The sequence below is a fragment of the Primulina eburnea genome, chromosome 5 (assembly GCF_022965805.1).
Source record: "Primulina eburnea isolate SZY01 chromosome 5, ASM2296580v1, whole genome shotgun sequence".
NCBI classification, from domain to species: Eukaryota; Viridiplantae; Streptophyta; class Magnoliopsida; order Lamiales; family Gesneriaceae; genus Primulina; species Primulina eburnea.
The window spans coordinates 21255639-21327727 of NC_133105.1; the positions used below are offsets into that span (position 1 = coordinate 21255639).

At 37.2% G+C, this 72089-nt stretch overlaps 1 pseudogene; it reads left to right on the forward strand.

Moving 5' to 3' along the window:
* Positions 1-24063: 24063 nt before the first annotated feature.
* On the forward strand, positions 24064-52954 carry LOC140831434 (uncharacterized; annotated as a pseudogene).
* The last annotated feature ends 19135 nt before the right edge of the window (positions 52955-72089 follow it).

A 72089-nucleotide genomic window follows, 5' to 3' on the forward strand; every position in this document is an offset into this window, starting at 1 on the left:
GTGTTTGTTGAATTCAGATCGTGATTGTGACTCGTATTCTTAAACGTATTGGGCGATGGATCCATCTAGAGAAAACCACAGTCCTGGGCGGCGAGGACACCAGCAACACTCTCACCGGTCAACTGGGCCTTGGCCTACGTATTAACATATTCGTGTAATTGGAAATACGATCGTCGGGGCTCCCTCTGGAGCTTTTCCCATAAATGGGCTCCCTCTGGGGCTTTCTCCCCTCATGACATGTCCAATCATATCATAGTATTCGTATTCGTATTCGTATCAACGGAAACACGATCGTCGGGCTCCCACTGAGACCATAATCCTCACGATATTTCCAACATATTCAGTAGTCACAATCCCTTCACATCCTTCAACATGTTATCATCACTTAATAAAAACATGCATATAATATCATTTTTATTTTTGAAACCAAGCATGCAACATATCTTTTAAATGTCCATATTGAAATCATAAAATTCATAAAATAAACATTTTAACATATTAAATCATAAAATATTAAACATACTAACATCTTAAAAATCCATAAACATTTAAAATTGACATATTAAAATATAAACATTCCTAATCATTGAAAATAACCATATTAGCACATAAAACAGCATTCGGGAACTGCCATGATGTTTACTAATTTCTATGTGTAAAAAGATCATTTTACCCCTAGACGTAAAATTTCACGTTTTCGACTTTTTTCTTAATTTCCTTGACTCTAACATGTTCCAAATAAGTATTTAAGCCTGCATGAATTTTCTCATATTTTTATTTAGCTTAAATCGGGGACTTTTAAATTAATCTTTAAATGTGACGTATTAATGTGTTTTAATTCCGAATTAAACCAAACCTTAATATAAAATTCCCAAATTCAAAACTTAGACTTATAATAATTATTTAAGCTTAAATATATTTTTCATAATTTTATAAGGCATAAAACTAGGCGTTTAAATTAACTCGTTAATAAGCATTCTGTGCGGCGATTAAATTCCGAATAAATCCAAAACTCGTTATTTTGATCCCAAATTTTAAACATAGCATTTTAAAGATTTATTCTACTCTTACAAGTCATGAGCCACCCCCGTGGACCCTTGGATCTATTTTTAGCCTTTGAATTTTCGAAATTGACACACTAACGTACACACCTAGCCATCTCCTAATTTACCCGGGCCACGCCCGAGCTACCTTGAGCCAAAACCTAGCCAACCCATCTAGGGACCCTACTGACCAAGCCCATCCCGTAAAAAAAGCCATGGCCCGACCAAAAACCTTCCTGAAACTTGACCCAAAATCTGTACATGTGTGTGTGTGGTGTTCTAGTTGCACTAGGACTCCTATCTAGCTTAGGTCACCTCCATCCGAGCCACGCCTGAGCCCAGCCGACCCTAACCAACCCTGGACCACGGCAAGACCCTACCCAGACCATCCCAGCCCATGAAACCTGCACAGCGAGCCCCTGAATTCAGAAACACCAACCTGCGCATCTTGTGCTTCTCCACGGTTGCAGCTTTTCCCTCGAGCCAGCTGCGACCCAGCCGCACCAGCCCCTATCCCAGACCTTACCCATCTTCCTTAGACCCTCTAGGACCTACCTAACTCACCCAAGCCCCAGCAGCAAGCCCCTGAACCGTGCTGCTGCCCCTTGCACAGATCGCGCGATGAGTCCCTTTTTCATGGGACTCATCCAGGGTTGCGCGCGAGGGGTCCTAGCATGGCTAGGACCCTTCTTGACCCTGACCCATGTCCCTTAGGAGCCAACACCCTGACCTGGTCGAGCCCCAAGACCCCATGCATAGTGATCGAACCCCTTGGCTTTGCACAACCAAACAAACTCACGTTCCTTACCCCTTTTCTTTGGCCTACGGTTCCAGCTTATTTCTCTTCACGTTTGCAGCGTATTGGGGTGATTCAGGACTCTCTAAAACATGTAAAAACATCCCTTAACCCTTTCCTAATCATGGCAGCCCCTTCTACACATATAAAACATAATTTTGGAAATAAAAAACACAAGTTTGGAACACATAGGCATGTAGTTACGAAAATTCAACTTGTGTGCTATGTTTTTCTTTAAAATTTATGCATAAACAATTACTATGGTGTGATGATGAGTAAAAGGAGAATATGGCGCTCCTTTGCGTATTAAACGCACGAAAAAGAACGACGATGCGAAGAACGACGACGAGGAACGACAGCTTGAAAACCTTGTAACTTTTGATGCTTACCCTTGAATTTACAAAAGTTCCTCTTCAAAATATATTGTGTGTGCCGTGAGTTTGGTGGTGGGGAGAAAATAATTTTATCTTGTTGGGGAAGTGGGGCGTATATTGTGAATTGGGGTGGGGTTAATTGCACTTTAAATACTAATTAAAAAGACTAATGGTAGCTTAGGCCCACTAACAAGGTTAATTAGGCCCAATAAGCCCATTATTACTTAATAAAATATTTAAAATAATTTTGATTAATAAACTTTGTGAATTTATCAGCCGGATTGCTAAAAAGGTCGCATTTTAGTTGTAAAACCAACACCGATAAAATTTACGTCTCGGCATATAAAATCACCTCAAAACCCCATATTTTAAAAAAATAAGAAAAAGCATCCCCTCAATTTAAATAATTAAAAATAATTATTTAATAAAAGCATTTTTCTATTTTTCAGCACTCGGTCTCCGTTCCTCGATCACAACTTGAATAATCTTTTAAAAATATATTTTAATGCAATCATGTAGAAAAATATATTTAAACACGTCAATATGCACAACATAATTAATTAATACAATCAAAACATTTAATTAAAATATAAAAGAACTTAATAATTGTATGCATGTGGTTCGCGTGGACCTTTTAAATTTTCGTGGTGTTACAATGTCGGTCCTAGGGGCTGTAGCCATGGTCAGAATCCTTCCTTAGCATGTCTAGGACGTGACCAAGATGACCTTTCATGGCTTGGTTCATGGTCTCATCGGGTTTTAAAATAAACAAGACAAGTGCCCCTTCGGTTTTCATTTTTGTTTTGTGTGAGTAGTTTCGGTTTTGAGGTTGGGGGTGGATCTTGGTTGGCTTCTAGCCCTTAGCCATGGTTCGCACAATACCTCATGATGTTTATATCATGCCATGGTTGATCATATGGCCACTAGAATGATACATGACAGCAAGAACAAGCAACACTCCCCACAGTACAGCATATGTGTTCTCGGGTGAAGCTTTTGATTGTTTTGGGTGGTTGCTTTGATTGTGGTTGCCCTAGGGCCCCTAACCATGGTTCAAGCCACAACTTAGGATGTTGGTAAGAGGTTTGGTCGGTGGCTCAAGCCCCAATGGCCAATAGCCTCGTAAATAAAGGAAGGAAGCACAACAGCAGATGCTGCGTTTTTTTGACAGCAGCTCGAGCTTGGGTTCAGAGGCTTGTTTCGAGTTCTTGGTTGACTTTTAGCCTATGGCCTAGGACTGGACAGTAGCTTATTGAGTTAGGAAGGTCATGTTTTTTGCCATTCGTGATTTGGTTAAGTTTAGAGGTCGTACGAGAATTTACGGTGCAATGTGCCAAAGTGACTCTCGAAAGAGCATTTCATGATTTTGGCCTCCATGTACAATTTTAGTGTATTACAGCCCTTGGTATATATTTTCCAGTATTTTAGGTGTATTTTAATCATGACTAAACGATGGTTTGATGTTGGTTCAGGTTGGTACGGAGTCATGGTTAGATACAAAATTTGTTGTGCGTAATTGTCTCGTTTTTAGTTCGATTATGAAGTGTTGGTCAAGTTGAGATTATTTGCATATGTCTCATGTTAGAATTAGGTCGCAGCGATCCTGGGAACGATCCAACTCAATTGGTAAATTAAAACAGGATAATAATTATATTACGTGCATAAAAATAGAAAATGTTTATTTTGAGATATATGCGATATGTCTTGTGGCCACCTTACGCTTATGGGATTGCTTGACCCGGTGACTTATGACCGGTTTACGATTATGTATGGGTACGGATATCCAGTCCAAGGGCTGGGATGATCTCTACCGCCCAGTATATTGTGGTTTAGTCTGATCAGACGTGCATGTTATGTTATGGGCCACTTACGTAGAAACATTATCTCTACCAAAAATTACGATATGTTATGTTATGAAAGAGCTCTATCGAGCAAAGCATTTACGTATGATTTTCAGATATGCACGTATTTATAATTACTCATGATACGATTTTCACGTTACGCTTTACGAAACGATATTTTTACGTTGCATGCGATTTTATGATATATTTACTTGTTATTCACGATATATGCATGCTGGGTCTTTAGACTCACTAGACTTGATTGTTGTAGGTACTGACGATGCAGAGGCTGAGGGCGGGGACCAGTGAGTTAGCTCAGATCGGCGGTAGTACGAACCCGAGGACCTCACGTTCAGTTATTCAGTTTACTGTTCAAACTCTTGTTATAACTTTTATATATTTTAAGTTATTGTTTAAAACATTATTCAGTTTCCGCTGCTATGTTTATGTTAAACCATTGGGTTATTTTACGAAAGTTTTTAAACATTGCAAGTTTATTCATTTAAAGAGAAATTTTTTAATAATTCCGCAAAATTATGAATACGAAATACGAGCCCTCACAGTTGGTATCAGAGCGATGTTTCTTGTGAAGGGTTGTACTTACTACTAATCTCGAGAAGCTCACGAATTCACGTCTTCAGTCTGTAAGTCCTACTTTCACGTATTACATTTTTTTGAGCATGAAATAGTTTACCATCATGTTCTCATGTAATATTTTATTAGCATGTTCTCATGAAAAATATTTTATGTCAAGATTATGTTTTAGCAAATATATATTTAAATTTCGAGAAAAATAGTAGAAATATTGCGTGTTGGTTACATAAGGATTTTACATGGTACAGTATGCCTCCTAGACGAGTTATTGACCGCCCGAGGGGTGCTGAAAGCAAGGCTGATGAGGCTCAGAACCGTTATGAGGATAGAGGTCCACCGCCACCTCCTCCACCACCTGATATGCATACCCAGATGATGGCTGGTATGACTCAGTTCTTCACACAATTCGTGGGGAACAATGCTGCAGCGGTAGCTAGGCCGCCTGACCCGAGGCTATATGTGAGCGGTTCATGAGGATGAACCCGAAGTAGTTCAGTGGGACGTCTGATCCCATGGTTGTTGAAGGATGGATTAAGTCCCTAGAGGTTACTTTCAGATTTATGGAGCTGGAGGATGTTGACAGGGTCCGCTGTGCGACCTATCTTTTTGGAGGAGACACGCGTCTATGGTGGGAGGGCGCATCTGTAGCTCTGGATCTAGCTACTCTCAGTTGGACGCGCTTTAGAGAATTATTCTTCTCTAAGTATTTTACTGATGACATGCGTTCGAGGTTGACCAGGGAGTTTATCACCCTGAGACAGGGTGACATGACTGTTACGGAGTTTATCCGTAAGTTCGAGAGGGGTTGTCACTTTGTACCCCTGATCGCGAACGACGAGGGTGCCAGGCTTAGGCACTTCATGGATGGATTGCGGTCGATCTTGCACCGTGATGTTAGGGTTGCTGGCCTTGCGACATATGAGGTCGTCGTCTCTAGAGCTCTTACTGCAGAGCAAGATCAGAGAGATATCGAGAATGACCGCCAGGGTAAGCGGCCATTTCAGGCTCCCCACCGCCCTCCTCAGTAGCAGCATAAGAGGCCTTTCCATGGCCCATCGAGGAGCAGAGGGCAGCAGCAGCCGCAGGGACGTGTGGTCCCGAGGATGCAGAAGTACCCGGTCTGTGTAAGGTGTACACGCTGCCATACCGGAGTTTGCATGTATGTCTCTGGGAAGTGTTTCAAGTGTGGCGGTACTGGCCATATGCTGAAGGATTGTCCTCAAGGGACATTGCCTACTCAGGGTAGAGTGTTTGCACTCCATGCAGTGGAGGCGAACCCAGGGACTATGCTCTTGAGAGGTATCTTAAATCTTTAAGTTTATATTTGGGAAAATTTTAGCATATTTAATTCAGCATTTTGTGATTAATTGCTTTGAATTATTGGGTTATAAGATTTGAACTTAGAAATTGTGATAAGATTGCATGTTCTATTCGGGTTGTTTTGAGAATCTAAGTTAGAATAACTTTGACCTTTGCACGTCTATAGGATTAATTCTGGTAAATTATTGGATTTAGATAGATGTTCCAACCTTTCAAGAAGAATATTTATAGGCGGAGCTTCTACAAACGCCTTGATTGATCCAGGGGCCACTCATTCATTCATATCTGAGACCTTTACGAATTCCATCAAGGTCAAGACGATTTGATTGGATGTGGCGTATTATGTAGTTATTCCATCTGGCGAGGAGATGCAGCGACTAGAGTAGTACGAGACATAGGCCTCGAACTTCATAGAAATATTGTCTATGCGGATTTGATCGTGCTGCCAATGCCAGAGTTCGATATTATCCTTGGGATGGATTGTGTGCACAAGAACAGAGTACTTATTGATTTTCAGCAGAGATCTGTTCTAGTCCGACCGCTTGGAAGGGAGCAATTCCTATTTGAGCCTGACAGGTACTTTAATTTTCCTATCATGATATCTTGTATTCAGGCTAGGAAGCCCATGCATAGGGGTTGTCAAGCATTCATTGCGACCATTATATCTGTTCCCGAGGTCCCCAGCCAGTCAGTTAAAGATGTCCCAGTTTTCAGGGACTTTTCAGACTTTTTTCCCGATGACGTCTCTGGTAGACCACCGATACGAGTGGTTGAGTTTTCGATCGATATTATGCTAGGTACCACGTGTATATCTAAGGCGCCATACAGATTAGCACCGTTAGAGATGGTTGAGCTCAAGAAACAGATTCAGGAGCTTCTTGACAAGGAGTTTATCCGCCCGAGTTTTTCTCCATGGGGCACGCCTGTCTTATTCGTGAAGAAGAAAGACGGATCTATGAGGCTTTGCATTGACTACCGGGAGTTGAACAGGGTTACAGTGAAGAATAAATACCCACTTCCGAGGATCGAGGATTTGTTTGATCAGTTGCAGGGAGCCTCAGTATTCTCAAAGATAGATCTGCGTTCCTGATATCACCAATTGAGGGTGAAAGACACCGATACTTTTAAGAATGCTTTTAGGACTCGTTATGGGCACTTCGAGTTCCTTGTGATGCCGTTCGGTCTGAAAAATGCGCCAGCGATCTTCATGGATCTCATGAATCGTGTATTTCAGCCGTATCTTGATCAGTTCGTTATTGTATTCATGGACGACATTCTCGTCTACTCAAAGAGTCAAGAGGATCACAACAGGCATCTGACCGCATTATTGCAGACGTTTCAGAGGCACATGCTGTTCTCTAAGTTCAGCAAGTGTGAGTTTTGGTTGGAGAAAGTGGCGTTCCTAGGCCACATCATATCTAGCAGTGGCATTGAGGTAGACCCAGCGAAGGTTGCGACATTCAGAGATTGGGAGGTGCCGTAGAGTGCATCAGAGATCCGTAGTTTCCTTGGTCTAGCAGGATACTATCGGAAGTTTATTCAGGGTTTCTCCTTTATCGCAGTTCCACTCACGTCATTTACTAAGAAGAATGCTAAGTGCGTGTGGAGCGATGAGTGCCTGAAGAGCTTCGATTCTTTGAAGCAAGCTCTTATTTCAGCGCCGATCTTGGCCATGCCTTTTGGGCCCGGAGATTTTGTATTGTATACCGATGCTTCGAAGCTCGGTCTAGGCTCAGTGTTGATGCAGTATGGGAAAGTAATATCGTATGCTTCTCGTCAGTTGAAGATCCACGAGAAGAACTACCCTACTCATGATCTTGAGTTAGCTGCTGTAGTATTTGCATTGAACATTTGGAGGCATTATCTATACGGAGAGAAGTGTCAAATCTTTACCGACCACAAGAGCCTCAAGTACTTCTTTGCGCAGAAAGAGTTGAATATGCATCAGAGGCGTTGGTTGGAGTTAGTCAAGGATTATGACTGTGAAATTAGCTACCATCCTGGTAAAGCTAATGTAGTAGCGGATGCTTTGAGCTGGAAAGTCGCAGTGATGGCTCATTTGATAGTTCAAAGGCCTCTTCAGAGTGAGATTCAGAGGTTTGATCTAGAGATTTATACTCGAGGTAGAGTTCCCCGTCTATCTACCTTGACGATTAACTCTTCTTTATTAGACCGTATTCGCAGCGGTCAGTCATCTGATGAGCAGTTGGCGAAGTGGAGGCAGAGAGATGAGGCGAAGGGAAATATTTTGTACACAGTGAGTGATGGCATTGCTCGTTATCGAGATAGGATATGGGTTCCTAGCAGCGATTCTATTCGAATAGACATATTAATTGAGGCCCATATGTCACCGTACTCTATTCATCCTGGGAGTATGAAGATGTACAAGGATCTGCAAATGTTATATTGGTGGCCTAGTATGAAGAGAGAGATCCGGAGATTTGTATTCGAGTGTTTGACTTGTCAGCTTGTGAAAGCTGAACATCATAGACCAGCCGGCTTACTCAAGCCACTTCCCATTCCTGAGTGGAAGTGGGAGAACATTAACATGGATTTCGTGGTTGGTTTACCGAAGTCGGCTAGAGGTTCAAATGCTATATGGGTGATTGTTGATCGTCTTACCAAGTCAGCGCATTTCTTGCCTATTAAGACGATTTCTCTATGATTCAGTATGCCGAGTTATATATCCGTGAGATAGTACGATTGCATGGTATCCCAATCTCTGTTGTTTCTGACAGAGATCCGAGATTCACTTCCTCATTTTGGAAGAGTCTGCATTTAGCGATGGGTACGAAGTTGTTGTTTAGCACAGCTTTTCACCCTCAGACAGATGGTCAATCAGAGAGAGTTATTCAGATATTGGAGGATCTTCTCCGTGCTTTTGTCATCTATTTCTCAAGGAGCCGGGAATCAAAGTTGCCATTAGTGGAGTTTACCTATAACAATAGCTTTCAGTCGTCTATAGGTATGGCTCCTTATGAAGCACTGTACGGAAGGAAATGTAGATCGCCTATTCATTGGGATGAAGTAGGCGAGAGATCAGAGTTAGGACCAGAGATCGTTCAGTAGACTGCTGATCTAGTAGTCGTAATCCGTGACAGGATGAGGACTGCTCAGAGTCAACAGAAGAGTTATGCCGACCGGAGGAGAAGAGATCTAGAGTTTGCCGTTGGCGACCATGTTTTCATGAAGATAGCACCGATGAATGGTGTCATGAGATTCGGAAAGAAGGGGAAGCTTAGTCCGAGGTTCATCGGACCATTTGAGATACTAGACAGAGTTGGGACATTAGCATATCGTGTTGCTCTTCCGCCGAATCTGGCCGGAGTACACAATTTGTTCCATGTGTCGATGTTGAAGAAGTATTTAGCGAACCCTTCTCATGTGTTGAACCTTGAGCCGTTGCAGTTTTCTCCGAACTTGTCTTATGAAGAGAGACTAGTGTAGATCTTAGACCGTAAGGAGAAGAAGCTTCGAAACAAGGTGATCAAATCAGTGAACGTCAAGTGGCTTAATCATTCCGATGAGGAAGCTACTTGGGAGTCAGAGTCAGAGATGCGGAGTCGCTTTCTAGATTTATTCGGTGAGTTCTAATTTCGAGGACGAAATTTTATTTAAGGGGGGGAGTGTTGTAGTACCCGAAAAACCAATATGCGTATATATGTGCATAATTTCTATTATTTAATTTTAAATGGTTATTATTTTAAGAAATTTTTAATTTAATTGCATTTAAATCATTTACGTAATTTTTAAGGATTTTTAAATCGCGTATTTCAAATTTTAGCTTTTTAGATATATACGCAAGACCGAACCAGATATGGGAAATCAAAGATGAATTTTATGATCCAAAAATATTCCTAAATTTATTCCGAGCTAAGAAATAATTTATTTTGATGAAATCAAATGGATTTAAGTCTAATTTAATTAATTAATCACCAATTTAATTGTAGGCTTCTTAATTCATCAAGATTATGCTTAATTAACCTTTTAATCAAGCTTATCTAGCCTAGGATTCTACTTAGCAAAACTTAAACTATAAAGGCCCGAAAGTTCGTGTTTGAAAATTTGCGGAAAAATTTAAAATTTCCTCTTTAACTAATTAAAATGCCTCTTTAAATAATTAAACTGACAAAAAGATTCAATATTTAAATATTCGAAATAGCAGCGGAAGTAATTATTGTTTGCAAAATAGCAATTTAAAAATAATCCAACAAAAGATAAACTGTTTTAGCATAAAAAAATGGTAAATGCTGAAATGAGGTCCTCGGGTTCCACTACTGCCGAACCAAGCTAGCTCACTGGTCCCCGCTCTCGGTCCCGACCTCAGCATGCATATATTGTAAATAAAAATTAATAATAATAAAATCGCATGCAAAGTGAAAATATCGTGTCATGAGTTATTATAATACTTGCATAACTGAACTGAAAATCGTCTCATGAATAATTATAAATACGTTCATAACTTAACTAAAAGTCGTAAGTGAAATGTATACTCCGTAGAGCCCCGTCATGAAATAACATGTAATAATAATTTTCTGTTGAGAATATGTTCTACGCAAGTGGCCCCATGAACTGAACTGAATTGAACCGGTAAGTGACCACCGGGTGAAGTAATAATCGTCTGATCAGACTAATGCCACAGTATGCTAGGTGGAACTGAACTGAACCGGTAAGTGACCACCGGGTGATACAATAATCCCATGATAGTGAAATGGCCACAAGCAATATCGCATAATTCTCAAAAATGAATATTTTATATTTTTTTGCACGTAATGTAATTAAACAACGTAATTAAATATCCTGTATTAATTTTACCGAATGGGTTGGATCTTTCCCAAGCTCGCTGCGACCTAAATTTAACATGAAAAATATGCAAATGATTTTCCTAACCAAACTTTATAACTAAATCCGAAAACGAGACAATTACGCCCAACGACATAGTATTTAATCATGACCTCTTACCAACCCGAACCAACATCGAACCATCAATTATTCATGATTAAAATACGCCAAAAATGATGAAATAATGCTCCTAAAATGTTACAAGTCGAAATTTTGGTGAATGGAGGCCAAAACATGAAACGCTCTTTCGAGAGTCAATTTGTCACATCGCACCGTAATTTCTCGTACGACCTCTAAACTTAACCGAATCACGAACGGACAAAAACTTGACCTTCCTAACTCGATGAGATACTGTCCAGTCCAATGCCATAGGTTAAAAGCCAACCAAGAACTCAAAACACACCCCTGAACCGCAGCACAACATGCTGCACCGAAATACAGCAGCGGAACTTTGGTTTCCTTGCGTCGCTTGCGAGGCTAACGGCCATCGAGGCTTGAACCACCGACCAGAACCTCTTACCAACATCCTAAGGAATGGTTTGAACCATGGCTAAGGGCCCTAGGCCAGCCACAATTCGGACCACACTAGAATCAATCGAAACTCCCACCCGAGAAGCACCCTTGCGTGCGTGGGGAGTATTACTTCGTTTGCTTTCCCGTGTCCCAGTGGCCATTTGATTGACCATTGCATGATCTAGATATCAAGGGGTATGGTATGAACCGTGGCTAAGGGCTAGAGGCCAACCAAGATTCACACCACACCACAAAAACGAAACTACACATGCAGTACAAAAATGAAGGGGTCGAGGGGCTGTTCTTGTTTTTATTTAAAAACCGATTCAACCATGGACCACTCCTCAAATGGGTGACTTGGTCATGTCTTAGACATAACCAGGGGATGTTCTAACCATAGCTGTAGCCCCTAGGGTAGCCGAGATCAGTAACACCCCCCCTTGACAGCAAAAACAGAAAAACGAGGCACAAAGTGACACCAAGGAAGAGTTGCTGTCATTTCCCTTTTCTTGAGTGCATGGGGCTTGAAATAATGGACCAACGTGATCCTAATACACCCTAGTACATGTCTAGGTGCAGCCTTGGGAGCCTAGGATCGAGCCAAACCCTGCAACGACATAAACAAGCCCAATCGTGAGAGCACAAGGGAAAACCGAAAATCTGCACCTTGTTTTCGAAAATATTTGTCATGTATTTCGGTTTTTCCTTTCAAATTTGTGTACGTATGATATTTAAAATTAATTATAAGAATTGATTGAAGAGAAAGGAATGATAGAAACATGCCTTGGATTTGTTTGAAACGAAAACAAATCAATTACGACGACACGGCGCGGAGGAGACGGAGTGGCTTCTCTTGTTTTTCTCTCTTGTTTTCTTCTAGGAGACTGACGATTTTTTTCTTGCTGAAGTGTTCAGAATTTTCGAAATTTTGGAGAGGAGAGAAGGCTAGGAATGAAATGGGGAAGTTGCAAAATATTTTGGGAGATTGAAGGGCAAGGTAGAAACTTTTCTATCCTTGAGTTGAGAGATAAGGGAAAAGATTTGATTTGATTTAAGTGAAGGGGTGGCCGATTTTAATCTATCAAATACAAGGTATAAAACTGCTTAATTGATTAATTATTGAAGATTAAATGGTGTGGGAATTATCTATCAAGTGAAGATTAAGGAAATGAATCAAGGGAAATGAATTGTCAAATATTTTTAAATCTATAATAGGGGTGGCCGGATTTTCCAATAAAAACGAGGGTAGGGAATTGCTCAATTACTAATTAATGAGGATTTAAAAATTGAAGGAATTATTTATCAAGAAAGGGATAAGGAAAGGAAATCAAATAATGGTGAGTTGTAAATTCCAAAACAAATCTTCCAAGGTGGCCGAAATTCTCATGATAAATGGGGATGAAATATTACTAGATAAACATGGTAGAATTATTGCTTAAATATTAATTAAATGAGGATTAAATGTGATGGAATTATCTCCCAAGAAAAGATTAAGGAAAGAAATAAAATGGTAAATCGTTAATTAAATTCAAATCTTTTAATCAAAGTGCGTAGCCGAAAATTAATGGTAAAATGGGAGGGAAATATTTCTTAAATATTATATTTTAAATCTCTAGTGTTTTACCTACCCAATAAATATTTTAGTGAATTAAGAAATTAATTATTGAACTTTATTTTCTACCTATCTAAAATTATTTAAATAATTCCTCAGGCTTTCTTTTACATTAGATTAACTCATTATTTAACTTAAATAAATTTTAGGAATGATTTCTTAATATTAAATTTTATCTCAGACTCCAACTCCAGTCCGGCCTCACTCAATTAACTGAAAAGATAACAATTAAACTACTGCAATAAAATAATTAAATTTAAAGAAAAGTATTTAAATTCTCATGCAATAAAAATCATATTTAAATACTAAAATTATGCATGGCTTATACGTAGTCCAATTTTCGGGTTCTACATAAGCCAATCCTACACCAATTGGAAAGACAACTCTCGGACAGTTCCACTCCACACAATCCCAACTTTACACCATTTAACTCCCCCAACAAGAAAACAAAGGCAACCCATTTATCATGCATGTTCCCCCCCCTCCCCCCCCCCCCCCCCCCCAAACTTGACATCATTTACTCCCCCATACACCACCTTATTTGACCACAAGCCTTCACCACTGTGGGGACCCGGACGCTAATCATCTTTTTAATCGTGATTGGGACTAATTAATCAATTATAAAAAACAGGGTCTAAATTTTTTTTAAAAAAATGCGGAAGGTAATGGAATCAAACTCCTATACAGATCAGTATAAAAGTATAAATCTCATACATCATACAATAATTTACATCTCAAGTTCAACACCTAACTATCAAGTGTTTAAACCCTATCTCTAGTCCAAGTCCGGAATCACCACTCTAATCTCGATCTGTCTTCACCTCTGTGACCCTGTACCTGTCCCACCTGTTGTCATGTACACATACAAACAAGACAACAGCCGGATAACTCCGGTGAGATACAAATATCCCAGTATAAACAATGTATTAATGCAATCATATAAAACATATATAAAAGCATAAACAGTCAATAAACATGTATCCAATCTGACTACATGAACAAATACAAATCTGTATTTAAATCAATGACTTGTTATCTTTCTTATCTTATTTCTAATCTAGTGATCTCAATCTAATTTAGACTTTGTTATGCTGTATCGAATGTCTACAATAGACGTCGATTTACATCTAAGCTCATCGATACACCGTAAGTCTAGAGTCTCAGCGGTTCTGACAAAGACTCGGCGGTTCTGCCCTAGCTAGGTTTATCTGCCCTAGACTCAAACTCTGACTCTGCTCTAAGTCAATACATTAATATATCAATCTGATAATATGTAAATATCAATGCAATAAAATAAAGTATGTGATTTTGGTAAACTCAAGTCAAACCTAACTCGAGTTGTGCAATCCCGAATCAACATTTATTTATACCTTTTTGTTGTCGATCTGATACACTCAAAGTCTGTCACTGTTCAATCTGGCAATGACAATATCAATATATTGTATCAATATTCTATTTAATTCAAGATATCTCTGTCTTATCAGATTCCGACGATACAACAGTACAATCTTGAGATGCTGGTAATACCATATCAGTCTATACCAATTCCAATAATTTACAATCAACCATCGTACAAATCTGACATCAATTCTAGTCAATTTCATTCTGAAGATCATAACAATTCCATATTCAATCTGTTTCTTCATCTGACTTTGATTCTATAATGTCTACTATGTCACGAACATCATATATGACGTGTATTCAATTCTAACAACATCATATTTTCAAAGCATGTCAAAACGTAGTAAAACTTACGTCCAGTTGAAGCCTACGTTGTTAGGAACTCGATACCGAAGTCGGATTCAAAATCAGACGGACGGATTGAAATATAATGGCGTAAGGATTTTCGCGGAGATTCTCGGTGCTTCTCTTTTCTTCTGAAAATTTGCAAGTGTTTATCTGTATATATATTTATATATATATATATATATATATATATATATATATATATATATATATATTTATATATATATATATATACCAACTTGCATGTCCGAGACTAGGTGGCACATTCTCTTGAAATTCGGTCGGCGCTCGGGCGGTGGTAATTTACCGCTCGGGCGCGGCCCCTTCTGCCCAAAGCATTCGAATGCACCCTTGGCGCTCGGGCGGTCAAAAACTACCGCCCGGGCGCCAACTCTTCTGCCCGCGACAATTACTTGATGAACACTGGCGCTCGGGCGGTCAAAAACTACCGCTCGGGCGCCAGACTCTCTGTCCAAAAGTTGTGTAAATCATATGCTTGGTCCGATTTGGTCTCGTATGGCCCGGTTATAATCACATCAGTTTAAAATTAATTATCTCAGATTAATATAATCAAAATCTCAGATTAACAGAATCAAGATCTTGGCCCTTACAACCACCTTCTTCACTCCACCTAGCACGAAATTATCAGAGTTTAGAAGCTCCCATTCTCGCCCAAGATAGCAGAAATTGCAAGGTTTCTTCATTTTGTTTCCGTGTCTCCCGGTCCGATGTATCGTGTTGTTTATTGTAAAAACTGAATGGACAGGATCTCCATAGAGCAGATTCGAGTCTCGAATTTTCTTGGTTTATTGTCTAAGGTATGTGTTCAAACCATGGCTGTCCTAGGGGCTTAAGCCATGGTTAGAATCCTTCCTTAGCATGTCTAGGACGTGACCAAGATGACCTTTCATGGCTTGGTTCATGGTCTCATTGGTTTTTAAAATAAAAAAGACAAGTGCCCCTTCGGTTTTCATTTCTGTTTTGTGTGAGTAGTTTCGGTTTTGAGGTTGGGGTGGATCTTGGTTGGCTTCTAGCCCTTAGCCATGGTTCACACAATACCTCATGATGTTTAGATCATGCCATGGTCGATCATATGGCCAGTGGAATGATACATGACAACAAGAACAAGCAACACTCCCCACGGTACAACATATGTGTTCTCGGGTGAAGCTTTGGATTTTTTGGGGTGGTTGCTTGAATTGTGGTTGGCCTAGGGCCCTTATCCATGGTTCAAGCCACATCTTAGGATGTTGGTAAGAGGTTCTGGTTGGTGGTTCAAGCCCCAATGGCCAATAGCCTCGTAAATGAAGCAAGGAAGCACAGCAGTTGCTGCTGCATTTTTTTGGCAGCAGCTTGAGCTTGGGTTCAGAGGCTTGTTTGGAGTTCTTGGTTGGCTTTTAGCCTATGGCCTTGGACTGGATAGTACCTTATTGAGTTAGGAAGGTCATGTTTTTGGCCGTTCGTGATTTGGTTAAGTTTAGAGGTCGTACGAGAATTTACGATGCAATGTGCCAAAGTGACTCTCGAAAGAGCGTTTCATGATTTTGGCCTCCATGCACTTTTCGTGTATTACAGCCCTCGGTATATATTTTCCAGTATTTTAGGTGTATTTTATTCATAACTAAACGATGGTTCGATGTTGGTTTAGGTTGGTATGGAGTCATGGTTAGATACTAAGTTTGTTGGGCGTAATTGTCTCGTTTTTAGTTCGATTATGAAGTGTTGGTCAAGTTGAGATTATTTGCATATGTCTCATGTTATAATTAGGTCGTAGAAGGCCTGGAAACGATCCAAATCAATTGGTAAATTGAAACAGGATAATAATTATATTACGTGCATAAAAATAGAAAATGTTTATTTTGAGATATATGCGATATGTCTTGTGGCCTTCTTACGCTTATGGGATTGCTTCACCCGGTGACTTACGACCGGTTTACGATTATGTATGGGTACTAATATCCAGTCCAACGGCTGGGATGATCTCTACCGCCCAGTATACTGTGGTTTAGTCTGAGCAGACGTGCATGTTATGTTATGGGCCATTTGCGTAGAAACATTATCTCTACCAAAAATTACGATATGATATGTTATGACAGAACTCTATCTAGCAAAGCTTTTACGTATGATTTTCAGATATACACGTATTTATAATTGCTCATGATACGATTTTCACGTTACGCTTTACGAAACGATATTTTTACGTTGCATGCGATTTTATGATATATTTACTTGTTATTCACGATATGAATGCTGGGTCTTTAGACTCACTAGACTTGATTGTTGTAGGTACTGACGATGCAGAGGCTGAGGGCGGGGACCTGTGAGTTAGCTCGGATCGGCGGTAGTACGAGCCCGTGGACATCACATTTAGTTATTCAGTTTTATGTTCAAACTCTTGTTATAACTTTTATATATTTTAAGTTATTGTTTAAAACATTATTCAGTTTCCGCTGCTATGTTTATGTTAAACCATTGGGTTATTTTGCGAAAGTTTTTATACGTTTCAAGTTTATTCATTTAAAGAGAAAAATTTTAATAATTTCGCAAAATTATGAATACGAAATACGGGCCCTCACAATTGCAGCTTGAATGCGTTCCTTGAAATTGTGTCTCGAATTTTCCGACAGCCGTTCTGGAACATTTTGTCTTTAAACTTTGCTGCAACGTCCATTATTGTACTATTGATAGTACATATGCTTTTGTACCTTTATGCACAACTAGATCCCATTGAATAAGCGTGTCGAGTTCAGCAACGGATTGGTTCTAACTGATGCTCTGAACTGGTCATTTGAACTGATCTTCAGTTGGGCTGGTGAAATCAGTTGACTCATCAGTTGAACTGATTTCACTCTTTTCAGTTGAACTGGGCAGCTGGGATTTTCATCAGTTGAACTTTTCATCAGCTGTCCGGGCTTCCGAAGGTCTTCTGCTGAACCAACAATCAGCTGGACAATCAGTTGAACTGGTTCAGTTCGATTAATCAGTTGGTAATTTCAGTTTGCATTATCCGATAGCTTCAGTCTTGGCTCAATAACTGATCAATTCGAGTCCTGATCAGTTTCAGTTTCTACGCACTAGGTAAAATCATTAGAAACAAAATAATAAGTTTTGTTAACATCAAAATCAATATTGCGAACATAAAATGTTCTAACAAATCCATAGTGATATTCTCCCATTCCCACTCGGGAATATGGAGTGGCTTAAGTTTTGCCGTTGGCCTCTGATGCTCTGCTTTAACTTGTTGACATGTCAAACATTCAGATACGAATCGCAGGATATCTTGCTTCATGCCTGGCCACCAATATAATAACTGAAAATCTTTTTACATCTTCGTATTTATAGTATGAATGGGGTACGAAGTATTATGAGATTCCTTCATAACGACCTCCCTCAAAGAATCGCCACTAGGAACCCAAAGTTGATCCCGATATCGAACTATACCATCTACTTCAGAATACAACTTCTGGCCCTTAGCTTCATCTCTCAATCTCCACTTTTGGAATTGCTCATTAGTAGACCGTCTCTCACGGATTCTATCCCTCAAAGTCAACTATACTATCATGGTGGCAAGATTAGGGGCCTCGTCCCTGGCGTATACTGCTAGCTCAAACCGCTGTATCACGGACTGGTCACTGAAGAGATATTTGAGTAATGACTGGTTGCTGAAGAGAAATTTGAGTAATGACTGCTGTCTTCCTACTCAATGCATCCGCTACTATATTAGCTTTTCTCGGATGATAGCTAATATCACAGTCGTAGTCTTTTACCAACTCTAGCCATCTTCTTTGCCTCATATTAAACTTATTTTGGGTGAAGAGGTACTTCAAAATTTTATGGTCGGTGAAAATCTTGCACGTCTCCCCATATAAGTAATGTCTCCAAATCTATGGTGCATAAACTATTGCTACGAGCTCGAGATCATGTGTGGGGTAATTTTTCTCTTGTACCTTCAACTGTCTAGACACATAAGCTATAACCCGATCATTTTGCATCAAAACTGGGCCCAAACCAAGTTTCGAAGCGTCTGTATAAAGAACATGCTCTCATTGCCCCGATGACATTGATAATACTGTCGCTAAAATCAGAGCTTGCTTCAATTGCCAAAACTTTCTTGGAACTCGGATCCCCATATAAACTTTGCATTCTTCTTTATCAAGACGGTCAAGGGTACAACAATAGATGAGAATCCTTGTATGACTTTTTTTGGTAATAGCCAGCTAGCCCTAAGAAACTACGTATCTCGGTTACGCTCTTAGGTATGGGCCATTCTTTCATTGCCTCGAATTTACTTGGATCAACCTCAACTCCATCTTTGGAAATGACATGGCCTAAGAACGCCACTCGCTTGAGTCAAAACTCGCACTTGCTGAACTTAGCTTATAACTTCATATCTTGCAGTATTTGCAGTGCCGTCCTCAAATGTTGACTATGCTCCTCTTTGTTCTTTGAGTAGATCAAAATATTACCGATGAAGACTATCACAAATTGATCCAGATACGGCTAAAATACGCGATTCATGAGATCCATAAAGATCGTATGAACATTCGACTCTTTAACCTTTAGTTGATGGTATCCAGAACAAAGATCTATTTTCGAGAATATCGATGCTCCTTGTAATTGATCAAATAAGTCTTCAATTCTCGGTAGGGGATAGTTATTCTTAATGGTGACCCTATTCAGCTCTCTATAGTCGATGTAAAGTCGCATGCTACCATCCTTTTTCTTCACAAACAACATTGGCACGCCCCACGGAGAACAACTAGGGCGAATGAAACCATTGTCCAATAATTGTTGAATTTGATCCTTTAACTCTTTCATTTCAGCTGGTGCTAAAAATTAGGGTGCCTTGGATTGGTACAGTGCCCGACATCAACTCAATAGAAAATTCCACCTCACGGTTCGGTGGAATGCCAAAAATTTCCTCAGGAAAGACGCAAGGGTAGTCTCTCAGGACTTCAACATGCTCTAGCTTCTTACTATCGGGAACATGTGCGGAAGTAACACATGCTAGAAAATCTTGGCATCTTCGTCTCATAAATTTCCTCGAAAAAATAAAAGATATAATGTGCGGCATTTACTTGTTCCTCGCTCTCTCAAAGAAAGATAAAAGACTTCCCACTAAGCGGTCGAATAGACACTTTCCTCTACCGAAAATCTATCGAATCTCCATTCAATGATAACCAATCTGTGCCAAGTATGATGTCAAATTCAGGCATTGAGAGTATGATAAGATCTGCCCGAACCACATCTTTTTGCAAACGAAGCTCCGGATTCTTCACAATGCTCAAGTGATTATTTGATCACCGGAAGGAATAGAAACTTTGAAGCCCAGTGCCATATCCTCGGGTATAATATTTAGTCGCTTAACGAATGTCTCAGATATGAATGAACATGTACCTCCCGAATCCAGCAATGCGTAGGTAGCTACACCTAGTATGAATATTCTTCCTGCGACGAATATGACGTTAAATTTATTTGTGTTGAGGTTTAAGGATTTTCTATCATTTTTTCCCAATTTTGTTTGAAGATTTAATGCTTGGATCCCAACATTCTATCAAAAATTGCAATTTAACCTTTAAATTTTCGAAATTCGCATTTTCACCCTTGGAGGTTTCGAAAATTTCATTTTAGCCCCCAAAAGTTTTGAAAATTTAATTTGTGGCCCCTTAAATTTTGAAATTTTCAATTCGGCCAAAATGAAAGTCTTTCTCGATTCTACGAGAATTTTTATGAAATAGTAACTGCATCCAATTTCAAAAAAAATACCATTTGTGGCGAACTTTCCATTTTTGGAATGGAATAGGATCAAGATCAAACTTTATTCAATGGTATTTACATGAGGTTCCTCTCCTATATTTTCAAAAATTTGCATTTTAGACCTAAAAGTTTCGAAAATTATGCTTTAGTCCCTGAATTTCTGTTGTTTGCAATTATGTCCCTAAAGTTTTTGGATAATTGCAATTTGGTCTTCATAGTTTTGAAAATATCCAATAATGCCCAAAGTTTGGATTTTCCCTAATTTTAAGCCTTAAAACTTTTATTTGGAATTAAATACCTCCTTTACATAATTAAGGCTCATAATTAAAGTCCAATTTCTATGGTTTCACTGTCATCTCTTAATTCCAACTAAGGTATAACATGCAATCTAATTTCCACTAGGTTCTTCTTGAGCTCCAAATCAATTCTCATAACTAATTTAACATTTTATGCAATAAAATCAATATAAAAACGTTAAATAACTATGTTACCAGTGATTAAAGTCGTGTATAACTCCTCCTCAGCTTCCTCAGCATGCATAACATAAGCTCTTCCCACAGTTGGTGCTTTCTTCTTCGGGCAATCCGCAACTTTATGTCCTTCTTATTTGCATATAAAGCATTTGTATGTCCCCGACATGCACTTGCCAAAATGTAGGCGATTGCACTCTTTACACAGTAGTCTCTCTGTAGTTTTCGGTTCTCCAGGTGGTGATGGCCTTTGCTATCCCGGTTTCTTCCCTTGCCCTTGGGGCTTTTGCTGTCCTTAAGGTCCCATATATGGCTTATTTGGCTGAGAGCTTTGCTGGTGTGCTGTATCTTGCGCTGCATCTCTGTTAGGATTGATTGGGGGGATCACCGTTGAGCGACAATAGCTCGGTTCTTGAAATATTGAACACCAATGAATTAAATCAAGTTTGGTGTTCAAACCAAGCGGAAAACACTCGAAATAATCTTTCGTAGAAATCGAGTAAATATTGTGTAAAGCATTTAATATATATGCAAGTTGAATGAGTAAAAATATTTCAGTTGAAGCATTTTATCAAACACTTGGTATGCAATATTTTGGTATTTGAAAAACACATAAAATGCTTCAACACTGCTTCTTTAAAACTATGAAAATGATAAGTAAATAAAATAAACAAATAGACACGAATTTGTAATGGATGTTCGGAGACTTCTGATAAACATAAAAATTGTACATTAATTAAATGTTTTATAATATAAATATATAGTTTTTGTTTTATTAAATGTTTAAATATTATATGTTTTATAATAAATTGTATAAAATATAAGTTGTTGTGTAATTACAAGTTTTCACTATTTTTTACAGGTTCGATAAAACAAGAATAAACTTGGCGTTGCAAATGGGATTAAGATGATTCTTGGACCTGTAGAAAGTTGATGTTAATATCTACAATATTGATGACAAGCATGAGATAAAAATCCACTCACAATTGGGATCAAATTAGGCAACAAATAAAGTTACCAAAGAAGTGGCAGTTTTATCAATCTCTAGTATTTTGACCATATCTCTCAAATTACTTGGTCAAATGGTTTGAAAAAAATACCACAACTAGACAACTCAATTATCCACATGTTTCTTTTTATGTGAAGAAGCAAATTCGGAGAAGAAGATTTTCAAAAGTGATGTGTAATATAATATAATATCTTGGAACACCAATGAAGACTTATGTGTAAAAAAATAATATTTTATTTGTGGTTGTCTCCCCAAATTTGGCTATAAATAGGGGTGCATTGTAATGTATTGAGATATCCCTCATTCTATGAACAAACCTTTGAGTTCATAATATTTCTCTCTATATTTTTCTTTTATTTCTTCATTTAAATATAATTAGCATGATAATTACATATTCAAAGTTTTACACTTTGAATAATGAATAGCTAACTTCCCAAAGTTGAGATGAAAAGGTGAAACTCTTGGAATGATAATAAGGTTACTAAAAGGTAAGAATCTATGTTTTATATTATTTAATCATTATTTATTGTTTATGTTATATTTATTTCGTTAAGTATTTTTATACCCTACTTATAAGTGGGAGTTTTGATTTATTGTTGCTATATGTTACACTAAATTCTTGGAACCATTTAAATGTTAGTTCGGTATTACCAACCATTTAAAGTGGATGCCTTGATTTATTATATATGAATATATTATAATATTAATTTTTTGGTACCATTTAAATGTTAGTTTGGTATTACCAACCATTTAAAGTGGGAACCTTGATTTACTATATATAAATATATCATAATATTAATTTCTTGGTACCATTTAAATGTTAGTTTGGTTTTACCAACCATTTAAAGTGAGAACCTTGATTTAGTGTTTACAAATATATATAGCACAATAAATACTTGACCACATTTATAAGTTTTAGTATATATTATATACATAAGATAATAATATATAACATAATATAAATATGATTACTTAATATATTGGAACCATTTTATTAAGTGGATTTCAATATTGTTCGTTAATGTTAACTTTATTAAAATACCAAGAGTGGATCATTGAATCTCAACTACTTAAATAAAAATTTGAACAATTAAAATTTACCCATTAAAGATTCAAACAATTAAAATTAAAAAGAAACAAAAACAAAAACAAAACAAAAAGACATTGTAGTGGACTTGTAATTACCTTAGCTTCCCTGTGGATACGATATCGGACTCACCGAATTATACTACTTGTGGACTACCTGCTCTTGGGAGTGCAACAATCAAAGTCGCAACAAGTTTTTGGCGCCGTTGCCGGGGAAGTATAATTTAATTTCAAGTCTATTTAATTTCCTTTATAGTTTATTTTTCTTTATTTGAATTTTTATTGCTTTTGTGTGTTTTTATTCTTTTGCATGAGCATTTGGTCACGTACACTTAGTGGTCGACTTATTCGAAATAACCCTTTATTTTTACAAAACATGGCGGAAGAACACATCCAAGAAAATGAAGATGAAATTCAATCTCAACATGATCATGATAAACGAAGAACACTTAGAGATCACATGAAACCTACACGTACTAGTGCACCTTCATGTCTAGTTTTTCCTCCTGATGCATCTCATTTCAATTTTAAGCCTGGTATTATCCAACTTTTACCTTACTTTCATGGCTTAGATTCTGAAAATCCATACATGCATTTACGAGAGTTTGAAGAAGTGTGCAACACATATAATGATCTAAATTGTAGCATGAACACCATTTGACTTAAGATTTTTCCTTTTTCTTTAAAAGATAAAGCTAAAACTTGGCTACAAAATCTTAGATCGTGAACCATTCGAACTTGGGATGAATTGCAGCAACAATTTTTGAAAAAGTTTTTTCCATCTCATAGAACAAATTCTTTCAAAAGGCAAATCATCACTTTCACTCAAAAAGAAGGAGACACTTTTTATTAGTGTTGGGATAGATACAAAGAATTGCTTAATCTTTGTCCACATCATGGTTTTGAAATTTGGAGAGTTGTTTCTCAATTTTATGAAGGCTTAACACCTAAAGATAGGCAAATGGTTGAATTTATGTGTAATGGAACATTTGAAGAAAAAGATCCAAACGATGCAATTGAGTATCTCGATTCATTAGCTGAAAATGCTCAAAATTGGGACATGATAGGTACAATTGAACCATCAAACAAGATTCAATCTCCTACAGCTGGTGGAGGTATGTACACTCTCAAAGATGAACATGATCTTTAAGCTAGATTTACCTCTTTGGCAAGAAAAGTTGAGGCACTTGAATCGAAAAAGAATGGTCAATTAAAATCTGTTCAAAAATTGCATGTCACATCTGTGATACAAGTGATCACTTTACAAAATATTGTCCTACTTTGCCCTCTTTTAAAGAATGTCTCCATGAACAAGCCAATGTTTTGAACAATTTCAAAAGGCCAAATTTTGAACTATTTTCTCAAAATTACAATCAAGGTTGGCGAAATCATCCAAATTTTAGTTGGAGGAATGATAATGCTGCACAATTTCCGCAACCACATTTTCAAAATCAACAAAATTTTCAAAATTATGCACCTTATGTTCCTCCACCTAAAAGGAATTTGGAAGATTTATTGAATTCTTTCATGGCAAAGCAAGAGTCTATCAATACTCAAACTGCTTAAACCATGACAGATTTGAAAGATACTCTTGCTAAATTTGCATCTGTACTTAATGTTCATGAAAAAGGTAAATTTCCTTCACAACCTCTGCTTAATCCCAAGGATCATCATTCACAAACTGGAACTTCTGGAACTCAACCGATGGATCAGGTAAAATGATGATGATAAATCAACTTCAAAGGGTAAGGAAGTGGAACCCATAACTTGCGAAGAGGAGGTTCAACAGACAGTGTCACCACCATTCCCTCATGCATTGAAAAATACAAAAAAAATCAAATTTGAATTCTTATATATATGATATTTTTAAACAAGTAAAAGTTAATATTCTTTTATTAGATGCAATAAAACAGGTATCATCATATGCCAAATTTTTGAAAGACTTGTGCACTGTGAAAAGAAAATTGAATGTGAAAAAGAAAGCATTTTTAGCCGAACAAGTAAGTGCAATCATTCAAAATAATAATACTTTGAAATACAAAGACCCAGGTTGTCCTACTATTTCTTGTATTATTGGAGAACGAAAAATTAAAAAAGCATTGCTTGACCTTGGAGCTAGTGTGAATTTACGTCCATATTCAGTTTATCAAGAACTCAATCTAGGCGAGTTAAAACCTACTTCGGTAACACTTTTACTTGCTGATAGATCTGTTAAAGTGCCAAGAGGTATAGTAGAAGACGTGTTGGTCCAAGTTGATAACTTTGTATATCCTGTCGATTTCATAGTTTTAGATACACAACCTATTGAAGCTTGTAATGCAATTCGTGTAATTTTAGGTCGTCCATTTTTAGCAAATTCTAATGCTCTTATAAATTGCAGGAATGGAATAATGAAGTTGTCATTTGGTAACATGACCTTGGAGCTTAATGTGTTTAATCTTTGTAAGCAACCACATGACAAAGGAGATGAAAGTGAAGATGAAAATCTTATTGAAACTCTTGTGGAAGAAAACATTCAAGAAGGGAGTACTCGTAACCAATTAGATATTTGTTCAATTGATACTGTTAAAGAAAATATTGAAATTGATCTTGATGATTTTATTATGTATCACCCGTTACCAGGATCAGAAAAAAATTTGAGGCAAAATATGAGAACAAAGACGAACCACCCATATTGGAGTTAAAACCCTTGCCAGAAGAATTGAAGTATGCATTTCTTGGAGAAGATGAAACATATCCGGTGGTAATTTCTTCCAAACTATCAAGTAATCAAGAAGGTAAATTAGTTGATATGCTTAAAAGACATAAAAATGCAATTGGTTGGACACTAAAAGATCTTAAGGGCATTAATACACTAATTTGCACTCACAAAATTCACTTAGAAGAAAATGCTAAAACATCTCAACAACCACAAAGGAGATTAAATCCACATATGAAAGATGTTGTGAAAACTAAAGTTCTCAAACTACTCGATGTTGGGATTATCTACCCTATTTCTGATAGTAAGTGGGAAAGCCCAACACAAGTAGTTCCAAAAAAATCTGACATCACAGTGATAAAAAATGAAAAAGGTGAATTTTTAACAAGTCGAGTCCCATCTAGTTGGCGGATGTGTATTGATTATAGAAAATTAAATGACGCCACTAGAAAAGATCATTTTCCATTACCATTTTTGGATCAAATTTTAGAAAGAGTAGCAGATCATCCATACTACTGTTTTCTTGATGGATATTCAGGTTATTATCAAATTCCCATTGCACTCGAAGATCAAGAAAAAACTACATTCACATGTCCTTTTGGAACATTTGCATTTAGAAGGATGCCATTTGGATTATGCTATGCCCCATCAACATTTCAAAGATGTATGCTAAGCATTTTTTGCGACATGGTTGAAAATTGTTTGGAAATTTTCATGGATGATTTAACTGTCTTTGGGAATACATTTGATAATTGTCATGAAAATTTGGAAAAAGTTTTAAAAAGATGCGAGGAAAAAGGTCTTATTTTAAATTGGGAAAAATGTCATTACATGATTACTTCTGGAATTGTTTTGGGACATGTCGTGTCATCTCATGGAATTGAAGTTGATAAAGCAAAAGTTGATGTCATTGCCAATTTACCCCCTCCAAAAAACATTAAAGAAATTCGCTCATTTTTGGGACATGCTGGATTTTATAGGAGGTTTATAAAGGACTTTAGTTTAATCTCTAAACCCATTTGTAACCTCTTAACAAAAGATACTGCATTTGAGTGGACTCAAGAATGTCAAAATGCTTTTGATAAAATCATTCGACATTTAACATCAGCTCCTATCATGCAACCTCCTGATTGGTCTTTACCATTTGAAATCATGTGCGATGCGAGTGATTATGCAGTCGGTGCAGTATTGGGTCAAAGAAGAAACGGTAAGCCTTATGTGATATTATGCAAGTAGAACTTTAAACAATGCTCAAATGAATTACTCTACAACTGAAAAAGAACTACTTGCTGTAATATTTGCATTAGATAAATTTCGTTCTTATTTGATTGGATCAACGACTATTGTGTTTACTGATCATTCTGCTATTAGATATTTGTTGACCAAACAGGATGCAAAGCCACGACTGATACGATGGATTTTGTTGCTCCAAGAATTTGACATTGTGATCAAAGATAAAAAAAGGAACCGAGAATATCGTAGCCGATCATTTATCAAGACTAGTAACAGGATCATCTTGTGAAATGACACCAATTAACGATAATTTTCCTGATGAACATCTATTTTCAGTTACTACTACTCCTTGGTTTGCTAATATAGTAAATTTTCTTGTGACAGGAAAAATGCCACCGCAATGGAGTTCCCAAGATAAAAGAAAATTTTTGAATGAGGTAAAAAACTTTTATTGGGATGATCCATATCTGTTCAAGTATTGTCCAGATCAAATTTTTCGACGTTGCATACCCGACAATGAGGTAAGTAGTGTCATTAAATTTTGTCATTCAGAAGCATGCGGAGGACATTTTTCTTCAAAGAAAACGGCTGCAAAAATCTTGCAGTGTGGATTTTATTGGCCCACTTTGTTTAAAGACACCCACGAAATCTGCAAGATCTGTGAAAATTGTCAAAAATTGGGTGCGATTTCAAAAAGAAACATGATGCCTTTGAATCCTATCATTGAAATTGAAATCTTTGACTGTTGGGGAATTGATTTTATGGGACCTTTTCCACCGTCGTTTGGATACTTGTATATTTTAGTTGCAGTTGATTATGTTTCCAAATGGATAGAGGCAATTCCATGTCGAACAAATGATCATAAAATCGTCATCAAATTTTTAAAACAAAATATTTTTAGTAGATTTGGAATTCCTCGAGCCATGATAAGTGATGGGGGAACTCACTTTGTTAATAAACCATTTGCTTCATTAATGAAAAAATATGGTATTACTCATAAAGTAACTACTCCTTATCATCCTCAAACAAATGGACAAGTTGAATTAGCTAATAGGGAGATAAAGCAAATTTTGGAAAAAACTGTTAACTCAAATAGAAAAGATTGGTCTCTGCGACTTAATGATGCACTTTGGGCATATCGAACAGCTTTTAAAACATCATTGAATTTGTCTCTCTATAGGTTGGTTTATGGAAAACATTGTCATTTGCCTATGAAATTGGAACATAAAGCTTATTGGGCGATCAAAACTTTAAATTCAAGCATGGATGATGCCAAAAAATTGCGTAAATTGCAACTTAATGAACTTGATGAACTCAGAAATGACGCGTATGAGAATTCAAGGATTTATAAAGCAAAAATCAAATCATTTCATGATAAAACAATTCTTAGAAAATCTTTTGAGATTGGTAAAAAAGTTTTGCTTTATAATTCTCGACTTCACATATTCCCAGGAAAATTACGATCAAGATAGACAGGCCCATATATTGTAAAGCATGTGTATACTTATGGAGCTGTGGATATTGAAAATCCTAAAAATGGTGATATTTTTAAAGTAAATGGACAAATGCTTAAACCATTTTTAGAAAATGAAATCTTTCAAGAAGAGTTTATTTCCCTTTCTGATCCTTGATTTTTTTTATTTATTTTGTGTTGCATTTAAGTTTGTTTGTTTTTTATTTCAAGTTTTCTTAATCTTTTTATTTTCACGGTTAAATGGCGGATAACAGTACTCCGTGACTCTCATAGTCGGTTAAATCAGTTTCCCACAATTGCTTATACAAAAATAAAAAAAAATCATTTCTTTTCTTTTCAAAATGGATGAAATTCTCTAAAAAATTTGTAAATATTTTCCCTCAGTTTCTGTAAATATTCTAAGAAAAATTTATGTAGGAAGGTGTGAAAGATTGAGATTGCTAATGCAAAAAGGAATTCCAAACGATATTCGTCTTGTAATAGAATCTAAGGTCCGATTAGGAGGAGAAGTTCCACAATCATTGCTCATTCGGTATTTTCCTGGATTAGGAAAAAGTACTTATGCGAAAAAACGAAGGGCCAAAAGTTTAGGGGTTTGTCATAAATGTGCAAGATGGACTTGTGACAAACAATGCAGATCTTTGAGATGTGTTTCCAATAACAAAGAAGATAAAATTGGTTTCATTAAGAATGGGCTGAGTAAGGAGTCTTTAGATAACATCTTATTGACTCTTGAGACGCATTCTAGTGGACATGTGCATATTGAACTTCTCCGTTTATGGAAACAATTCCAAGATGAGCGTCATAGTCTTGGGAATCCGACTAAAAAAGACCATGTTTGCCAATTTATAAGAAAATTGGATGAGAAGCATATCATCGACTCATAGAAGGTGTTGAAGCCGTTTCTGGACGTAAAACCAGAGGAAAATTGTGAGCCACAACACACTACTGTTTATATGCATGTATGTCATTATTGTTTTTACTATTTATTCTGTTTACAGCTGTGACCCATAGTTTTGTCATGATAATATATTACCCCTATAAAATCTCTCATCTTTCTCTCTATTTTCGCAGACCAAAAAAAGAAAGTAAAAACATGGCTGGATCCTCTACACAAACATTGAAAAATATTTGTGTATTTTGTGGGTCGAGTCCTGGAAAAAATGAAGTGTTCGTAGAAGCAGCGAATAATCTTGGAAGGATATTGGCTGAGAGAAAAATTCACTTGGTATATGGGGGAGGTAATATTGGGTTACTGAGATCTGTTTCAAAATCTGCTCATCTTAGAGGTAGTCAGGTTTTGGGTATTATTCCTACAGCTTTAGCTTAAGGAAATATTACAGGTGTTACGATTGGGGAGGAATTAAAAGTTTCTTCTATGTATGAAAGAATCACTCAAATGATTGAAAATTCTGATGCTTTTATCGCACTACCAGGTGGTTTTGGTACATTAGAAGAAATTTTTCACACTGTTTCTTGGGCACAACTTAATATCCATATTAAACCTGTGGGCTTGTTGAATATCAATAATTATTATGACATTTTGTTGACATTTCTTGATAAAGCTGTGGAACAGAATTTCATTTCAGAAAATTCACGACGGATGCTCATCTGTGCTTCGACTGCCGACCAATTAATTAATGATTTGGAAGCTTTTGTTCATAAGCCTGATCCGATTATAACAAAGATCAATTGATCGCAATCAAGCAGTAAGAAAAGAAAGTTGGATCATTGATTCAAAAGTCGTGGATTGGTTTGCGTTTGTTTCAGTTTGTTATCTTCAATAAAATTCCAGGTGATATCTCTTACATTAAGTACTCTTTATTAATAGTTATTTTGACATTAGGGACAATGTCATATTCTAATTGGGGGGAGAAAAAATTAAAAAAAAATTATATATATATATTTTATAATAAAATCATGTTTATTGTTTGTATCTTTGTAATTTTTGCAAAAATATCATACATTACATATTTGAAAGGTTTAAATTAGAAAATGTATTAATCTATCTAAGGATGTTTAATTTTTATTTGGAAAAAAAAAAGTCAATTTTTATATTCTGATCACTATAAAAATATGATTTATGAAATCTTTTTGAGTGATTAACCATTGTGATAAAATCAGGTATTAAAGTATATGGCCCAAGATATACCTTATAAGAGTGCCTAAAATTTTAAACTCACACATATTTTGTGAGTGAGTGGAGTGGACTGAGAAAACAGCTTTCGAGCCTTTATTTATCATTAGAGAGACTATCTATTGTTTAGATCTTGAGTTCTTATTTTGAAAAAAAAAATGATATTTCCTGAAAAAAAAAGAGAGAAAAATACAAAAAAGAAAGATATTGAAGATTTATGTAATTTTTAAGTTATATGCTACGACCCATATATCTCTCATAAAAAAAAAAGAAAAAAAAGAAAGAAAGAGAGAAATTTATTGTACAAATTAAATAAATATGTGGTCAAGAAGCATAAACTTAGTCTAATTCCATGATGTTATGAAAAAAAAGAAAAAAATATATAATAAGAATAACTAAATTTTGAATCAATGGATTTTCTATCTTTTGATTAGTTTGGCTCGTTTGTCTGTCTGCATTCTGTAAACCATTTTTCTGAGCATTTATCTGTATTCCAACTCCATGAGAGAAATCTTTGCCATAAATTGAAACATTTATTAACCTGTGAGGATATGGATCTGAGACTCTTACTAGGAATTTCTGAAGGCCGTGTACATTTAACTACCTAAATATGCTTTGAATTGATCATCTCAAATTATTTCATAAATTATAATTATGATGATCTTGATATAACTTTGACAGTTTTCAAATTTAATTTAAACACTTAGATAGTTCTGATTACATTTCTATTTAAATTAATCAATAAGTTTTGTATTGCTATTAACGCTTAAATTGCTAGAGACTAGCAATAAGTTAGTTGGGAGGTGTGATAAACATAAAAAATTGTACATTAATTAAATGTTTTATAATATAAATAATTTTTTTTGTTTTATTAAATTTTTAAATATTATATGTTTTATAATATATTGTATAAAATATAAGTTGTTGTGTAATTACAAGTTTTTACTATTTTTTACAGGTCCGATAAAACAAGAATAAACTTGGCGTTGCAAATGAGATTAAGATGATTCTTGGACCTGTAAAAAGTTGATGTTAATATCTACAATATTGATGGCAAGCATGAGATAAAAATCCTCTCACAATTGAGATCAAATTAGGCAACAAATAAAGTTACCAAAGGAGTGGCAGTTTTACCATGCTCTAGTATTTTGACCATATCTCTCAAATTACTTGGTCAAATGTTTTGAAAAAAATACCACAACTAGACAACTCAATTATCCACATATTTCTTTTCATGTGAAGAAGCAAATTCGGAGAAGAAGATTTTCAAAAGTGAAGTGTAGTATAATATAATATCTTAGAACACCAATGAAGACTTATGTGTAAAAAAATAATATTTTATTTGTGGCTGTCTCCCCAAATTTGGCTATAAATAGGGGTGCATTGTAATGTATTGAGATATCCCCGATTCTATGAAAAAACCTTTGAGTTCATAATATTTCTCTCTATATTTTTCCTTTATTTCTTCATTTAAATATAATTAGCATGATAATTACATATTCAAAGTTTTACACATTGAATAATGAATAGCTAACTTCCTAAAGTTTAGATGAAAAGGTGAAACTCTTGGCATGATAATAAGGTTACTAAAAGGTAAGAATCTATGTTTTATATTATTTAATCATTATTTATTGTTTATGTTATATTTATTTTTTTAAGTATTTTTATACCCTACTTATAGGTGGGAATTTTGATTTATTGTTGCTATATGTTACACTAAATTCTTGGAGCCATTTAAATGTTAGTTCGGTATTACCAACCATTTAAAGTGGATGCCTTGATTTATTATATATTAATATATTATAATATTTATTTCTTGGTACCATTTAAATGTTAGTTTGGTATTACCAACCATTTAAAGTGGGAACCTTGATTTACTATATATAAATATATCATAATATTAATTTATTGGTACCATTTAAATGTTAGTTTGGTTTTACTAACCATTTAAAGTGGGAACCTTGATTTAGTGTTTACAAATATATATAGCACAATAAATACTTGACCACATTTATAAGTTTTAGTATATATTATATACTTATAAGATAATAATATATAACATAATATAAATATGATTATTTAATATATTGGAACCATTTTATTATGTGGATTTCAATATTGTTCGTTAATGTTAATTTTATTAAAATACCAAGAATGGATCCTTTAATCTCAACTACTTAAATTAAAATTTGAACAATTAAAATTTACCCATTAAAGATTCAAACAATTAAAATTAAAAAGAAACAAAAACAAAAACAAAATAAAAAGACATTGTAGTGGACTTGTAATTACCTTAGCTTCCCTGTGGATACGATATCGGACTCACCGAATTATACTACTTGTGGACAAACTGCTCTTGGGAGTGCAACAATCAAAGTCGCAACAACTTCAAATGCTCCTATGTCACCCCTTCTTCCCCTTGGGAAGGATATTCACTAGAAGACTTTGGTTTATACAACTCTTTATATAAACCCATTCAGCTAGGACTTACCTATTGCCTAAACCGAACTCATAGCACTCAAGATTGTAGGCAGCACCTAACAATCAACATATTGTTTAATGTCTCATAGGCAAAGACTACATATACAAGTTTACGTCTTTGTGCAAGACTCATTCAACTAATATTTGAAATTCAACTCTCTTGTATATGTGTGAGTGATTGTGTGTGAGGAATTTATCTTTTACAGTGTACATCTCAAATGTATCCTAACACAAGGGCTTGTGCTCTCAACTAGCTGATATATTCATGCTAAGTGTCCATGCTTTGAATCCTCTTCAAAAACTCTTGTTTGATCTTCAATATGTTGTATTTATAAGCTTCAACAATGATATATACGTTAGACACAAGAATATGACCGTTTGAAAAGTTTTTGTACTGTTTCTGAAATTGCAATGGTCAAATTCGTCTTGTTGGGCATTTTCCCGACTTGTCAACGCTGGTCAATTATTCAACTCAACGGGTCGTTCAGATCAACTGGTCAGCAGCTGGTTCAGTTCAGTTGGTCAGCTGCTGGTTCGGATCAGTTGGTCTAGTTTGGTTCAATTGGTTCATTTCAACTAGTCTTCAGCTGGTCTGGTTCAGTTCACCTGGTCGGGTTCAGTTCAGCTAGTTTGGTTCAGTTCAGTTTCAGCTGGTGTCACCTTTGTCATACATAGGGTGTTAAGAAATTATACTTATCAACCTTTTGAGGTTGATGATGGCTCCAATCAAGTTGTAAACAACTTGGCTCTTCAAAGGCAAGACAATCTACAAGCTTTCTTCCTTCAAAATTAGGCCCAACACCAACTAGGTAGATCCCCTCATATTTTGCACTTGAAAAATAGGAGGATTTTTCTTTGAGAAGTGTATTGTTTCCTCAACAATTGAAGAACAAAATTTTGGAGAATATTTTTGTAAAATTTCGTCCAAGGGGTGGTGTAGGAGAGAGGGGGAAGACTTTTCTTGGTTGTGGAAAAAGTTAAAGCCAAAAAGTTGCATGCCAAGCCTTGAACATTGAAAAAGTTGTCTCTCAACTCTTCACGTCCCCATGAACATTGTATTTGGTCTTGTAACAATTACAAGGCCCATGGACTTTAATTTAATTCTCTCATACAAATTTGAGACCAATTAAACCTTACTTGATTTTACTCAAGCCCACTAGTTTAATAATTATTTCTAATTGGGCTCTACAAGGCCCAATGTTGTTTAATTAATTCGACACTTGAATTAATTTAATTATTTGGACTCTACTAAGTCCACTAGTGTTTAATTAATTCAACACTTGAATTAATTTAATTTAGTCCATAATAATGTATATGAAAATCACAATTTTCAAATACATTACTCGTTTGGCCAACTTTTAATTTAGGAACACTTCCTCAAATTAAAAGTTACATTCTCCTTATAGAAGTCATACTTCTATTTATTTACACTTATAAACTCCTTTATAAGCCGTTCAACACATTGAACTATTTTACTTCTCAACGGGATCTAGAAAGCTAGTACTTCTGTGGCCCTCAATGGTTCATTGATACAACTAGCCGTGGGTTCACATCTCCATGTGATTCGAACTAAACATGTCCTTATATGAGCATACCCCAATTGCTCCATTCTTACTTATCAACTCCTTGATAACAAGAATGTCAGAACTCAAGTCTGATAGTACCCAACCAATCATGTTAAACGCCTAGCAGCATCGCTTACATGATTCCCTAGGTATCAAATGATAGTGCCTGCAAGAACCATTCAATTATGGTTAGCGTACAGTACGGTCCCTTCAACTCATATATCCCGACCGATTCAACAACCATTGGTATATCGAGAGTTGTCAATGAATCGGTACTATATGTCAAGTTGTAGTTGCATCGATGGTGTAATCTATGAAACCTCTTTCATAATTACCACCGTACTCTGGTCAGAGATTTCATACTACATACACATAGGATATCCATACCCGAAGGTAAGCGGTGAATACCCGACTACAATGCATCGACTCATATATGTTTCGACAAAACACCCAACTTTGCCACCTGATGACCCCTTGAGAGTCGGTAAACAAGTCAAAGTGTAATGCTAGCACATGGAGTCTCAATATTGTCCCGGATCATAAGGACTAATGGTGTACTACCATACACTAGGACGTTTCCACTCGATAAGTGAGAACCACTTGGAAAGTCTTTTATGGAGGGTTGTTCAATGCACTCTACCAGGAGCACCTATCTGCATGCTGGGACATCACAATGTCCCCTACCAATGAAACATGGTACTCACATCTTAGATACTAGTCTCGAACTCGAGCGGCCTATATCCTTCTTAGCGGCGGCTGAATCGACTAGGAACTGTTTAGAATATACAGTATTCCAAATATGAGTTTCATGATACTCATCATATGAGCATCTCATATTCTTTCTACTATTTGCATATTCAAGGGCTTTATCTATGCAACTAGCATGGGTATACAGATAAAGTTGTGCAAAATAATAATTTCAAATATTATTAAAATAAAGACTGTTTATACATAGAGTTTCATTGTGAACACTCGGCCAACACTTGGCTCGACGTGCACCTACTCTAACAATCTCCCACTTGCACTAGAGCCAACTACCCATATGCTTCAAACCCATCGATTCGCGATGCTTCTCGAATAATGGTCCAGGTAAAGGCTTAGCTAGTACAGAGCCGACTTTGTCAATCGAGAGACATCTCCTCTTTCCACAATCACTCGGAGGATGTGGTACTTTCTCAATACGTGTTTGGACTTCTGATGAGCCCTTGGCTCCTTTGCTTGAGCTATAGATCCCGTGCGGTCACACAACACCAGGACAGAAGCAATTCTATTAAGAATGACGCCCAACTCTTGGACAAAATTCCTTATCCAAACAGCCTCCTTTTTCTGCATCTGATGCAGCAATGTATTTGGTCTCTGTGCTGGAATTCGTAGTACTGCCTTGCCTGGAACCCTTCCAAGAGACAGCAGCACCATTGAGCATGAATACAAACCAAGAAGTTGAATTCAAGTCATCGATATCACTTTGGAAGCTAGAGTCGGTATAGCCTTCCAATTTCAGTTCTCCACCCCATAGACCAAGAAAAACTTATTGGTCCTTCTCAAATACTTGAGGATGTCTTTCACAGCTTTCCAATGTGGAAGACCGTGGTCCAATTGATATCTACTCACTAAACTTAGTGCGAAAGCCACATCAGGACGTGTAGATATCATCCCATACATGATGCTACCAATCGCAGATGCATATGGAATGCGTGTCATCGCCGCTATCTCTGCATCAGTCTTGGGAGACATAGACTTGGATACGGACACACCATGACACATTGGTAGATGTCCTCTCTTGGACTCATCCATCGAGAACCGCTTCACGATGGTATCAATGTATGTGGACTGGGTGAGACCAAGCAATCTTTTTTATCTATCTCTATAGATCTGTATTTCCAATACAAAAGATGCTTCACCCAGTCCTGCATCGAGACCTTACTCGCTAACCATATCTTAGTTGATTGCAACATCCCTACATCATTCTCAATGAGTAGAATGTCATCAACATAAAGCACAAGGAATGTCACAGCACTCCCACTGACCTTCTTATACACACAGGGTTTCTCAGGATTCTTAGCAAAACCAAACTCATTGATTGTACTATCGAATCTGAGGTTCCAACTCCTAGATGCCTGCTTTAGACCATAAATAGATCTTTGAAGTTTTCATACCATATGCTCACTTCCGATAGATGTGAACCCTTTGGGTTGAGACATGTAAATCTCTTCCTTAATATCCCCATTAAGAAAGGATGTCTTAACATCCATCTGCCATATCTCATAGTCATACCATGCAGCTATGGCTAGCAAAATCCTTATGGACTTGAACATTGCAACTGGAGAAAAAGCTTCCTCAAAGTCAACTCCTTGTTTTTGAGTATATCCTTTTGCCACCAATCGCGCTTTGAAGGTCAATACCTTCCCATCCGCCCCAAGTTTCCTCTTGTAAATCCATTTACACCCTATGGGAACAATTCCCTCAGGTGGATCCACGAGATTCCACACTTGGTTCGAATGCATGGAATTCATCTCAAATTCCATTGCTTCAAGCCACTTGGATGAATCGGCATCAGATAATGCTTCCTTGAAGGTCCTTGGATCACATCCATGGATAGGCTCATCATGGCCCTCTTCAAGAAGCAGAACATACCTCATAGGTGGTCTCGAGACTCTCTCGGATCTTCTTGGAGCTGGTATCTCCTCTCTTGGCTCTTCGGGTGTGGGTTCTATAATTGTGGGTGTCTCTCGAATCTCTTCGAGTTCTATCATCTCCTTTTTTTCTATCTAATAGAAATTCCTTTTCCAAAAAGGTTGCATTCCTAGAAACAAACACCTTTGTTTCTTTGGGATGATAGAAGTAGTATCCAACCAAATTCATTGGATATTCCACAAAGTAACATAAAATGGATCGACTATCCAATTTATCTCCCACTACCTGCTTCACATAAGCAGGGCACCCCCATATTCTAAGATAAAAATATTTAGGAGCCTTACCCATCCATATCTCATATGGTGTCTTGTCAACTGCCTTTGAATGGACATTGTTCAACAACAGTGCCACTGTCTCAAGCGCATATCCCCAAAAGGATGGCGGCAACTCCGTGAACCCCGTCATAGACCGAACCATGTCCATCAAAGTCCGGTTACGACGCTCCGAAACACCATTCAATTGTGGTGTATCTGACGAAGTCCACTGCGAGAGAATCCCATTCTCCCTATGATACTCTTGGAACTTGGCACTCAAGTACTCACCACCTCGATCCGATCGAAGTGTCTTGATGCTTCTTCCCAACTGTTTCTCTACTTCACTTCTAAATTCTTTGAACCTTTCAAAGGCTTCAGACTTGTATTTCATCAAATAAAAATACCCATATCTCAAAAAGTCATCGGTAAAGGTGATGAAGTAGGCATGTCCATGCTTAGTGGTGATGCTAAGCAGACCGCACACATCGGTATGGATCAAATCCAATAATCCTTTGGCTCGCTCCACATGGCCCTTAAAGGGAATTTTGGTCATCTTTCTTTTTAGATAGGATTTACAAGTCGTGAGAGCATTAATATCAGACATATCAAACATGCCCACTCCCACTAGCTTGTTCATCATTCTTAGAGAAATATGTCCTAATCGAGCATGCCACAATTGTGCCGAATTTAGAGTATCTTGTCTTCGCTTGTTTGTTGTTGTTATTGCTTGGACATTTTTTAGTGGAATATCTTTCAATTTTAAGTTATAGAGATCGTTTTCAAGTTCTCCAGTACCAATCAAACATTCATTCTTGTAAATGTTGCAAACACCTTTGCTAAATAAACAAGAATATCCATTTTTATCAAGCATAGAAATGAAAACAATGTTTTTCACCAAATCAGGTACAAACAAAACATCTCTTAAAATCAACTTAAAATCGTGTTCAACAATAAGTAAACAATTCCCACGGCCTAGGCAGCAACTCTTGCTCCATTGCCCAACCTCAAGAAGGTCTCACCTTCCCTAAGTCTCCTACTTCTTCCCATCCCCTGTAACTCATTACAGAGATGTGAGTCACAACCAGTATCCAATACCCAAGAAGTAGAGTTAATTGAAATGTTTACTTCAATATAGAACATATCGTTTCCAGAACTCTTCTGGGCAAGATATTCCCTGCAATTACGCCTCCAATGTCCAGGCTTCATGTAGTGATGAAAAATATCAACAGTCTTGTCAGCCTTCACTGGTATGGCTGCCACAACGGGACTCGGAGATTGCCACTTCAAGGGCACGTTCTTCTTGGGACGTTGGGAAACACGCTTCTTTTCCTTCCCATGTGGACCAATCTTCGTACCAGATGAAGAATCCACATAAAGAACCGACTTCTCATCATTCATGGAAGCCTGCATATAACACTTGGCTTTCAATTTATGGTCATACCATTCCTTGTAAGTCTGCAATTCCTCAGGAGTGCAGTCAGTTGGAGCCTCCACATGAGGCGACTTAGTAAGTGTATATGCTATCCTTTCCGAATTCAAGACGATTTTCAGATTTCTTAGCCAATTGAGGTAATTAGGTCCTTTTTATACGTGTTTGTCGAGTATTACATATAGCGAATTGCGAATCGAAGACATTGTCAAAAAGTATTGAAAAGTAAAACAGATAAATGTTAATAACTATTTTAAAATATTTAGTAAGATATGACGTATGGACTTTTACTTCATAAATTTTTACTCCCACTGTTTTGACATCTTTCACTACCCTCTAGAGAAAACGGGAAACTTCTTTCCTCAGTAGGTACGCAATGTCCAATTAGCGAATTATGATCCCGAATAATATCAGCCAATCACAATTCCTAAAAGGTAGTTTCCAATTGCATCACCATGCAACCCTCTAGGTAAACTTTTGTCTCACGCTTGATTAGGACCCAATAATATGACGTCGTTCATCTTTACGTTTCAAGCCTTACCCATCGATGTTGAACCTTAATGGACGGTCGCCATGAGTTCCCTCAATAATATGAGCCGAAATCATGGGAGTTCCACGTAGTTCACATCACCATGTCAATAGATGTCACAGCTTTCCGGCACCCAGGGCCCCCCCAATAATATGAACGAGCCCCGAGCACGGGTAGCGTTCATCATGAACCCATTGTCGATGGACGACATGCAAATTATAAACAAATTTATAATTCCCTTTTTCGGGCTTGATATTAATTTTGAATCTTATTCAAAATGAGGGTTTTTAATTTTGAAATGTCTCATCATTAATTTTATTTAAAAGCTCGCCATGTTTGATCGTATGTTTGCCGGATTCATGCAACTTTGTTATTATCATAATAATAACGCACATACTCATTATTTATAACATATCATGCATATATTATAAACAGTAAACAAAAAATGATGATCAATCGCCCCAAAACTAATGGCCCGTGCGAGCTAAACACGGGCCTAGGTTCAATCCTAGGGAAATGCATGGGATGCAAATGCAACTATTACATTAGCTTCCAATATTTACATATCTTCGATCTTCATAATCATCATAGCCACCATCTTCCAATCTTGATCATCCACTATACTAATATTTACAATTAAATATCCATGGAAAATAGGGATACATCTCATGGGGGTGGGAACAAGCTATAAACCAAGCCCACTTTAAATTTGATAATTATTACAATCATTCAACACAAAATATCTTAGCATACACCTAGCAAATTGAGCTTGGGCTTTTGATCATCCTTCATGCATAATATCACATATCATACACCATCAATTAATTATCACAATAATTAATTAATCCAATATTATATATCTTGATCCAATCACTAACCGCCACGATTATAAACTAAATTAACAAAGTATACAAACACCTTTGTCTACTTTCTAATTAATTTATTCATAACCGAATTTCTTGTAAATCACAATTTACTATAAATAATTAAAGTCCAACTTCAATTATTTATTTCATGAGAAAATATTTGCAACTTTTTTAAATTTAAAATTAAGGGCCCAAAAAATCATTTTTCACCAAAAACATTTTGGCCCATTTTAATTTCACAAATATGTTAGCCATCTCATGGTCCAACAACTTCAAGGCCCATGACACTTTGATAATCCAAAACACTTTTGGAAACCCTAGTCGTCATCGCCGTCGCCGGATTCCGGCCAACAAATTTTTTTTTATTTATTTAAAAGATAGGGGCGTTCGAGGGGCTGCCCTTGCTGCCCGAAATGGGCAGCAACATTCTACACAAAACCGTGCCCAAAAAGCCTTGGTTTTTGTTGCAAAATTTTATTCTCATGCGGTTAGAAATCGACCTCAATATAATATCATGTATATGCTACAAAAACTAGTACACTTAGCTCTAATACCACTTGAAAGGGATCGATTTTAGGGTACCCGAATGCGCAACGGAAGTTCAAAAATTTCAATTTTTACAAGAAAATTCGAGCACCACTAGTACTAGGATGAAGCATATACAAAAACACCTTTGTCATACATAGGATGTTAAGAAATTATACCTATCAACCTCTTGAGGTTGATGATGGCTCCAACCAAGTTGTAAACAACTTGGCTCTTCAAAGGCAAGACAATCTACAAGCTTCCTTCCTTCAAAATTAGGCCCACCACCAACTAGGTAGATCCCCTCATATTTTGATCTAGAAAAATAGGAGGATTTTTCTTTGAAAAGTGTATTGTTTCCTCCACAATTGAAGAACAAAATTTTGGAGAATCTTTTTATAAAATTTCGTCCAAGGGGTGGTGTAGGAGAGAGAGGGGAGACTTTTCTTGGTTGTGGAAAAAGTTAAAGCTAAAAAGTTGCATGCCAAGCCTTGAACATTGAAAAAGTTGTCTCCCAACTCTTCACCTCCCCATGCACATTCTATTTGGGCTTGTAACAATTACAAGGCCCATGGACTTTAATTTAATTGTCTCATACAAATTTGAGACCAATTAAACCTTACTTGATTTTACTCAAACCCACTAGTTTAATAATTATTTCTAATTGGGCTCTAGAAGGCTCAATGTTATTTAATTAAATCCAACACTTGAATTAATTTAATTATTTGGATTCTACCAGGTCCACTAGTGTTTAATTAATTCAACACTTGAATTAATTTAATTTAGTCCATAATAATGTATATGAAAATCACAATTTTCAAATACATTGCTCGTTTGGCCAACATTTAATTTAGGAACACTTCTTCAAATTAAAAGTTACATTCTCCTTATAGAAGTCATACTTCTATTTATTTACACTTATAAACTCCTTTATAAGCCGTTCAACACATTGAACTATTTTACTTCTCAACGGGATCTAGAAAGCTAGTACTTGTGTGGCCCTCAATGGTTCATTGATACAACTAGCCGTGGGTTCACATCTCCTTGTGATTCGAACTAAAGATGTCCTTATATGAGCATACCCCAATTGCTCCATTCTTACTTATCAACTCCTTGATAACAAGAATGTCAGAACTCAAGTCTGATAGTACCCAACCAATCATGTTAACGCCTAGCAGCATCGCTTACATGATTCCCTAGGTATCAAATGATAGTGCCTGCAAGAACCATTCAATTATGGTTAGCGTACATTACGGTCCCTTCAACTCATATATCCCGAACGATTCGACAACCATTGGAATATCGAGAGTTGTCCATGAATCGGTATTATGTGTCATGTTGTAGTTGCATCGATGATGTAATATATGAAACCCCTTTCATAATTACCACCATACTCTGATCAGAGATTTCATACTACATTCACATAGGATATCCATACCCGAAAGTAAGTAGTGAATCCCCGACTACAATGCATCGACTCCTATATGTTTCGACAAAACACCCAACCTTGCCACCTGATGACCCCTTGAGAGTCGATAAACAAGTCAAAGTGTAATGCTAGCACATAGAGTCTCAATGTTGTCCCGGGTCATAAGGACTAATGGTGTACAACCATACACTAGGACGTTTCCACTCGATAAGTGAGAACCACTTGGAAAGTCCTTTATGGAGGGTTGTTCAGTGCATTCTACCAGGAGCACCTATCTGCATGCTCGGACATCATAATATCTCATACCAATGAAACATGGTACTCACATCTTAGATACTAGTCTCGAACTCGAGCGGCCTATATCCTTCTTAGCGGCGGCTGAATCGACTAGGAACTGTTTAGAATATACAGTATTCCAAATATGAGTTTCATGATACTCATCATATGAGCATCTCATATTCTTTCTACTATTTGCATATTCAAGGGCTTTATCTATGCAACTAGCATGGGTATACAGATAAAGTTGTGCAAAATAATAATTTCAAATATTATTAAAATAAAGACTGTTTATACATAGAGTTTCATTGTGAACACTCGGCCAACACTTGGCTCGACGTGCACCTACTCTAACAATCTCCCACTTGCACTAGAGCCAACTACCCATATGCTTCAAACCCATCGATTCGCGATGCTTCTCGAATAATGGTCCAGGTAAAGGCTTAGCTAGTACGGAGCCGACTTTGTCAATCGAGAGACATCTCCTCTTTCCACAATCACTCGGAGGATGTGGTACTTTCTCAATACGTGTTTGGACTTCTGATGAGCCCTTGGCTCCTTTGCTTGAGCTATAGATCCCGTGCGGTCACACAACACCAGGACAGAAGCAATTCTATTAAGAATGACGCCCAACTCTTGGACAAAATTCCTTATCCAAACAGCCTCCTTTTTCTGCATCTGATGCAGCAATGTATTTGGTCTCTGTGCTGGAATTCGTAGTACTGCCTTGCCTGGAACCCTTCCAAGAGACAGCAGCACCATTGAGCATGAATACAAACCAAGAAGTTGAATTCAAGTCATCGATATCACTTTGGAAGCTAGAGTCGGTATAGCCTTCCAATTTCAGTTCTCCACCCCATAGACCAAGAAAAACTTATTGGTCCTTCTCAAATACTTGAGGATGTCTTTCACAGCTTTCCAATGTGGAAGACCGTGGTCCAATTGATATCTACTCACTAAACTTAGTGCGAAAGCCACATCAGGACGTGTAGATATCATCCCATACATGATGCTACCAATCGCAGATGCATATGGAATGCGTGTCATCGCCGCTATCTCTGCATCAGTCTTGGGAGACATAGACTTGGATACGGACACACCATGACACATTGGTAGATGTCCTCTCTTGGACTCATCCATCGAGAACCGCTTCACGATGGTATCAATGTATGTGGACTGGGTGAGACCAAGCAATCTTTTTTATCTATCTCTATAGATCTGTATTTCCAATACAAAAGATGCTTCACCCAGTCCTGCATCGAGACCTTACTCGCTAACCATATCTTAGTTGATTGCAACATCCCTACATCATTCTCAATGAGTAGAATGTCATCAACATAAAGCACAAGGAATGTCACAGCACTCTCACTGACCTTCTTATACACACAGGGTTCCTCAGGATTCTTAGCAAAACCAAACTCATTGATTGTACTATCGAATCTGAGGTTCCAACTCCTAGATGCCTGCTTTAGACCATAAATAGATCTTTGAAGTTTTCATACCATATGCTCACTTCCGATAGATGTGAACCCTTTGGGTTGAGACATGTAAATCTCTTCCTTAATATCCCCATTAAGAAAGGATGTCTTAACATCCATCTGCCATATCTCATAGTCATACCATGCAGCTATGGCTAGCAAAATCCTTATGGACTTGAACATTGCAACTGGAGAAAAAGCTTCCTCAAAGTCAACTCCTTGTCTTTGAGTATATCCTTTTGCCACCAATCGCGCTTTGAAGGTCAATACCTTCCCATCCGCCCCAAGTTTCCTCTTGTAAATCCATTTACACCCTATGGGAACAATTCCCTCAGGTGGATCCACGAGATTCCACACTTGGTTCGAATGCATGGAATTCATCTCAAATTCCATTGCTTCAAGCCACTTGGATGAATCGGCATCAGATAATGCTTCCTTGAAGGTCCTTGGATCACATCCATGGATAGGCTCATCATGGCCCTCTTCAAGAAGCAGAACATACCTCATAGGTGGTCTCGAGACTCTCTCGGATCTTCTTGGAGCTGGTATCTCCTCTCTTGGCTCTTCGGGTGTGGGTTCTATAATTGTGGGTGTCTCTCGAATCTCTTCGAGTTCTATCATCTCCTTTTTTTCTATCTAATAGAAATTCCTTTTCCAAAAAGGTTGCATTCCTAGAAACAAACACCTTTGTTTCTTTGGGATGATAGAAGTAGTATCCAACCAAATTCATTGGATATCCCACAAAGTAACATAAAATGGATCGACTATCCAATTTATCTCCCACTACCTGCTTCACATAAGCAGGGCACCCCCATATTCTAAGATAAAAATATTTAGGAGCCTTAACCATCCATATCTCATATGGTGTCTTGTCAACTGCCTTTGAATGGACATTGTTCAACAACAGTGCCACTGTCTCAAGCGCATATCCCCAAAAGGATGGCGGCAACTCCGTGAACCCCGTCATAGACCGAACCATGTCCATCAAAGTCCGGTTACGACGCTCCGAAACACCATTCAATTGTGGTGTATCTGACGAAGTCCACTGCGAGAGAATCCCATTCTCCCTATGATACTCTTGGAACTTGGCACTCAAGTACTCACCACCTCGATCCGATCGAAGTGTCTTGATGCTTCTTCCCAACTGTTTCTCTACTTCACTTCTAAATTCTTTGAACCTTTCAAAGGCTTCAGACTTGTATTTCATCAAATAAAAATACCCATATCTCAAAAAGTCATCGGTAAAGGTGATGAAGTAGGCATGTCCATGCTTAGTGGTGATGCTAAGCAGACCGCACACATCGGTATGGATCAAATCCAATAATCCTTTGGCTCGCTCCACATGGCCCTTAAAGGGAATTTTGGTCATCTTTCTTTTTAGATAGGATTTACAAGTCGTGAGAGCATTAATATCAGACATATCAAACATGCCCACTCCCACTAGCTTGTTCATCCTTCTTAGAGAAATATGTCCTAATCGAGCATGCCACAATTGTGCCGAATTTAGAGTATCTTGTCTTCGCTTGTTTGTTGTTGTTATTGCTTGGACATTTTTTAGTGGAATATCTTTCAATTTTAAGTTATAGAGATCGTTTTCAAGTTCTCCAGTACCAATCAAACATTCATTCTTGTAAATGTTGCAAACACCTTTGCTAAATAAACAAGAATATCCATTTTTATCAAGCATAGAAATGAAAACAATGTTTTTCACCAAATCAGGTACAAACAAAACATCTCTTAAAATCAACTTAAAATCGTGTTCAACAATAAGTAAACAATTCCCACGGCCTAGGCAGCAACTCTTGCTCCATTGCCCAACCTCAAGAAGGTCTCACCTTCCCTAAGTCTCCTACTTCTTCCCATCCCCTGTAACTCATTACAGAGATGTGAGTCACAACCAGTATCCAATACCCAAGAAGTAGAGTTAATTGAAATGTTTACTTCAATATAGAACATATCGTTTCCAGAACTCTTCTGGGCAAGATATTCCCTGCAATTACGCCTCCAATGTCCAGGCTTCATGCAGTGATGAAAAATATCAACAGTCTTGTCAGCCTTCACTGGTATGGCTGCCACAACGGGACTCGGAGATTGCCACTTCAAGGGCACGTTCTTCTTGGGACGTTGGGAAACACGCTTCTTTTCCTTCCCATGTGGACCAATCTTCGTACCAGATGAAGAATCCACATAAAGAACCGACTTCTCATCATTCATGGAAGCCTGCATATAACACTTGGCTTTCAATTCATGGTCATACCATTCCTTGTAAGTCTGCAATTCCTCAGGAGTGCAGTCAGTTGGAGCCTCCACATGAGGCGACTTAGTAAGTGTATATGCTATCCTTTCCGAATTCAAGACGATTTTCAGATTTCTTAGCCAATTGAGGTAATTAGGTCCTTTTTATACGTGTTTGTCGAGTATTACATATAGCGAATTGCGAATCGAAGACATTGTCAAAAAGTATTGAAAAGTAAAACAGATAAATGTTAATAACTATTTTAAAATATTTAGTAAGATATGACGTATGGACTTTTACTTCATAAATTTTTACTCCTACTGTTTTGACATCTTTCACTACCCTCTAGTGAAAACGGGAAACTTCTTTCCTCAGTAGGTACGCAATGTCCAATTAGCGAATTATGATCCCGAATAATATCAGCCAATCACAATTCCTAAAAGGTAGTTTCCAATTGCATCACCATGCAACCCTCTAGGTAAACTTTTGTCTCACGCTTGATTAGGACCCAATAATATGACGTCGTTCATCTTTACGTTTCAAGCCTTACCCATCGATGTTGAACCTTAATGGACGGTCGCCATGAGTTCCCTCAATAATATGAGCCGAAATCATGGGAGTTCCACGTAGTTCACATCACCATGTCAATAGATGTCACAGCTTTCCGGCACCCAGGGCCCCCCCAATAATATGAGCGAGCCCCGAGCACGGGTAGCGTTCATCATGAACCCATTGTCGATGGACGACATGCAAATTATAAACAAATTTATAATTCCCTTTTTCGGGCTTGATATTAATTTTGAATCTTATTCAAAATGAGGGTTTTTAATTTTGAAAGGTCTCATCATTAATTTTATTTAAAAGCTCGCCATGTTTGATCGTATGTTTGCCGGATTCATGCAACTTTGTTATTATCATAATAATAACGCACATACTCATTATTTATAACATATCATGCATATATTATAAACAGTAAACAAAAAAATGATGATCAATCGCCCCAAAACTAATGGCCCGTGCGAGCTAAACACGGGCCTAGGTTCAATCCTAGGGAAATGCATGGGATGCAAATGCAACTATTACATTAGCTTCCAATATTTACATATCTTCGATCTTCATAATCATCATAGCCACCATCTTCCAATCTTGATCATCCACTATACTAATATTTACAATTAAATATCCATGGAAAATAGGGATACATCTCATGGGGGTGGGAACGAGCTATAAACCAAGCCCACTTTAAATTTGATAATTATTACAATCATTCAACACAAAATATCTTAGCATACACCTAGCAAATTGAGCTTGGGCTTTTGATCATCTTTCATGCATAATATCACATATCATACACCATCAATTAATTATCACAATAATTAATTAATCCAATATTATATATCTTGATCCAATCACTAACCGCCACGATTATAAACTAAATTAACAAAGTATACAAACACCTTTGTCTACTTTCTAATTAATTTATTCATAACCGAATTTCTTGTAAATCACAATTTACTATAAATAATTAAAGTCCAACTTCAATTATTTATTTCATGAGAAAATATTTGCAACTTTTTTAAATTTAAAATTAAGGGCCCAAAAAATCATTTTTCACCAAAAACATTTTGGCCCATTTTAATTTCACAAATATGTTAGCCATCTCATGGTCCAACAACTTCAAGGCCCATGACACTTTGATAATCCAAAACACTTTTGGAAACCCTAGTCGTCATCGCCGTCGCCGGATTCCGGCCAACAAAATTTTTTTTATTTATTTAAAAGATAGGGGCGTTCGAGGGGCTGCCCTTGCTGCCCGAAATGGGCAGCAACATTCTACACAAAACCGTGCCCAAAAAGCCTTGGTTTTTGTTGCAAAATTTTATTCTCATGCGGTTAGAAATCGACCTCAATATAATATCATGTATATGCTACAAAAACTAGTACACTTAGCTCTAATACCACTTGAAAGGGATCGATTTTAGGGTACCCGAATGCGCAACGGAAGTTCAAAAATTTCAATTTTTACAAGAAAATTCGAGCACCACTAGTACTAGGATGAAGCATATACAAAAACACCTTTGTCATACATAGGGTGTTAAGAAATTATACCTATCAACCTCTTGAGGTTGATGATGGCTCCAACCAAGTTGTAAACAACTTGGCTCTTCAAAGGCAAGACAATCTACAAGCTTCCTTCCTTCAAAATTAGGCCCACCACCAACTAGGTAGATCCCCTCATATTTTGATCTAGAAAAATAGGAGGATTTTTCTTTGAGAAGTGTATTGTTTCCTCCACAATTGAAGAACAAAATTTTGGAGAATCTTTTTATAAAATTTCGTCCAAGGGGTGGTGTAGGAGAGAGAGGGGAGACTTTTCTTGGTTGTGGAAAAAGTTAAAGCTAAAAAGTTGCATGCCAAGCCTTGAACATTGAAAAAGTTGTCTCCCAACTCTTCACCTCCCCATGCACATTCTATTTGGGCTTGTAACAATTACAAGGCCCATGGACTTTAATTTAATTGTCTCATACAAATTTGAGACCAATTAAACCTTACTTGATTTTACTCAAACCCACTAGTTTAATAATTATTTCTAATTGGGCTCTAGAAGGCTCAATGTTGTTTAATTAAATCCAACACTTGAATTAATTTAATTATTTGGATTCTACCAGGTCCACTAGTGTTTAATTAATTCAACACTTGAATTAATTTAATTTAGTCCATAATAATGTATATGAAAATCACAATTTTCAAATACATTGCTCGTTTGGCCAACATTTAATTTAGGAACACTTCTTCAAATTAAAAGTTACATTCTCCTTATAGAAGTCATACTTCTATTTATTTACACTTATAAACTCCTTTATAAGCCGTTCAACACATTGAACTATTTTACTTCCCAACGGGATCTAGAAAGCTAGTACTTGTGTGGCCCTCAATGGTTCATTGATACAACTAGCCGTGGGTTCACATCTCCTTGTGATTCGAACTAAAGATGTCCTTATATGAGCATACCCCAATTGCTCCATTCTTACTTATCAACTCCTTGATAACAAGAATGTCAGAACTCAAGTCTGATAGTACCCAACCAATCATGTTAACGCCTAGCAGCATCGCTTACATGATTCCCTAGGTATCAAATGATAGTGCCTGCAAGAACCATTCAATTATGGTTAGCGTACATTACGGTCCCTTCAACTCATATATCCCGAACGATTCGACAACCATTGGAATATCGAGAGTTGTCCATGAATCGGTATTATGTGTCATGTTGTAGTTGCATCGATGATGTAATATATGAAACCCCTTTCATAATTACCACCATACTCTGATCAGAGATTTCATACTACATTCACATAGGATATCCATACCCGAAAGTAAGTGGTGAATCCCCGACTACAATGCATCGACTCCTATATGTTTCGACAAAACACCCAACCTTGCCACCTGATGACCCCTTGAGAGTCGATAAACAAGTCAAAGTGTAATGCTAGCACATAGAGTCTCAATGTTGTCCCGGGTCATAAGGACTAATGGTGTACAACCATACACTAGGACGTTTCCACTCGATAAGTGAGAACCACTTGGAAAGTCCTTTATGGAGGGTTGTTCAGTGCATTCTACCAGGAGCACCTATCTGCATGCTCGGACATCATAATATCTCATACCAATGAAACATGGTACTCACATCTTAGATACTAGTCTCGAACTCGAGCGGCCTATATCCTTCTTAGCGGCGGCTGAATCGACTAGGAACTGTTTAGAATATACAGTATTCCAAATATGAGTTTCATGATACTCATCATATGAGCATCTCATATTCTTTCTACTATTTGCATATTCAAGGGCTTTATCTATGCAACTAGCATGGGTATACAGATAAAGATGTGCCAAAATAATAATTTCAAATATTATTAAAATAAAGACTGTTTATACATAGAGTTTCATTGTGAACACTCGGCCAACACTTGGCTCGACGTGCACCTACTCTAACACCACTGAGTTCTTATCCAGTAAACGAGCTCCCTCTGGGCCTTTTACCTCACGTTATCTCCAATCATATCATCGTATCATTGTATTAGTCACAATCACTTCACCTCCTCCAAATTTTCATATTTTCATCACTTATAAAAATTCATGCATATATATATCATTTTTCTTTTAAACCAAACATGCAACACATCTTTTAGCTTTAACATTTCATCATAAAATTCCATAAAAATTTAAAATAAACATTTTAGCATATATTACAGCATTTAGGGCACTGCCAGGACGTCTAACAAATTTTTTGTGTAAGATGACCGTGTTGCCCCTAGAAGCATAATTTTTCGTACTTATCCTTAGACCTCGGAATGACGTCCCAAATCGTCCCAACTTATCCTAATACCTTAAAACATTCCCATAAAAATTTCATAGGCTTAAAATTTAGCTTTTCGATAGATTTCCCGATTCGTTTCTAAACTTAGACGTACATCCCGGTTTTCGATAAATAACATGCATCATTCATAAAATAAACTGATAAAAAGATTTAATGTTCAAAGTAACAGCGGAAGTAAATATTTTTTTTAAACCACAACTTAAAAATAATTAATCAAAGTAAAAATTGAGTTTGAGCATAAATAGTAAATGATGAAAAGTGAGGTCCTCGGGTTCCTACTGCTGCTGACCCAAGCTAGCTCACTGGTCCCCAACCTCAGTCTCGACCTCATCAGTACCTACAACAATTAAGTCTAGTGAGTCTAAAGACTCAGCGTGCATATATCATGAATAACAAGTAAATATATCATAAAATTTCGTGTAACATAAAAATAATCGTATCGTAAAGCGTAAGGTGTAAATCGTGTCATGGATAATTATAAACACGTGCATATCTAAAAAGCATACGTAAAAGCTTTGCTCGATAGAGCTGTTTCATAACATATCATATTGTAATTTTTTTGTAGAGTACGCAAGTGGCTCATAACATAACATGCACGTCTTATCAGACTAAACCACAGTATACTGGGCGGTAAAGATCATCTCAGCCCTTGGACTGGATATCCATACCCATACATAATCTTAAACATGTCGTAAGTCACCGGGTGAAACAATCCCATAAGCATAAGGTGGCCACAAGTCATATCGCATATAATTCAAAAATAAACATTTTAGATTTTATGCACGTAATATAATTATAACTTTGTTTTACCGAATGAGTTGGATCGTTATCAGGATTGCTGCGACCTAATTCTAACATGAGAAACATGCAAATAATCTAGACTTGACAAAGACTTCATAATCGAACTAAAACGATACAATTACGCCCAACAAGCTTAGTATCCAACCATGGCTTCGTACCCACCTGAACCAACATTGAACCCTCATATAGCCATGATTAAAATACATCTAAAATGAAGGAAAACATATCCATAGGGCTGTATTACACCAAAATAGCGAATGGAGGCCAAAATTGTAAAACGCTCTTTCGAGAGTCACTTTGGCAAATTGCACGTTAAATTCTTGTATGACCTCTAAACTTAACCAAATCACGATTGGCCAAAATCATGACCTTTCTAACTCATTGAGGTACTGTCCAGTCCAAGGCCATAGTTTAAAAGCCAACCAAGAACTCAAACACCACCTCTGAACCGAAGCCATGCTGCTGTCAAATGCGCGATGGCAGCAGCTACGCTTGTTGTGTTCGTTTATGAGACTAATGATCATTGGGGCTTGAACCACCGACTAGAGCCTCTTCCCAAAATCCAAAGTTGTGGCTTGAACCATGGCTAAGGGCCCTAGGCCAACTACAATCCAAGCAAACTCTCAAGACAACCCATCACTCCCACCCGAGAACCAGGCTGCACGTGTGGGGTGTAATGCTTCACTTGCTGTCTTGGTCATTCCAATGGCCATGTGATCGACCATGGCTTGATCTAGACATTATGAGGTATTGTGTAGACCATGGCTAAGGGCTAGAAGACAACCAAGACCCTCCCAATACCCTTAAAAATCGAAAATCACTCACACCAAAAAAATCAGAAAAATGGAACCGAGGGGCACTTGCATGTTTTGTTTTAAAATCTATGGGACCATGAACCAAGACTTGAATGGCCACCTTGGTCACGTCCTAGACATGCTAAGGAAGGGTTCTAACCATGGTTACAGGCCTTAGACCAACCATGATCTGAACCTTCAACTTAGACCAACCATGGGAAAGTTGCTGTAAAGTCTTCGTCCAGCGTGTTGGGGCTCGAACTAATGGACCGACATGATCCTAACACACCCTAGTAGGTGCCTATATGTAGCCTTGAGCCAGTGGAACCGAGCCAATACCTAAAATCACAAAAACAAGCCAACACGTGAAGCAACAAGGGAGAGCCGAAAAATCTGTTCAGGTTTTTCGAAAAGAGGTGTTGTCAAATTCGATGATTTCGTGCTTCATGAACATAATATGGTTTAAAAGTGTATATATGACTTGATTGAAGAGAAAAGAAACATATAAACATGCCTGAAAATTTGTTTTGAATAAAACAAACACTGCGACGAACACGGCGCGGCGGAGACGGAGTTTTCTTTCTTACTTTTCTCTCTTATTTTTCTTGTTTCTTCTCATGATTTTTGGCTGCAGGTTTTTCTCTGAATTTTCAGTGAGAGGTGGAGAGAATGGCTAGGTAAGGAGGGGAAGGTTGCAAAATAAATGGGGATTTGAATGGCAAGACAACTCTTTCTATCCTAGTGTTTATAGCTAAGGAATGAGGTGTGATAAATTGATGGATTGAGGGGTGATTTGGTGAGTGATGGTCAAGATTTCCTATAAAAATGTAGGTAAGGATATTGCTTAATTAATAATTATAGGTGATTTAAAAGTGAGGGAATTATCATACAAAGAAAGGTTAAGGAAATGAATAAAAATGGAGAGTTGTCAAACATGATTAAATCTTCAAGGGGGTTGCCGAAATTTTGCTAAATAAATGGAGGTAAAATATTGATTAATTATTGAATTTTAACTCCTTAAAGTTTTAAACACTTATTATGTATTTTTGTGAATTAATAACTTAATTTAGGATAATAATTTTTCTTGCATGCATGCCTAAGTTTTAAAATAAATTACTAACATGTTAATTTACAATATCTTAAATAAATAGGCCTAGATTAATTTATCCCAATTGGTTACATATTTTAATTTAGGCTTTTAATTATTATTGGACATAAAAGAACTTATTTACTACTTAACTCCATTTAATTAAATAAATCATTGAACATTCTTTTACCTTAAAATAAATTATTCTTTGACTTAAATTAAATTTAGGAATATTTTCTTATTATTAAATTTTATCTCAATACTCCAACTCAAGTCCGGCCCCGCATATTTAACCGAAAAGATAAAACTAAACTTCTGCGAAAAATAAATAATCATGACTCAACAAATTTTCAAAAAATGAATTTAAACCATCATGCATAAAAAAATCATTTTAATTTAAATAATAGTAATTATGCACGGCTTATACGTAATCTTATTTATCGGGTTCTACAACTCTCCCCCCCCTAAAGAAATTTCGTCCTCGAAATTAAAACTTACCGAATAACTCGGAATACCGACTCCTCATTTCTGGCTCTGATTCCCACGTAGCTTCTTCCTCCGAATGATTAAGCCATTTGACCTTCACCAGCATAACCAGTTTGTTCCGAAACTTCTTTTCCTGTCTGTCTAAGATTTACACTGGTCTTTCTTAATAAGACAGGTTCGGAGTGAGCTGCAACGGTTCGAAGTTCAAGACATGCGAATGATTCGCCATATACTTCCTCAGCATAGAGACGTGGAACACATTGTGCACTCCGGCCAGATTCGACGGAAGAACAACACGATAAGCTAACGTCCCAACCCTGTCGAGGATCTCAAATGGTCCGATATATCTCGGACTGAGCTTTCCTTTCTTCCCGAATCGCATAACACCTTTCATAGTTGCTATCTTCACAAAAACATGGTCGCCAACGGCAAACTCTAGATCTCTCCTCCTCTGATCCGCATAACTCTTTTTTCGACTCTGAACAGTCCTCAACCTATCACAGATCTTGACTACTACATTGGTAGTCTGCTGAATAATCTCCGGACCCAATTCTGATCTCTCCCTTACTTCATCCCAATGAATAGGCTACCTGCAATTATGACCGTACAGTGCTTCATACGGAGCCATACCTATAGATGACTGAAAATTGTTGTTATAGGTCAACTCTACCAATGGCAACTTCGACTCCCAACTCCATGAGAAATCGATGACACATGCACGGAGAAGATCCTCCAAACTCTGGATAACTCTCTCTAACTGACCATCCGCATGAGGATGGAAGGCTGTGCTAAACAACAACTTTTTACCCATGGCTGAATGCAGACTCTTCCAAAAGGAGGAAGATTATCTAGGATCTCGGTCAGACACTATAGAAATGGGAATACCATGAAGTCTGACTATCTCTCGGATATACAACTCGGCATACTGAATCATGGTGAAAGTCGTCTTAATAGGCAAGAAGTGCGCTGATTTGGTAAGACGGTCAACAATCTGCTGATCTCTGATGCTCCGCTTTCACTAGCTGGCACGTCAGACACTCGGATACAAAACGTCTGATATCCTTCTTCATTCTGGGCCACCAATACAACAACTGCAGTATTTGTACATCTTCGTACTCTCAGGATCAATAGAGTACGACGACATGTGGGCCTCGGATAAAATATCTGCTCGAATAGAATCACTGCTAGGAACCCACATTCTGTCTCGATATCTCACAATACCGTCGCTAACTGTATTCAAAATACTGCCCTTGGCCTCATCTCTCTGCTTCCACTTTTCCAACTGCTCATCTGCTGGCTGCCCACTGCAAATACGGTCTAGAAGGGAAGAATGAATCGTCAAAGTAGATAGACGGGGAACACTACCTCGAGGATAAGTCTCTAGGTCAAACCTCTGCATCTGAAACTGAAGAGGTCTTTGAATCGCCAAATGAGCCATCACTGCGATTTTCCTGCTCAGTGCATCCGCAACTACATTAGCTTTGCCCGGGTGGTAGATAATGTCACAGTCATAGTCCTTTACTAGCTCCAACCAATGCCTCTGATGCATATTCAGCTCCTTCTGCGTAAAGAAGTACTTGAGGCTCTTATGATCGGTAAAGATCTGGCACTTCTCTCCGTACAAATAATGCCTCCAAATCTTCAAGGCAAAAACTACGGCTGCCAACTCTAGATCGTGGGTAGGGTAATTATTCTCATGGATTTTCAACTGACGAGAAGCATAAGCTATCACCTTTCCATGCTGCATCAACAATGTGCCTAAACCGAGCTTCGAAGCATCGGTATACAAAACAAAGTCTTCGAGCCCTGACGGCATGGCCAGTACTGGTGCTGAGATAAGAGCTTTCTTCAAAGTATCGAAGCTCTTCTGACTCTCAATGCTCCACACAAATTTCGCATTCTTCTTTGTCAACGACGTGAGTGGAACTACAATAGAAGAGAATCCCTAAATAAAATTCCGATAATATCCTGTTATCCCAAGGAAACTACGGATCTCTGATGCATTCTGCGGTACAACCCATTTGAGAGTGGCAGCAACAGTGATGGAAAGAAAGATTATCTGAAAGTCCGAGGGAAACAGTTAAAGAAGTCGGGCAGCAGTTCTTCTAGCTCCAGTGGTTCTCGACAGAGCCAAAATTATACCGGGGCTTATTGCAGAACTTGTGAAGGTAGACATCCGACCGAGTAGTGCCAAGGAGTGTTTAGTAGTTGCCATATCTGCAAAAAACAGGGGCATTTTGCCAGAGTTTTTCCACGGAGAAGTTTCCAAGGATCCTAGGGAGCAGAATCAGCTGGATCAGTGGCTCAGACTAATAGACAATCATCAGCTGTTCATCCTTTCCAGCCCCCATCGACTACTATCCCGTCATAGCAGAGGCCAGGAAGAAGCGAGACAGTTAGCCAGCCTCCTAGACAGCAGGCTAGAGTATTTGTTTTGATAGAGGGACAGGCTCAGGAAGCACCAGATGATGTTTTTGCAGATAACTGTTCTTTATGTGGTTACCCTGCTTATGTATTGATAGATACATGTGCTTCACATACATTTATTTCTGAGCGATTTTCTTTGATGCATGATTTGCCTGTTGAGTCTTTATCTGCTGTAGTGTATGTCTTTTCTCCTTTGGAGACAAGTTTGATATCCGTGAATTTGGTTAAACATTGTATGCTACAGTATGACGGGCATGAGATTGAGTTAGACTGTATTGTACTTGAGTTGTCTGATTTTGACTGTATTATCGGTATTGATATGTTGACCAAGTACAGAGCTATTGTTTATTTTTTCCACGATATTGTGAGATTCAGACCTGAGATGGCTGAAGAGTGGAAATTTTACGGTAAGGGTTCTAGATCTAGAATTCCTTTTATATCTGTTATGTCTATGACTCGATTGTTGCAGAAAGGAGCAGAGGGGTTCCTTGTATATTCAGTTGACATACTGAAATCGAGTCCATCATTGGCTGATTTTCCAGTTGTGTGCGAGTTTGCTGACGTCTTCCCAGATGATATTCCGGGATTGCCACCAGTCAGAGAGATAGATTTCTGAATCGAATTGGTACCAGGTATAGTTCCGATTTCTAGAGCTCCGTACAGAATGCCACCGATAGAACTGAAAGAATTGAAAGATCAAGTGGAAGATTTACTGACCAAGGGATACATCAGACCGAGTGTTTCTCCTTGGTGTGCTCCAGTATTGTTTGTGAGAAAGAAATACGATTCAATGACACTCTGCATTGACTACCGGCAACTGAACAAGGCTACGGTAAAGAATAAATACCCTTTGCCTCGTCTAGATTATTTATTTGATCAGTTGCAGGGTTCTTATGTTTATTCTAAGATAGATCTGAGATCTGGATATCATCAGCTGAGAGTCAGATATTATGATATCTCGAAGACAGCATTCAGAACCAGGTATGGACATTATGAGTTTATTGTCATGCCGTTCGGTTTGACGAATGCTCCAGCTGTATTTATGGGTCTGATGAATCGTGTATTTCAGAAATATCTAGATGATTTCATGATTATTTTCATTGATGATATTTTGATTTATCCGAAGAATATGATTGATCATGCTGAGCATCTGAGAACTGTGTTGCGAATTTTGAGAGCAGAGAAACTATATGCAAAATTGTCGAAATGTGAGTTTTGGTGGGTCATATTATATCTGGAGACGGTATTTCTGTTGATCATAGCAAAGTTGAGGCCGTGATCAATTGGCTGAGACCGACATCTGTACCAGAGATACGCAGTTTTAGGGGATTGTAAGGTTACTATCGACGGTTCTTTAAAGATTTCTCCAGTATTGCTAAGCCGATTACGCAGCTGACTCAGAAGAATGCTCCATTTGTTTGGTTAGAAGAGTGTGAGACCAGTTTCTTATAGTTGAAGAAGAGATTAACCAGTGCTCCGGTGTTGACTATTCCATCAGGTACTGATGATTTTGTTGTTTATTGTGATGCTTCTCACAGAGGAATGGGTTGTGTTTTGATGCATCGGGGACATGTGATTGCTTATGCCTCGAGACAGTTGAAACCGCATGAGACTCGCTACCCAATTCATGATCTTGAATTGACGGCCATTTTATTTGCTTTGAAGATATGGCGACACTACCTATATGGTGAGAAATTTGAAATTTATTCTGATCAAAAAAGTCTGAAATATCTGTTTTCAAGTCAGAGCTAAATATGAGGCAACGAAGATGGCTTGATTTGCTTAAAGATTTTGATTGTGAAATCAAGTACTATCGCGGGAAATCGAATGCAGCAACTGATGCACTGAGTCGTAAGGTATGTTCTTTGTCCTTATCGACTATTGGTGTTTCGAATTTGATATAAGATTGATGTTTGTCTGGATTAGTATTTGAGACAGATTGTAAACCTTTGAGATTATATGCTGTTAAAGTTGAACCAGAGCTGATTTTGAGAATTAAAGCGGCTCAGAAAGTTGATCAGAACGTTCAAAATTCGATATCGATGGTCAGAGCAGGGCATCGATCAGAATATCAGGTTCGTGACAGTGTTCTATATGTGAATAATCGTCTTGTTGCGCCAGATGTTTCAGATTTGAAACAACAGATATTGTCAGAAGCGCATAGCAGTCGATTCAGTATTCATCCTGGTTGCAGAAAGATGTATAATGATTTGAAAATATAGTTTTGGTGGAAACAGATAAAAGCTGATATTGCTGAATTTGTATCCAAGTGTCTAAATTGCCAACACGTGAAAGCTGAAAGAAAGAAACCAAGAGGTCTGTTACAGAGTTTATCTATTCATGAATGGAAATGGGATCACATTTGTATGGACTTTGTGACAAAGTTACCACGTTCCTCCCGAGGTTGTGATGAGATTTGGGTCGTGATTGACAGATTGACCAAATTTACATGCTTTAGTCCGTACAAGATGACGTACAGACATGACCAGATGGCAGAGATCTATGTCAGAGAAGTGTTCAGATTGCATGGAGTGCCGAAATAGATTGTTTCAGACCGTGATCCTCGGTTTACTTCGCACTTTTGGCTTAGTTTGCAGCAGGCTCTCGGTACTAAGTTACATCTGAGTACCGCATATCATCCACAGACCGACGGACAGTCAGAGTGGACTATCCAGACACTGGAGGATATGCTTAGAGATGTAGTGCTTGATTTTAGCACTGGTTGGCAAGATTCTTTGCCCTTTGTGAATTTTCATACAACAACAGCTATCAGACGAGTATAGAGATGGCACCGTTTGAAGCGTTGTACGGCAAGAAATGCAGATCCCCTCTGTATTGGGACGATATCTCTGAGGTACCTGAGATTGGACCTGATATGATCAAAGATATGACTGAAAAAGTGAAACTGATTCAGAAGAGAATGAAGACAGCTCAAGACAGACAGGACAAATATGCCAATGTTCGACGAAGACCCTTGGTATTTGAGGCAGGAGACCGAGTATTCTTGAAGATTTCACCTTTCAGAGGAGTTGTCAGATTTGGCAAGAAAGGGAAGTTGTCTCCACGATACATTAGGCCATATGAGATTCTCGAGAAGATAGGAGATCGTGCCTATCGACTCGCCCTACCATCTTCTTTATCTGGAATACATGATGTTTTTCATGTATCTTTATTGCGGAAGTATATTCCTGATGCTTCACATATTATTCAGTCGGACGAGGCCGAACTTGACGAGACACTGAGTTACTTCGAGAAGTCGATCCAGATTCTCGATCGCAAGGAAAAGCATCTCAGAACAAAGGCTATTCCACTTGTGAAGATTCAGTGGAGTCGTCATGGCATCGAAGAAGCTACCTGGGAGACTGAGTCAAATATGAGACAGAGATTCCAAGAATTATTTCATTGATGTGTGTTTTTTTTTTAGCTTCTGTTATATCTTCTTATTGATATGCTTTGAATTTCTTGTGATTTCGGGGACGAAATCGTATCTTAGGGGGGAGAAATGTAATGCCAGATATTTTTATCTGTTAATCTACAATTATTGATTTATAATTGATGTGATTATAGACGGAAAGGATCAGACCGGGAAAGATGAGAAAAGATGTGAATTATGTACGAGGACAGTACCCCTCGCGCATATGCGCGACCAGGAGGCGCGCATATGCGCGAGATGGGCAGAGGACCTCACGCATATGCACGAAGGGTGTGCGCAGATATTCGCAAGCTGTGTAGGAGATACTTGCCAAGTCCAGAGAAACTCGCGCCTATGCGCGGTGATGGTGCGCGCATATGCACGAGCTGCCAAGAAGAAAATATGCCGAGACAGAATGTCTAGCGCATATGCACCGAGAAGGGTCGCGCATATGCACGAGACGTGCTGCACCTAGAGAAAGCCACCTATCCTTTCCATGCATGAGATATATATATATATATATATATATATATATATATATATATATATATATATATATATATATATTAAGCAACATTATTCCTCAGCATTCAGAAAGGAGAAAGGAGGAAATGAAGGAAGCCCGGGAGAATTCTCAAGTACTAGAAATTGATTTGTTCAAAATCTGTATGTCCGATTTTCGATCTGAATTATTTCGTTGATGTGAGTTTTTTTTTAGCTTCTGTTATACCTTCTTATTGATATGCTTTGAATTGCATGTGATTTCTAGGACGAAATCGTATCTTAGGGGGTAGAAATGTAATGCCCGAGATTTTTATCTGTTAATCTGCGATTATTGATTTATAATTGATGTGATTATAGACGGAAAGGATCAAACAAAGAAAGACGAGAAAAGATGTGAATTATGTTCAAGGACAGTACCCCTGGCGCATATGCGCGACCAGGAGGCGCGCATATGCACGAGATGGGCAGAGGACCTCGCGCATAAGCACGGCGATTGTGCGCGCATATGCGCGAGACGTGCTGCACCTATAGGAAGCCACCTATCCTTTCCATGCATGATATATATATATATATATATATATATATATATATATATATATATATATATATATATATATATATATATTAAGCAACATTATTCCTCAGCATTCAGAAAGGAGAAAGGAGGATACAAAGGAAGCTCGGGAGAATTCTCAAGTACTAGAAATTGATTTGTTCAAAATCTGTCTGTCCGATTTTTGATCTGAATATAATTCTGTGATCCTCGTGTTAGCGGCTTCACACGACGTAAGTTTTACTACGTTTTGATATGATTTGAAAATATGATGTTGAAGGAATCGAATATGATTCATATATGGTGTTCTTGACATAGTAGAAATCGTATAATCAAAACCGGATTGAAGAACATATACCATATTAAATTGTTATGATTTTCAGAATGGATTTGATTGAGATTTGATATCAGATTTGTATTGTAGAACCCGAAAAATCAGATTACGTATAAGTCATGCATAATTTCTATTATTTAAATTAAAAATGAATTTTTATGAATATATGAAGTGTTTTATTTATTTTAAAAGTAGACATTTAGTTTTATCTTTTCAGGATAAATACGCGAGGTCGGACCGGAGTTTGGAGATTTGAGATAAAATTAATAATAAGAAAATATTCCTATATTTAATTTAAGACAAGGAATAATTTAATTTAAAGAAATAGAATGTTTTAGAATTTATTTAATTAATTAGAGCTAAGTTGGTAAATAAGTTCTTTAAGGTAATATTTAATTAAAGCTTAAATTAAAAAGGTGTAAACAATTGATGATGAATTAATCTGATATAATATATATTCAAGAAAATAAACATAGTATTTAAATACTTAAATTTGAACACATGCAAGACCAAGCAAGAGTTTATTATAAATTAATGTGTTAATTCACTAAAATGTATAGTGGGTATTTAAAAACCTTAAACAATTAAAATGCAAGGTTTAAACTATTACGGCCCGAAAATTCGTGTTTGAAAAATTAGAGAAAAATTAAAATTTTCTCTTTAAAATAATCAAAATTTGCATCATTCACAAAATCAACTGATAAATCAAGTTTAATTGTTCAATAGCAGCGGAAGAAATTATTACTCGCCAAAATAACAACTTAAAATATCCAACAACTGATAAAATGTTTGAGCATAAAAAAATGGCAAGTGCTGTAAATGAGTTACTCGAGTGCCACTACTGCCGACCCAAGCTAGTTCACTGGTCCCCGCCCTCGGCCCCGACATCATCAGTACCTACAACATCAAGTCTAGTGAGCCTAAAGACTCAGTATGCATATATCGTAAATAACGAGTAAATAATATAGTAAAATTTGCGTGGGATAAAAATATCATGTCATGAGGCGTAATGTGAAAATAACTTGTCATGAGCAATTATAATACGTGCATAACTGAACTGAAAATCATAGTGAAAATGTTTGCTCCTTGGAGCCCTGTAATAAAATAGCATGTCATAAATTTTCTGTTGAGATTATGGTCTACGCAAGTGGCCCCTGCACTGAACTGAACTGACCGGTAACTGGCGACCGGATAATACAATGCTACCATGACCGGTAACTGGCGCCCGGGTAATACAATGCTCCCATAACCGGTAACTGGCGACCGGGTGAAGTAATGAACGTCTGATCAGACTAATGCCACAATATACTGGGTGGTACATAACTGAACTGACCGGTAACTGGCGATCGGGTGAAATAATGCTCCCATGATAGTGAGATGGCCACAAGCAATATCGCATAAATCTCAAAATGAATGTTTGCACGTAATATAATTAACCAACATAATTAAATATGAACAATTTCGATCTTCTTGCATTAAAATCATGTACTTGCGATATTTAAAAATACCTATATGGCTTGATTGAAGAGTGAAAGAAGATATAAACATGCCTTGGTTTGTTTTGACAGAAAACAAACGAAATAACGACGCGGCGCGACGGAGACGGAGTGCTCTTCACTTTCTCACTTTTTCTCTCTTAATCCCCTTAAACCAAGCATGCACCATAATTATTATAATAGCGTAAAAATCGTAAACGTGATGATGAACATTTTAAAAAATCATGATTTGTGCTCAGGACGCTGCCACGACCAAAATCTCACCCCTGGTGCAAAATGACCATTTTGCCCCTAGAAATCCAAAAATTACCGTTTTACCTCTGGACCTCTAAAATTGACCCGAAGCTTACCAAACTCCTTAAAATGTTCCAAAACATATTTAAAACCATTCTTAGACATAAACCCGAGCCCATTTCATAACTTAACCTATTCGTTTTAAAATTTGGACCGAGGTCCCGGTTTTAACCCGAATTGACTTTCCCAACTTTTTTTCATATCTTAAAAACACTAACATGCTCCTAAAACAGTGTCAATAGCCCATAACCACACGACTGAAAATTTCAGAAGGTCACCTACTCTCGGCAAACCCTTTTTTCCTACAATCACAACTTAACACATGGCCCCCAACTCATAAACATCTCGGTCCACCCTCTACTCCCCACCTGTCCATCCTTTAAGGCTTAATATAGGGACCCTAATTAACCTTCTAAACCAGCCAACACAAGAGGTAAAGCCGCTGCACAAGCCCCTAGCCTCCTCACGTAGTGCACCCAAATTCTAACCACTGCCCAACGCTCAAGCGACTCTCCGCCTAGTCCCAGCTGTGTTCGAACCCCCTTGACCATGTTTCAGACCCCTCCCGATCTGTTCCAGGTCTCAGGATACACTTGCACAGTCGAGGCTTCCCCAAACACCCGATCTATTCCCCAACGTGCTGCAGCCGAGGCTTAGCCCTGAAATTAGACAGCCCTTGCGCTCATGCTCGACCCTACCACCTCGACCATAAACCGTGTTGTGACACAACTCCCTAGCATCAGCAACACCACGCCCCTTGCACAGAAATTTTTGAAAAAAAACATGAATACAGTTGGCATATGCAAGAAACACATGGGACCCGAAAATATTTCATGGGAAGCCTGGATCGAAAGTTTGTGTACATGAAACCAAACAACAACATATAAACGTGTATGATGCGAAAAGGGATGATAAAAAGCATGCCTTGCGAGTTCGAAGATCAAGAACGATGTGAGAGAACCCGGATGGAGTTTCTCCTTTGCAAAACAATAGAAGCCGAGGCCTTCAGCTACTGTTTTTCTAAAACCGAGGACAAGATGTGCTGAAAGAGGGTGTCGGCTGGTTCTGAAATGATTAGGGTTAGGTTAGGGGCTTAATATATAATATTTACATAGTTAATAATCAATTAATGGGTCTAAATTTGATAATTAGAGGTAAAATTGATATTAAGCCCAACAGGCTTAAAAGTAGGCCCATTAAACGCAATCACAATCTCGAAAAAAATATTTCGTGTTAAAATGGTTTTGAAAATAATAGCCGAACCCTTAAAAAGTCCCTCGATTCGATAAAATTTGTGTACCGTTAAAAATAAAGTCCTGCGAGTAAAAATACCCAAATAAAATCCCATTTTTTAGAAATACCCTTAAAAATACCTTAACTTAATTTATAAAAATAAATCGTATAATAAAATAATTTTCCTGAAAATTCTCCGGTCTCCGATCCTCGTTTGAACGTGAAATGCATCTAGAAATTCTAATGCATGAATTAAATCCTATCATGCATGAATTATGCCTAAAACGCATAAAAATAATTAAACATAAATTAATGAAATAAACATGCATTTAATGCTTTAAAAACAATAAAATACCAAAGAAGTTTAATAACTTGCACGCATGCCAACTTTTTAAAATATATTTACTAACATGATAAATTACCACTACTTAAGTAAGTCTTTATTAACTTATCTCAATACTCCTTCTCCAATCCGGCCTCACTTAATTAACTGAAAAGATAAACTAAACTTATGCGATTTAAAATAAACAATCATGACTAAAAAATTTAAAATGCTTTAAATAATAAGGAAATCATTTTTAATTTAAATACTAGAATTATGCATGACTTATACGTAGTCTGATTTACGGGTTCTACAATCCTTCCCCCCTTAAAAGAAATTTCGTTTTCGAAATTCGCTTATCCTTGATAAACAAAAAGTTTAGACTCTTGATTCTAGAATCCTAATAATCCACGTTTCCGATGCGCTACTCTGATAAGATAAATATTAAGCTGTCCTTACGTCTCCTCAATCCTAAATAAATTTGTCTACCAAAATCCTCGTTTGTAAATCGCAATTTAAAACAACTTATGGTAACGTAGTTCTATTCAACTATAGCCCCGAATTTTAACTTATCCCGCAATTCCTCATACTAGAGGTGGATGTTCAAATTTAACGCGCCTTACTTTCCTTATAATATACCCAAGATGTTCATTGACCTATTATATTCCAATATTGAAATCTTAACAGTATCCCTTCTTAACTTTATGGAACTCAAGATATGTTAAAGCTTCAAGTCCAAGTATTGGTATTCATGCAGTTCGACTTATGAGATCTTAGTAAAGCACTTAAAAGTTAAACTTTATCTCAACCCCATAATAATATTAGACTAAGATCCTTGAATCAAATCTTTATCTTACCGCACCAACCTTACATAACCTAACTATTTAGAAGTACATCCCAATATAATGTTGTTGCAAATCTTAAGTTCGAGTGATCTTAATCCATAAAACCCAAAATATACGATACCAATCTTCTACCTAAATAATAAAATTATTCTAGCACAAATTACATGCTTAAACTATTTCCTTTTCAATTAGAATAAAGTTGAGACCTAAGACCCTTGGACTTTCCTTATTGAAGCGAACGTCGCACCCTTACGTATCTTTAATGCTTAATTAATACTAGCGTATAAAACTTAATAAGTTATCCCATGGTAGCATTAGACTAACTCTAATAAATCAATTTCACTTATAACCCATAGAACTCTAGAATCCCCATATCAAGCTTTTAGATTCCTTACTTGATAAAAAATCTTAATATTCATCAATTGATAACTTATATTGAACACAACTAATTCCCTTTTGTTTTTATTTCACTCAAAATTTCCGTATGAACAAATATCCCATAAATTTGAAATTCAAACTTACCTATTCCAAATAGCTTTAAATAAAATAATTCTAATACGCATATCCGTTTAGTCCCAAGTTTGTTAATGACTTCCAAAATTTCTCAAGACTAGGTGTCCACCTCACCTCTTACGTGCGTCTACCAATTAAACTAACCATCATCGTACCCAATTTTCCTAAAAATTTTAAATTCTCACAAGGTATGATCTTAACTGTTAAGATCATGACTAAACCTTGTGACACATCAAACTTATGTTCCCAAAAATTTACTAACTCCATGTTTATCCTTATAACTTAACTAGCCGATCAAATTTACCTTAAATCGTCATCACTTTAAATCCTTAATTTGCCACAACATGATTTCACTAACGCTGAAATTTTCACGCCTAAGATTGATTCATCCTACAATGTCCTTGGTTACCCTTCATTATAACATTATAACCCAAATATCTAAATATTATATATCTATGTGGGGACCCGGACGCTAATCATCTTTGGATTTAATTATCAATTAAGATAAACATGGTCTAAATTTTTTTTTTCTTTTTTTTAAAATGCAAGTGCGGAACGTAATGGAATTTAACTAATATACATCTCAGTATAAAAGTACAATAATGTACAACAATTATTCAAACTAGTCTAAGGTTCAATTACTAAATTTCAAGTATTAAACCAAGTCTATAATCAAGTCTGGAATCACCACTCTAATCTCGATCTCTCATCATCCTCTTGACCCTGATCCTGCCCCACCTGTTGTAATGCACACATACAAACAAGACAAGAGCCGCATACTCCGGTGAGAATAAATCACAATATAAATAATGTATACATGCAATCATATAACTGATATAAAAGCATGAATTAAATCTTATCACATGTAGCATAATCGAACAACATGTATCGTTACCAAACTGTAACTAAAAAATGAATCGTAATCTACGAAACATAATCAATACAGATCTGTAAATCAAATTCTTGACTCGACATATAAGACTCGACACATCTCTCATTCTAATCTAGGGATCCCGGTGAATAAGAACGTAACAAGTCTCCCACCTACTACTACCAGTCGCAGTGGCGGTACGTTCTTATTTATGGACTTTGGTCTAGTCTGTATCGAATAATCTACAATAAGAAAAATGTCTGTACGTTAACCATATCGATACACCAAACGTCCAGTGCCTTGGCGTATCTACCAAGACTAAGCCTATTCTGACAATGTGCAATGGGTCAGTGACTATACTGTCAAAATCTAACCCTTCTGTCATTAACTCTCACTCAATAGCTCTCTGCTTTCTACTTATAATTCAATAGAATAAACATAATCATTAACACACAAACGTATAAAAACAATACCATACAAGTATGTGGTTTAGGGAAACTTGAGTAGAATCTAACTCAAGTCGATCTCCCAGTTAACATCGATACCTTTCTCTTCTCGGTCTGATGAAGACGAAGTCTTGTATTCCAATCTGTCCATACTCAAATCTGGCAATGATTATCGCATAGATACAATATCAGTATACAACTCAATTCAATACATATTCTGATCAATATTCAAATCGAAATATACTCTGATCAATACATAATCTGATTCATATCGGAACAATGTACGATCTAATTCATATCCACGATATCACGATACAATCGAAATCATTACTGAATCTGAGCAATCTAAATCAATTGATGTTTCGACGGCATAACGATACAGTCTCGATAACCCCGTCAATCTCAACATCACAGATATACTACCATAATTCATAATCAGTATCAGTACAATTCATAATCTCGATATCGATACACCTAAAATCAGTAACTATACAACTCTGATATCAAATCTCAATTAATTCAACTCTGAAAATCATAACAATTGTATAAACAGTCTATTCTTAATCTGACTTAAATTATACAATGCCTACTGTAGCAGAAACATCATATCTGATTCGTATTCAATTCTGACAATATCAAAAATTCAAATCATGTCTAAAGGTAATAAAACTTACGTCCAGTTGTAGCTGTCATCGTTAGAAACTTGGTGCCGTATCAGATTATAAATCGGGCGGACGGATTATGCGTAGCACTCAAATTTGACACCTGCAAGGACTTGAAGCTTTCCTCCTTCGATTCTTTTCTCTTCCTTAATTCTTAAGGAAGGACTGCATGTATGTATATAAATATATCCACGTTGCGTCTAAGGAATACAAATGGCTCATTTCCACTTTGCATGCCGCTCGCATATGCGCGCAGAAAGCCACGCATATGCGCCGGTAGTTCTTCCCGGATGCCTGCTGATAATCCTCTCGCGCATATGCGCGAGATGTTCTGTCTCACACATCCCTTCACTCGCGCATATGCGCGCCTCCAGCCGCGCATATGCGCCCAAGGTTCTGGACGTTCCGCGCATGGGCCCGCATTCAAGCCGCGCATGTGCCCGCATGCTTCTGACTTCCTCGCGCATGTGCGCCCATACCTGTCGCGCATATGCGCGGGGACCCTTCCTTCCACCTCATATCAAATCTTCTTTAGGCTCTCTCGGTCTGATCCGTTCCGTCTATAATCATCTCAATTAATAAATAATTCATTTCATATTATAATAATTATCGCCAAATCCTTTCAGATTAACAGGATAAATTTCTCGGGTCTTACATTTCTCCCCCCCTAAGATCTGATTTCGTCCCCGAAATCATAGGCCCTTAACTTAGCTATATCAGAAGAAATGTATAACAGAGTTTGATCAGAAACTCATCTCAAAGAAACCATTCTGAAATCTCAGTCTCATATGAGATTCTATCTCTCAAATAGTTTCTTTGATATTCTGACAATCTTACTGTGTTTTCAACAACAGAATAATCTTCGTTCTGAAATATTTTTCTTGCCCTATCTCTGACTGTATCAGATCTTATCTCAGATATCTTTGAGACATTATCCTTATACACAGGAAATCTACAGTTCTCATTGTACCATGTGTCGTCTGTAGCTATCCCAATACTTATCTAATGTTTCTCATTGTACCCGAATGCACAAAGTGACAATGCTTCGTTTTTACTAGTGCTAACATCCAGCACTACGGCTCTATAAATAACTTTCCGGATCTGGATAGTATAGAAAAGAGTTCGTGGTATATTCTGCCACAAGTACAAAATCAAGCAAAATCACAATCTGATATACTCTACTTCGGCGTTCTGATTACTCTGACCACTTCTCTGACATCGATCTGTGTCATTTGGTCATGTTTGTACGTTATCTGGTACAAACTATTATATATAGATGGAACAAATCTGTCAATCATAATCACATTCCATCACACTCTTAGAAAAATTGTGATGGTTTCATTAAAAACTCTATAGAAATGTACTCTCATTCCTATTCAGATCTATACAAAATCTGCAATAAATCTCTTGGTCTCTGTCTTTTTTATATTTTCATTTGTCGGCAATTTAGACATCTCAGTACAAATTCTGCCACATCTATTCTCATATGTTTCTATCAAAACATTTTCTGCTATCAGGATACATACTGAATCTATTATTGGTCGTTTCTGACCATATCTGTCATTTTAATTCGAAATATCTGGTACAACCAAATCAGTTAATAAAGAAAAATACCTACCTGGTATTCGGTTCTGACTATCGATATCAAATTCTGTTGTACCATTTTGAAACATTTGACATCACAAGATAATCATTCTCATACAGAAAAAAAAATCACATATCTGTGACTCTGATCGATGTTGTGCTCTGATTATCGAAATTAAGTTCTGAACATTCTGGTTAAATCTCTGAACTGTCGTAATTCTCGAATTCAGCTCTGATTCGGTTTGAATAATCTGTATCAAACACTGACTCAGAATAACGATACTATCAAATCAGATTCACAATATCAATAATCTATACTGATCTAGTGAGTTCAGTAAACTCATAAAACAGCAATTTCTGGCAATATTGTCAATTCTGACTAATCAATCGCGTCTTCATGTCGTTCTGATCAACTGCTATATATCATCTGCAAATATAATATGCCCCCAAACAATATAAACTGTCTAAAATACTGTTTTAGAACAATAACAATACTCAAGCAGATACAAAACAACAATCGTATAGGATAATCTGCCTACTCAGACCAAAAATAAATTTCTGACATTTCTGAAATTTCTGATATTTCTGATCTTTCTGATATTGGTATCATTCTCAGTCACTGATCATGATCTCAACTGTGTCAAAATCAATCCGTATACTAACTCAGATATCGCATATTCTGAATACAATCTGTTTCAAGCAGGATTCTTATCTGAATAATTTCGGTATACAATAATCACAGTTCTCAGAATATTCAATACAATTTTCAATTGTTTGATTCAATCGATCAGACGCTGCAAATATATCAACAAATCATAGATATAATGAGCATAAATCATCAGAATACCTATGAACACAGGGTTTATTAATATATAAACAAAACTGAAGCATTTGCAAGAGAAGCACTAAATCAGGTGTAACTCTTGGCCAGTACTCTTCCACTGATCTTTCAATTCTTTCAATTCACTCTGTATCATTCAGCACATTCGATATCATTCGGTACTGAATTCTAAAACAACAAACAATACCTGGTATCGATTCAATTCTGAAATTTATCTTTCTCATACAAGGCAAATCTGAAATCTTATCTGAGCAGCATCAGCCAACTCGTATATCACTGGCAAATCTGCCATTGCTAGGCTCGCTTTCAGTACATCTACTGAATATATAAGGATACCATCTGCTCCTTTTCTGTATCAATCGAGTCATAGACAAGACAGATATCAAAGGAATTCTAGAGCTAGGATCCTTACCGTAGAATTCCAACTCATCAGCCTTATCTGGCCTGAATCTTTCTTATATTTTTCTGGAAGGAATCTACAATAGTTATGTACTTGTTCAGCATATTAATATCAATAGTGCGGTCAAATCAGAAACATAAGTACATCATAATCTAACTCGACCTCATTATCATCTTACTGTAGTATACAATATTTCACAGAAATCTCTGATATCAATCTTTCTTTCCCAAAAAGTAAGGGAATCAATACTACAGTACAAACAGACTCAACAGATACAACATATATCAATGCAATTCATTCAAAATTACTCATAACGAATGCATTAGTATATATCAATACATATGCAATATAATCATAGAGTAACAGTACCTGCCACTATATCATCAAGTGCCTCCTGGGGCTGTTCTTCGGTTACTGCCACCAGATGATTCTGCTTCCTGAAATCTGCGGGAACTTCTCTGGGGACAAACTCTAGCAAAGTGTCACGGCTGTCGGTAGATACGACAACTACCAGTCACTCCCTGGCATTGCTCTGTGGAATGTCTCCCTCCGCAAATCCTGTAATACACTCCAGTATAACTTGGGCTGGAACCACTGGAGCTAGTTGAACCGCTCAGTCCGCTCCATAACTTCTTAAACTGTTTCTTTTGAGCTTCAGCAAATCTTGCTTTCCACTCATACTGTCTTTATCAAGTCTAAGATGGAGTTGATGTGTCGGGAGTTGAATCACATCTAACCTTTCTCGTTGTTGGATCAGACTTACCTCAGCTCTCTTTGCCCTACTAAAAGTATCAGCAAAATGGTAAGGTCGCTGCATATTTATCAATGCAACTATTTCTGAATTCAATCCTTTGATGAACTGCTCAACTACAGCTTCATCATTCCCAGCTATCTGAGGAACAAAACGCAGTAGAGTAGAAAATTTAGCAACATATTCTTCAATATTCAATTGGTCTTGTCTCAAATTCTCAAATTCTGCTCTTTTGTCCTCCCAGTACGAAACTGAGAAAAATCTTCGATAGAATTCAGCTTTGAAGACTTCCCATGTGATCACAGTACTACGTTGTTCTAATATTCCTTTGATTGTAATCCACCAACTTCTGCCAGCTTCTCGTAACTGGTGGAATATCAGTTTAATTCTCTGTTCGTCTGAATAATTAAGTAAATCAAACAATAGTTCTATATCATCTAACCAATTCTGACACTCTTCAGACATCTCAGTACCCCTTAAAATCGGTGGTTGAAACGACTGAAATGTCTTCAACTGTATTTCCATATGAGTTTCTGATATATCTATCTGTTCAGTCGAAGTACTATCCCGTTCTGGAATTCTTCGAGGAGGTATATCTGCTTATCAAAACATTAGTAACCTAAATACTACAAATCTGTTCCAATCTTTCTCTGATCATCTTACTGCTGATCAAGAATCAAATCTAATTCATACTCAATAATATATAATACCAATTCAACTCAGATAATCAGGTACACATGTATTTCAAAGC